This window comes from Kogia breviceps, chromosome X (assembly GCF_026419965.1).
Source record: "Kogia breviceps isolate mKogBre1 chromosome X, mKogBre1 haplotype 1, whole genome shotgun sequence".
Classification (NCBI taxonomy): domain Eukaryota; kingdom Metazoa; phylum Chordata; class Mammalia; order Artiodactyla; family Physeteridae; genus Kogia; species Kogia breviceps.
In genome coordinates, this window is record NC_081330.1 from 70,188,876 (window position 1) to 70,260,964 (window position 72,089).

The 72,089-nt window shown below is 38.0% G+C and overlaps 2 protein-coding genes across 2 annotated transcripts; both read left to right on the plus strand.

Moving 5' to 3' along the window:
- Positions 1–42,395: 42,395 nt before the first annotated feature.
- Positions 42,396–45,347, plus strand: NAP1L2 (nucleosome assembly protein 1 like 2). The gene has a single exon (XM_059050453.2). The coding sequence runs from the start codon at positions 42,821–42,823 to the stop codon at positions 44,210–44,212; it is 1,392 nt and encodes a 463-aa protein (XP_058906436.1). The 5' UTR covers positions 42,396–42,820; the 3' UTR covers positions 44,213–45,347.
- A 23,607-nt stretch (positions 45,348–68,954) lies between these two features.
- Positions 68,955–70,136, plus strand: LOC131748349 (nucleosome assembly protein 1-like 2). Its single transcript, XM_059050455.2, has one exon. It carries the CDS (start codon positions 68,955–68,957, stop codon positions 70,134–70,136), a length of 1,182 nt encoding a protein of 393 aa, XP_058906438.1.
- Positions 70,137–72,089: the final 1,953 nt, after the last annotated feature.

The window sequence follows — 72,089 nt, forward strand, 5'->3', positions numbered from 1 at the left end:
CCCTACTCCTTTCTCTCTTTCTTCTCCTTCTGGAATACACATTTTTTCTAATGTTGTTCTTCCTCATAGGGTTGGATAGTTCTTGTAGAATTTCTTTTTTTAAGATCTCAATTCTTTCTCCTCTTATACCTTTATCACTCCTAGATTTCTAGCTTTCATATCACTAATCTCTCTTCCATAAAGTCTACTCTATTTTCAATGTTTTTAAAAATGCATTCTTCATCTCATTTATCGAATTCTTCAGCTCCAGAATTTGTGGTTCCTTTTTAAGGTTTCATTCTCTTTGGTAAGGCAATCTTCCTGTTTATTAATTTTTTTCCTGAACTCATTGAATTGCCTTTCTGAGTTTTCTTGTAGCTCACTCAGTTTCTTCATGACAGCTATTTTGAATTCTCTGTCAGTTAGACTACACCCCAGTCTAGGGGAGAGAGCTGCTAGTGAGGATATCACCATTTTATAAAGAAATGGAAAAAAGTGAAATAAAAATGTGTTAAATCAGTTAGATCACAATATTCTGTGACTTTAAATTTGGTTTTTGGAGAATTGTTATTTTCTTTTTGTGATACAGTGCTTAATTGTGCTTGATATGTTGCTCTTATGTTGGCTCATTTGAGGTAGTGAAAGTTTTCTTCTTCAGGTAAAGCTTTATTTTTTCCCCACCTGATTCTAATAATTCGTTTAGAAACCAGAGGTCTTTCTTTTGGTTTCCAGTAGGTGGTGCTATAGCACACGTTTTTGCTCTTTATCTGAGCTGCCTCCCATCATTATTTGAGAGTTCGCACTTTCCAATTTTCACTGCCTCTGTCAGAGGTTTCTCTGGTGCAAGGATCCTCACTGCTTATGCCTTCCGGGTCACTGGTGCGTTGCCACTGCTCATGTCGTGGTATTGCTTGCTGGGGCATTGGTATGGTGGACGCTTCTGCCATGTCTGAAGTTTCCTGTGTCTCAGGCTCCGCCGCTATTGGGAGAGGGGGAGGGTGGAGAGGGAGCTGGCGTTGTGGGTGCCTATGCCTTGTCTGGGGTTGTTAGGTTCATGGGTGTCACCGCTTCGAGATGGGAGTGGGGGGCCAGAGATCATGGGCACCTTCAAGTCTGGGGAGAGAGGTCTCAGGTACCACTGCTACTGTTGCTCCTTCTTGGGGAGAGAGCAGTTGGAGCCACATATTGGGCACCCCAGCCCTGGTGTCCAACACCAGGAAGATGAGTCCCCTTGGCTGGTCGGAGGGCCGGTAGAAATAACAGGAGGGCAGTCGGAAGCCTGAATTCTCCTTGCTGGCTCCAAAAACAGGGCAAGAGGATGTATTTAAATTGCACAGGTCGCTGGCCACTTTCCTATAACCACCCCAATGCATGCCCCAGCCTGAAACAAGCACTCACTCTGCCATGCTTGCTTCATGACAAAGCTCCACACTGAGGTGAGGGCTGTCATGACTGAGGGGAGAACTTGGTTGTGAGGCACCAAGGTGTCTCAGACCTGGACCAGCCTCTGTGCAGGGTGTGAGCAGCCATTACTGGCACAAATGGAGGCATTGCATCAGAAGTGGTCCAGATCTCTGACTGTAGCCAGACTGCCACAGTCTGTACCCCAACCTATGTCAAGCACCCATAACAGTCCCTCTTGCTCCAGCACTGCTCCTCTCTAGGGCGAGGGTGCTGGTGCTGGGAACAGAGAGAGCACATACTTGAAAAGAATGGAGCCAGCTTGGACCTGTACCTCAGGGTTTCTGCTCCAGGAACTTGGGCAGTGATGGCCACTGAGCAGAGAAGACCAGGCTCAACCTGGCTCTGGCCCTAGCCCTCCATCTCTGGCCACACCTGATAGCTGCCAGCACACAATGGGAAAAACAAAACTTATGTTAACATCGGATCCAGCTCTCCCACCAAAGCTACTGGGCATGTGCAGACTGTATAGGGAAACTCCCAGACAAGGACACCCCTTTAAGACTGCAGTGTACAACTTGTTCACCTAATTACATAGAGACAGAGAAAGGTAATCAAAATGAGACAGAGGAATTTGTTTCAATTGAAATAGCAAGAGAAATTCCCTCAAAAAACTAATGAAACAAAAATAAACAATTTACAGATAAAGAGTTCAAAACATTAGCAAAGGAATGCTACTGAATTGGCGAAAAGAATAGATGAAGACTGTGACAATTTCTATTTTTTTATTATAAAAGTTTCATACAATTTAATTATTAATTAAATTTTTATTGGAGTATAGTTGCTTTATAATATTGTGTTAGTTTATACTATATAGCAAAGTAAATTAATACAATTTTAAAAGGTTACTTTAGATTTACAGTTATTACAAAATATTGACTATATTCCCTGTGTTGTACAATACATCCTTGAGCCTATCTTACACCCAATAGTTCGTGCATCCCACCCCCCATCCCTATGTTGCCCCTCCTCCCTGCCACTGGTAACTACTAGTTTGTTCTCTATATCTGTGAGTCTGCTTCTTTTTTGTTATATTCACTAGTTGGTTGTAGATTTTAGATTCCACATATAAGTGACATCATACAGTATGTCTTTCTCTGTCTGACATTTACTTCAAGTAACACAATGCCTTTCAAGTCTATCCATGTTGCTGCAAATGGCAAAATTTTGTTCATATATATATATATATATATGTATACCACATCTTCTTTATCCATTCATCTGTTGATGGACACCTAGGTTGCTTCCATCTCCTGGCTACTGTAAATACAGCTGCAATGAACATTGTGATACATGACTCTTTTTGAATTATGGTTTTCTCAAGGTATATGCCCAGTAGTTTGATTACTGGGTCATATGGTAATTATATTTTTAGTTTTTTAAAGATCCTCCATACGTTTCTCCATAGTGGCTGTATCAATTTACATTCCCAACAACAGTGCAAGAGGGTTCCCTTTTCTGCACACCCTCTCCTGCATTTATTGTTTGTAGATATTTTGATAATGACCATTCTGACTGGTGTGAGGTGATACCTCATTGTAGTTTGGACTTGCATATCTCTAATGATTAGTAATGTTGAGCATCCTTTCATGTGTTTGTTGGCAATCTGTATGCCTTCTTTGGAGAAATATCTATTTAGGTCTTCTGCCCAATTTTGGATTGGGTTATTCATTTTTTTCATATTGAGGGGCTTGTAAATTTTGGAGAGCAATCCTTTGTCAGTTGCTTCATTTGCAAATATTTTCTCCCATTCTTAGGGTTGTTTTTTTGTCCTGATTATGGTTTCCTTTGCTGTGCAAAAGCTTTCAAGTTTCATTAGGTCCCATTTGTTTAATTTTGATTTTATTTCCATTTCTCTAGGAGATGGGTCAAAAAGGATCTTACTGTGAATTATGTCATAGTGTGTTCTGCCTATGTTTGCCTCTAAGAGTTTGATAGTGCCTGGCCTTACATTTACGTCTTTAATCCATTTTGAGTTTATTTTTGTGTATGGTGTTAGGGAGTGTTCTAATATCATTCTTTTACATGTAGCTGTCCAGTTTTCTCAGCATCACTTATTGAAGTGGCCGTCTCTTCTCCATTGTATATTCTTATTTTCTCTTTTTTAACATCTTTAATTGAGTATAACTGTTTTACAATAGTGTGTTAGTTTCTCCTTTACAACAAAGTGAATCAGTTATACATATACATATGTTCCCATATCTCTTCCCTCTTGCATCACCCTCCCTCCCACCCTCCCTATCCCACCCCTCTAGGTGGTCACAAAGCACAGAGATGAACTCCCTGTGCTATGCGGCAGCTTCCCACTAGCTATCTGATTTACATTTGGTAGTGTGTATATGTCCCTGCCACTCTCTCACATCGTCACCGCTTACCCTTCCCCCTCCCCATATCCTCAAGTTCATGCTCTAGTAGGTCTGTGTTTTATTCCCGTCCTACCACTAATCTCTTCATGACAATTTTTTTTTAGATTCCATATATATGTGTTAGCATACAGTATTTGTTTTTCTCCTTCTGACTTACTTCACTCTGCATGACAGACTCCAGGTCTATCCACCTCATTACAAATAACTCAGTTTCATTTCTTTTTATGGCTGAGTAATATTCCATTGTATATATGTGCCACATCTTCTTTATCCATTCATCTGTTGATGGACACTTAGGTTGCTTCCATGTCCTGGCTATCGTAAATAGAGCTGCAATAAACATTTTGGTACATGACTCTTTATGAACTGTTGTTTTCTCAGGGTATATGCCTAGTAGTGGGATTGTGGGGTCATATGGTAGTTCTATTTGTAGTTTTTTAAGGAACCTCCATACTGTTCTCCATAGTGGCTGTATCAATTTACATTCCCACCAGTAGTGCAAGAGTGTTCCCTTTTATCCACACCCTCTCCAGCATTTATTGTTTCTAGAGTTTTTGATGATGGCCAATCTGACTGGTGTGAGATGATATCTCATTGTAGTTTTGATTTGCATTTCTCTAATGATTAATGATGTTGAGCATTCTTTCATGTGTTTCTTGGCAATCTGTATATCTTCTTTGGAGAAATGTGTATTTAGTTCTTCTGCCCATTTTTGGATTGGGTTGTTTGTTTTTTTGTTATTGAGCTGCCTGAGTTGCTTATAAATTTTGGATATTAATCCTTTGTCAGTTCCTTCATTTGCAAATATTTTCTCCCATTCTTAGGGTTGTCTTTTGGTCTTGTTTATTGTATCCTTTGCTGTGCAAAAGCTTTTAAGTTTCATTAGATCCCATTTGTTTATTTTTGTTTTTACTTCCATTTATCGAGGAGATGGGTCAAAAAGGATCTTGCTGTGATTTATGTCATAGAGCATTCTGGTTTGTTTTCTTCTAAGAGTTTGATAGTGTCTGGCCTTACATTTAGGTCTTTAACCCATTTTGAGTTTATTTTTGTGTGTGGTGTTAGGGAGTGTTCTAATTTCGTACTTTTACAGGTAGCTGTCCAGTTTTCCCAGCACCACTTATTGAAGAGGCTGTCTTTTCTCCACTGTATATTCTTGCCTCCTTTATCAAAGATAAGGTGACTATATGTGCCTGGGTTTATCTCTGGGCTTTCTATCCTGTTCCATTGATCTATATTTCTGTTTTTGTGCCAGTACCATACTGTCTTGGTTACTGTGGCCTTGTAGTATAGCCTGAAGTCAGGGAGCCTGATTCCTCCAGATCCATTTTTCGTTCTCAATATTGCTTTGGCTATTCGGGGTCTTTTGTGTTTCCATACAAATTGTGAAATTTTTTGTTTTAGTTCTGTCAAAAATGTCAGTGGTAATTTGATAGGGATTGCTTTGAATCTGTAGATTGCTTTGCGTAGTTGAGTCATTTTCACAATGTTGATTCTTCCAATCCAAGAACATGGTATATCTCTCCATCTATTTGTATCATCTTTAATTTCTTTCTTCAGTGTCTTATAATTTTCTGCATACAGGTCATTTGTGTCCTTAGGTAAGTTTATTCCTAGATATTTTATTCTTTTTGTTGCAGTGGTAAATGGGAGTGTTTTCTTAATTTCACTCTCAGATTTTTCATCATTAGTGTATAAGAATGCCAGAGATTTCTGTGCATTAATTTTGTATCCTGCTACTTTACCAAATTCATTGATTAGGTCTAGTAGTTTTCTGGTAGCATCCTTAGTGTTCTCTATGTATAGTATCGTGTCATCTGCAAACAGTGACAGCTTTACTTCTTCTTTTCCTATTTGGATTCCTTTTATTTCTTTATTTTCTCTGATTGCTGTGGCTAGAACTTCCAAAAATAGGTTGAATAAGAGTGGTGAGAGTGGGCACCCTTGTCTTGTTCCTGATCTTAGTGGAAATGGTTTCTGTTTTTCACCATTGAGAACAATGCTGGCTGTGGGTTTGTCATATATGGCCTTTATTATATTGAGGAAAGTTCCCTCTATGCCTACTTTCTGCAGGGTTTTTATCATAAATGGGTGTTGAATTTTGTCGAAAGCTTTCTCTGTATCTATTGAGATGATCATATGGTTTTTCTCCTTCAGTTTGTTGATATGGTGTATCACGTTGATTGATTTGCATATATTGAAGAATCCTTGCATTCCTGGAATAAACCCCACTTAATCATGGTGTATGATCCTTTTAATGTGCTGTTGGATTCTGTTTGCTAGTATTTTGTTGAGGATTTTTGCATCTATGTTCATCAGTGATATTGGCCTGTAGTTTTCTTTCTTTGTGACGTCTTTGTCTGGTTTTGGTATCAGGGTGATGGTGGCCTCATGGAATGAGTTTGGGAGTGTTCCTCCCTCTGCTATCTTTTGGAAGAGTTTGAGAAGGATAGGTGTTAGCTCTTCTCTATATGTTTGATAGAATTCACCTGTGAAGCCATCTGGTCCTGTGCTTTTGTTTGTTGGAATATTTAATCACCGTTTCAATTTCAGTGCGTGTGATTGGTCTGTTCATATTTTCTATTTCTTCCTGGTTCAGTCTTGGCAGGTTGTGCATTTCTAAGAATTTGTCCATTTCTTCCAGGTTGTCCATTTTATTGGCATAGAGTTGCTTGTTGTAATCTCTAATAATCTTTTGTCTTTCTGCAGAGTCAGTTGTTACATCTCCTTTTTCATTTCTAATTCTATTGATTTGAGTCTTCTCCCTTTTTTTCTTGATGAGTCTGGCTAATGGTTTATCAATTTTATTTATCTTCTCAAAGAACCAGCTTTTACTTTTATTGATCTTTGCTATTGTTTCCTTCATTTCTTTTTCATTTATTTCTGATCTGATCTTCATGATTTCTTTCCTTCTGCTAAATTTGGGGTTGTTTTGTGCTTCCTTCTCTAATTGCTTTAAGTGCAAAGTTAGGATGTTTATTCGAGATGTTTCCTGTTTCTTAAGGTATAATTGTATTGCTATGAACTTCCCTCTTAGAACTGCTTTTGCTGTATCCCATAGGTTTGGGGTCGTCGTGTCTCCATTGTCATTTGTTTCTAAGTACTTTTTGATTTCCTCTTTGATTTCTTCAGTGATCACTTCGTTATTAAGTAATGTATTGTTTAGCCTCCATGTGTTTGTATTTTTTACAGATCTTTTCCTGTAATTGATATCTAGTCTCATAGCATTGTGGTCAGAAAAGGTATTTGATGCGATTTCAATTTTCTTAAATTTGCCAAGGCTAGATTTGTGACCCAAGATATGATCTATCCTGGAGAATGTTCCATGAGCACCTGAGAAAAATGTGTATTCTGTTGTTTTTGGGTGGAATGTCCTATAAATATCAAGTAAATCCATGTTTTGCAATGTATCATTTAAAGCTTGTGTTTCCTTATTTATTTTCATTTTGGATGAACTGTCCATTGGTGACAGTGGGGTGTTAAAGTCCCCTACTATGATTGTGTTACTGTCAATTTCCCTTTTTATGGCTGTTAGTATTTGCCTTATGTATTGAGGTACGCCTATGTTGGGTGCATAAATATTTACAATTGTTATATCTACTTCATGGATCGATCCCTTGATCATTATGTAGTGTCCTTCTTTGTCTCTTATAATAGTTTTTATTTTAAAGTCTATTTTGTCTGATATGAGAATTGCTACTCCAGCTTTCTTCTGATTTCCATTTGCATGGAATATCTTTTTCCATCCCCTCACTTTCAGCCTGTAAGTGTCCCTAGGTCTGAAGTGGGTCTCTTGTAGACAGCATGTATATGGGTCCTGTTTTTGTATCCATTCAGCCAGTGTGTGTCTTTTGGTGGGAGCATTTAATCCATTTACATTTAAGGAAATTATTGATATGTATGTTCCTACTACCTTTTTCTTAATTGTTTTGGGTTTGTTATTGTAGGTCTTTTCCTTCTCTTGTGTTTCTTGCTTAGAGAAGTTCCTTTATCATTTGTTGTAAAGCTGGTTTGGTGGTGCTGAACTCTCTCAGCTTTTGCTTGTCTGTAAAGGTTTTAATTTCTCCATCAAATCTGAATGAGATCCTTGCTGGGTAGAGTAATCTTGGTTGTAGGTTTTTTTCCTTCATCACTTTAAATATGTCCTGCCACTCCCTTCTGGCTTGTAGAGTTTCTGCTGAAAGATCAGATGTTAACCTTATGAGGATTCCCTTGTGTGTTATTTTTCTCTTGCTGCCTTTAATATGCTTTCTTTGTATTTAATTTTTGACATTTTGATTATTATGTGTCTTGGCGTGTTTATCCTTGGATTTATCCTGTATGGGACTCTGTGCTTCCTGGACTTGATTGAGTATTTCCTTTCCTATATTAGGGAAGTTTTCAACTCTAATGTCTTCAAATACTTTCTCAGTCCCTTTCTTTTTCTCTTCTTCTTCTGGGACCCCTATAATTCGAATGTTGGTGCATTTAATGTTGTCCCAGAGGTCTCTGAGACTGTCCTCAGTTCTTTTCATTCTTTTTTCTTTCTTCTGCTCTGCAGTAGTTATTTGCACTATTTTATCTTCCAGGTCACTTATCCGTCCTTCCACCTCAGTTATTCTGCTATTGATCCCATCTAGAGTATTTTTCATTTCATTCATTGTGTTGCTCATGGTTACTCGCTTCCTCTTTATTTCTTCTAGGTCCTTGTTAACTGTTTCTTGCAGTTTGTCTATTCTATTTCCAGGATTTTGACTCATCTTTACTATCATTATTCTGAATTCTTTTTCAGGTAGACTGGCTATTACCTCTTCATTTGTTAGGTCTGGTGTGTTTTTATCTTGCTCCTTCATGTGCTGTGTGTTTTTCTGTCTTCTCATTTTGCTTATCTTACTGTGTTTGGGGTCTCCTTTTTGCAGGCTGCAGGTTCGTAGTTCCCTCTGTTTTTGGTGGCTGTCCCCAGTGGCTGAGGTTGGTTCAGTGGGTTGAGCATGTTTCCTGGTTTGGGGGACTAGTGCCTCTGTTCTGTTGGATGAGGCTGGATCTTGTCTTTCTGTTGGGCAGCTCCACGTCTGGTGGTGTGTATTGGGATGTTGGTAGCCTTATTATGATTTTAGGTAGCCTCTCTGCTAATGGATGGGGCTGTAGACTTCTCTTGCTCTTTGTTGGGCATAGGGTGTCCAGCACTGTTTATTGCTGGTCGTTGAGTGAAGCTGGGTCTTGGTGTTGAGATGGAGGTCTCTGGGAGATTTTCAGCATTTGATATTATGTGGAGCTGGGAGGTCTGTTGTGGACCAGTGTCCTGAGGTTGGTTCTCCCACCTCAGAGACACAGCCTTGACACCTGGCTGGAGTGCCAAGAGCCTTTAATCCACACGGCTCAAAATAAAAGGGTTAAAAAAATAGAAAGGAAAGAAAGGAAGGAAGGAGGAAGGGAGGAAGGGAGGGAGGAAGAAGGGAAGTAGGAAAGAAAGGAGGGAAGAAAGGAAGAAAGAAAGGGAGAAGACAAAATAAAGTAGGATAAAATATAGTTATTAAAATAAAAAATAATTATTAAGAAGAAAAATTTCTATTAAAGAAAAAAAACAAAAAAAATGGGTCAGTCTAACCCTTTGACAAATGGTGAAAACAAAGTTATACAGACAAAATGTCACACAGCAGCACCCACATACACACTCACAAAAAGGAAAAAGGGAAAATAATAGTATATCTTGCTCCCAAAGTCCACCTCCTCAACTTGGGATATTTCGCTGTCTATTCAGGTTTTCCAAAGATGCAGGGCACTTCAAGTTGACTGTGGAGCTTTAATCCGCTGCTTCTGAGACTGCTGGGAGAGACCTCCCCCTCTCTTTGTTCGCACAGCTCCTGGCGTTCAGCTTTGGACTTGGCCCCGCCTCTGTGCGTGTGTCGTCCACATCGTCTGAGGATGTCTGCCCTTCGCTCAGACAGGACGGGGTTAAAGGAACAGCTGATTCAGGGACTCTGGCTCACTCAGGCCAGGGGGAGGGAGGGGCACAGATGCAGGGTGAGCCTGCGACATCAGAGTCCGTTGTGACGCTCCACCGGCCCGAGGAGCACCATGCGTTTTCCCAGGGAAGCTGTCCCTGGATCCCGGGACCCTGGCAGTGGCGGGCTGCACAGGCTCCTGGGAGGGGCGGTGTGGAGAGTGACCTGGGCTCGCACACAGGCCTCTTGGTGGTGGCAGTAGTAACCCTAGCGTCCCACACCCGTCTCTGTTGTCCGTGCTGACAGCCGCAGCTCGCGCCCGTTTCTGGAGCTCCTTTAAGCGGCGCGCTTAAACCCCTCTCCTGGCACCCCAGGAGGCAAAGAGGGAAGAAAAGGTCTCTTGCCTCTTCGGCAGCTCCAGACTTCTCCCGGACTCCCTCCCGGCCAGCCGTGGTACACTAAACCCTTCAGGCTGTTTTCACTCTGCCAACTCCAGACCTTTCCCTGGGATCCGCCCGAGGCTCAGTTCCCAGCCCCGCCCACCCCAGCGGGTGAGCAGACAAGCCTCTCAGCCTGGTGAGTGCTGGTTGGCATGGATCCTCTGCGGAATCTCTCCACTTTGCCCTCCGCACCCTGTTGCTGCACTCTCGTCCAGGGCTCCGAAGCTTCACCCTCCGCCACCTGCAGTCTCCGTCCGCAAAGGGGCTTCTAGTGTGTGGGAACCTTTCCTCCTTCACGGCTCCCTCCCACTGGTGCAGGTCCCGTCCCTATTCTTTTGTCTCTGTTTATTCTTTTTTCTTTTGCCCTACCCAGGTACGTGGGGAGTTTCTTGCCTTTGGGGAGGTCTGAGGTCTTCTGCCAGCGTTCAGTGAGTGTTCTATAGGAGAAGTTCCACGTGTAGATGTATTTTTGATGTATCTGTGAGGAGGAAGGTGATCCCTGCGTCGTACTCTTCTGCCATCTTCTCCCGTGCTCCTCCACTGTATATTCTTGCATCCTTTATCAAAAATAAAGTACCCATATGTGCATGGGTTTATCTCTGTGCTTTCTATCCTGTTCCATTGATCTATATTTCTTTTTTTATCTGCCAGTACCATACTGTCTTGATTATTGTAGCATTGTAGTATAGTCTGAAGTCAGGTAGCCTGATTACTCCAGCTCCATTTTTCCTTCTCAAGATTGCTTTGGCTATTCGAGGCCTTTTGTGCTTCCATACAAATTGTGCAATTTTTTGTTCTAATTCTCTGAAAAATGCCTTTGGTAGTTTGATAGGGATTGCATTTAATCTGTAGATTGCTTTGGGTAGTAGAGTCATTTTCACAGCCTTGATTCTTCCAATTCAAGAACATGGTATATCTCTCCATCTATTTGTATCATGTTTAATTTCTTTCCTGAGTGTCTCATAGTTTTCTGCATACAGGTCTTTGTCTCCGTAGGTAGATTTATTACTAGGTATTTTATTCTTTTCTGTGGCAATGGTAAATGGGAGTGTTTCCTTAATTTCTCTTTCATATTTTTCATCATTAGTGTATAGGAATGCAAGAGATTTCTGTGCATTAATTTTATATCCTGCTAGTTTACCAGATTCATTGATTAGCACTAGTAGTTTTCTGGTAGAGTCTTTAGGATTCTCTATGTATAGTATCATGTCGTCTGCAAACAGTGTCAGCTTTACTTCTTCTTTTCCAATTTGGATTCCTTTTATTTCTTTTTCTTCTCTGATTTCTGTGGCTAAAAGTTCCAAAACTATGCTGAATAATAGTGGTGAGAGTGGGCAACCTTGTCTTGTTCCTCATCTTAGTAGAAATGTTTTCAGTTTTTCACCATTGAGAACGATGTTTGCTGTGGGTTTGTCATATATGGCTTTTATTATATTGAGGTAAGTTCCCTCTATGCCTACTTTCTGGAGGGTTTTTATCATAAATAGGTGTTGAATTTTGTAAAAAACTTTTTTTACATCTATTGAGATGATCATATGGTTTTTATCCTTCCATTTGTTAATGTGGTGTATCACATTGTTTGATTTGCATACACTGAAGAATCTTTGCATTCCTGGGATAAACCCCTCTTGATCATGGTGTATGATCCTTTTAATGTGCTGTTGGATTCTGTTTGCTAGTATTTTATTGAGGATTTTTGCATCTATGTTCATCAGTGACATTGGCCTGTAGTTTTCTTTCTTTGTGACATCTTTGTGACATCTTTGTATGGTTTTGGTATCAGGGTGATGGTGGCCTCATAGAATGAGTTTGGAAGTGTTCCTCCCTCTGCTATATTTTGGAAGAGTTTGAGAAGGATAGGTGTTAGCTCTTCTCTAAAAGAAGGTTGTGCTTTTCTAAGAATTTGTCCATTTCTTCCAGGTTGTCCATTTTATTGTCATAGAGTTGTTTGTAGTAATCTCTCATGACCCTTTGTATTTCTGCAGTGTCAGTTGTTACTTCTCCTTTTTCATTTCTAATTCTATTGATTTGAGTCTTCTCCCTTTTTTTCTTGATGGGTCTGGCTAATGGTTTATCAATTTTGTTTATCTTCTCAGAGAACCAGCTTTTAGTTTTATTGATCTTTTCTATCATTTCCTTCATTTCTTTTTCATTTATTTTTTAAAATATCTTTTTTGGAGTATAATTGTTTTACAAAGTGTGTTAGTTTCTGCTTTATAACAAAGTGAATTAGTTATAGATATACATATGTTCCCATATCTCTTCCCTGTTGTGTCTCCCTCCCTCCCACCTTCCCTATCCCACCCCTCCAGGTCATCACAAACCACCTAGCTGATCTCCCTGTGCTATGTGGCTACTTCCCACTAGTTATCTGTTTTATGTTTGGTAGTGTATATATGTCCATGCCACTCTCTCACTTTGTCACAGCTTACCCTTCCCCCTCCCCGTATCCTCAAGTTCATACTCTAGTAGGTCTGTGTCTTTTTTCCCGTCTTACCTCTAGGTTCTTTACGACCATTTTTTCCCTTAGATTCCATGTATATGTGTTAGCATATGGTATTTGTTTTTCTCTTTCTGACTTACTTCACTCTGTATGACAGACTCTAGGTCCATCCACCTCACTACAAATAATTCAATTTTGTTTCCTTTTATGGCTGAGTAATATTTCATTGTATATATGTGCCACATCTTCTTTATCCATTCATCTGTTGATGGACACTTAAGTTGCTTCCATGTCCTGGCTATTGTAAATAGAGCTGCAATGAACATTTTGGTACATGACTCTTTTTGAATTATGGTTTTCTCGGGGTATATGCCCAGTAATGAGATTGCTGGGTCGTGTGGTATTTCCATTTGTAGTTTTTTAAGGAACGTCCATCCTGTTCTCCATAGTGGCTGTATCAATTTATATTCCCACCAGCAGTGCAAGAGTGTTCCCTTTTCTCCACACCCTCTCCAGCATTTATTGTTTCTAGGTTTATTGATGGCCATTCTGACCGGTGTGAGATGATATCTCATTGTAGTTTTGATTTGCATTTCTCTAATGATTAACAATGTTGAGCATTCTTTCATGTGTTTGTTGGCAATCTGTATATCTTCTTTGGAGAAATGTCTATTTAGGTCTTCTGCCCATTTTTGCATTGGGTTGTTTAAAAGTAGGAATATAGGGGACTTTCCTCAACATAATAAAGGCTATATATACAAACCCACAGCCAATCTTGTCCTCAATGGTGAAAAACTGAAACCATTCCCACTAAGATCAGGAACAAGACAAGGTTGCCCACTCTCACCACTCCTATTCAACCTAGTTTTGGAAGTTCTAGCCACAGCAATCAGAGAAAATAAAGAAATAAAAGGAATCCAAATAGGAAAATAAGAAGTAAAGCTGTCACTGTTTCAGATGCCATGATACTATACATAGAGAATCCTAAAGATACTACCAGAAAACTACTAGAGCTAATCATTGAATTTGGTAAAATAGCAGAATACAAAATTAATGCACAGAAATCTCTGGCATTCATTTATTTCTGATCTGATCTTTATGATTTCTTCCCTTCTGCTAACTTTGGGGTTTTTTTGTTCTTCTTTCTCTAATTGCTTTAGGTGTAAGGTTAGGTTGTATTTTTGAGGAGTTTCTTGTTTCTTGAGGTAGGGTTGTATTCCTATACACTTCCCTCGTAGAACTGCTTTTGCTGCATTCCATAGGTTTTGGATCATTGTACTTTGATTTTCATTTGTCTCTAGGTATTTTTTGATTTCCTCTTTGATTTCTTCAGTGATTTCTTGGTTATTAAGTACTGTATTGTTTAGACTCTATGTGTTTGTATTTTTTACAGATTTTTTCTGTAATTGATATCTAGTCTCATAGCATTGTGGTCAGAAAAGATACTTGATATGATTTCAATTTTCTTAAATTTCCCAAGACTTGATTTGTCATTCAAGATATGATCTGTCCTGGGGAATGTTCCATGGGCACTTGAGAAGAAAGTGTATTTTGTTGTTTTTGGATGGAATGTCCTATAAATAACAATTAAGTCTCTCTGGTCTAAAATGTCATTTAAGTCTTTTGTTTCCTTATTAATTTTCTGTCTGGATGATTTGTCCATTGGTGTAAGTGAGGTGTTAAATCCCCCACTATTATTCTGTTACTGTCAATTTCTTCTTTTATAGCTGTTAGCAGTTGACTTATGTAGTGTGGTGCTCCTATGTTGGGTGCATATATATTTATAATTATTATATCTTCTTGGATTGATCCCTTGTTCATTATGTAGTGTCCATCTTTGTCTCTTGTATTTAAAGTCTATTTTATCTGATATGAGTATTGATACTCCAGCTTTCTTTTGATTCCCATTTACATGGAATATCTTTTTCCATCCCCTCACTTTCAGTGTGTATGTGTCCCTACGTTTGAGGTGGGTCTCTTGTAGACAGCATATATATGGGTCTTGTTATTGTATCAACTCAGGGAGTCTATTTCTTTTGGTTGGGTCATTTAATCCATTTACCTTTAAGGTAATTATTGTTATGTATGTTACTATTTTCATTTTCTTAATGGTTTTGTGTTTGTTTTTGTAGGTCTTTTTCTTCTATTGTGTTTCCAGCCTAGAGAAGTTCCTTTTTTATTTGTTTCAAAGCTGATCAGGTGGTGCTGAATTCTCTTAGCTTTTGCTTGTCTTAAATGCTTTGATTTCTCCATCAAATCTGAATGAGAGCCTTGGTGGTTAGAGTATTCTTGGTTATAGGGTCTTCCCTTTCATCACTTAAAAAATATTTGCCACTCCCTTCTGGCTTGCAGAGTTTCTGCTGAGAAATCTGCTTATAACATGATAGGATTTCCCTTGTATGTTATTTGTCATTTTTCCCTTGTTGCTTTTATAATTTCTCTTTTTCTTTAATTTTTGTCAATTCGATATCTATGTGTCTCAGCATGTTACTCCTTGTGTTTATCCTGCCTGGGACTCTCTGCACTTCCTGGACTTGGTTGACTACTTCCTTTCCCATGTTTGGGAAGTTTTCAACTATTATCTCTTCAAAATTTTTCTTGGGTCCTTTCTCTCTCTCTTCTTCTTCTGGGACCCCTATAATGCAAATGTTGGTACATTTAATGTTGTCCCAGAGGTCTCTCATGTTGTCTTCATTTCTTTTCAGTCTTCTTTCTTTATTCTGTTCCATGGCATTGATTTCCACCATTCTGTCTTCCAGGTCACTTTTCTGTTCTTCTGCCTCAGTTGTTCTGCTATTGATTTCTTCTCGTGTATTTTTCATTTCATTTATTGTATTGTTCAGCTCTGTTTTTGTTCTTTAGTTCTTCTACGCCTTTGTTAAACATTTCTTGGATCATCTCAATCTTTGTCTCCATTCTTTTTCTGAGATCCTGGATCATCTTCACTATCATTATTCTGAAATATTTACTGGAAAGTTGCCTACATCCACTGCATGTAATTGTTTTTCTGGAGTTTTATCTTATTCCTTCATTTGGGACAGAATCCTCTGTCTTTTCATTTTGTCTATCTTTCTGTCAATGTGGTTTTTGTTCCACAGGCTGCAGAATTGTAGTTCTTCTTGCTTCTGCTGTCTGCTCTCTGGTGGATGAGGTTATCTAAGAGGCTTGTGCAAGCTTCCTTATGGGAGGGACTGGTGGTGGGTAGAACCTTGTATTGCTCTGATGGGCAGGGCTGTGCTCAGTAAAACTTTAATTCACTTCTCTGCTGAGGGGTGGAACTGTTTTCCCTCCCTGTTAATTGTTTGGAATGAAGTGACCCAGCACTACAACCTACAGCCTATATGGTTGGGCTAGTGGCTGCCTCTGGGAGAGTCACACAAATGGGTACTTCCCAGAACTGCTGCTGCCTGTGTCCTTGTCCCTGTAGTAAGCCACAGCCATCCCCTGCCTCTTCAGGAAACCCTCCAACAGTAGTAGGTATTTTTGGGTCAGTCTCCTATGGGGTCACTGCTCCTTTCCCCAGGTCCTGGTGTGCACAAGACTTTGTGTGTGCCGTTCAAGAGTGGAGTGTCTGTTTCCCCTAATCCTGTGGAAGTCCTGCAATCAAAGTCAGATTCACTGGGGATTCTTAGTCCCGTTCCTGGACCCCCAGGCTGGGGAGCCTGACATGGGGCTCAGAACCTTCACTCCAGTGGAAGAATTTCTGTGGTATATTTGTTCTACAGTTTGTGGGTCACCCACCTACGGGGTATGGGATTTGATTTTATCATGATTGAACCCTTCCTATCATCTCATTGAAGCTTCTCCTTTGTCTTTGGATGTGGGGTATCTTTTTTGTGGGTTCCATCATCTTCCTATCAATGGTTGTTCAGCCATTAGTTGTAATTTTGGTGTTCTCGCAAGAGGAGGTGAGCTCACGTCATTCTACTCTGCCATCTTGAACCAATCTCCTCCTGAATTCTTTTTTTTTTTTTTTTTTTTGTGGTATGCGGGCCTCACTGTTGTGGCTTCTCCCTTGCGGAGCACAGGCTCCGGACGCGCAGGCCCAGCGGCCACGGCTCACGGGCCCAGCCGCTCCGCGGCATGCGGGATCCTCCCAGACCGGGGCACGAACCCGCGTTCCCTGCATCGGCAGGCGGATCCCCAACCACTGCGCCACCAGGGAAGCCCCCTGAATTCTTTATATATTTTTGATATAATCCCTTGTTAGATATGTGGTTTGAAAATATTTTTTTCTCATTCCATAGGTTGCCTTTTCCCTTTTTGATGGTTTCCTAGCTTTACAGATGCTTTTTAGTTTGATGAAGTCTCATTTGTTTATTTTTGCTTTTGTTTCTCTTGCCTGAGGAGAGATATCCAGAAAGGTATTGCTAAGAATGATGTCAAAGAGTGTACTGCCTATGTTTTCTTCTAAGGGTTTTATGGTTTCATGTCTTATATTCAAGTCTTTAATTCATTTTAAGTTGATTTTTGTGTATGGTATAAGATAGGAGTCCAATTTTTTTCTTTTGCATATGGATATCAGTATTCTTCAACACCATTTATTGAAGAGATTATTCTTTCCCTATTGTGTATTCTTTGTGCCTTTCTCAAAAGTTAATTGATTGTGTATACACGTGTTTACCTTGTTCTTCTATTCTGTTCCATTGATCTCTGTGTCTGTTTTTATGCCTACAGCACTGTTTTTATTAATGTAGCTTTGAAATATAGTTTAAATTCCAGAAGTGTGATGCCTCCAGCTTTGCCCATTTTGCTTCAAGATTTCTTTAGCTATTCAGTATCTTTTATGGTTTCATAAGAATTTTATGATTGCTTTCTTCTATGTAGGTGAAAAATGCCATTGAATTTTAACATATATTGCATTGAATCTGTAGATCACTTTGGATAGTATGAACATTTTAACCATATTAATTCGAATACTTCCAGTACATGAACACAGGATATCTTTCCATTTATTCATGTTTTCTTCAATTTCTTTCATTAATATTTTATAGTTTTCAGCATATAGACCTTTCACCTCCTTGGTTAAAAGTATTCCTAATTAATTAATTATTTTTTTTTGTTTTTTATTTTTTGTGGTGAAGGAAAGTACAGCATTTATTTGCAGAACACCAGCAAGGAGAACAGACAGCTTATGCTCAAAAGACCCAAAGTCTCTGATGGCTTTCAGGGAAGGATTCTTTTTTTTTTTTTTTTTTTGCCTTTTAAACATCTTTATTTGAGTATAACTGTTTTACAATAGTGTGTTAGTTTCTCCTTTACAACAAAGTGTATCAGTTATACATATACATATGTTCCCATATCTCTTCCCTCTTGCGTCACCCTCCCTCCCACCCTCCCTATCCCACCCCTCTAATTAATTTATTTTTTGATGCTATTGTAAATGGGATTATTTTCTTAAATTCTCTTTCAAATAGTTCATTGTTAACGTGTAAGAACAATACTGATTTATGTATATTGATTTTGTATCCTGCAACTTTACTGAATTTATTAGTTGTAACACTTTTGTTTTAATTTAGTGGAGTCTTTATTGTTTTCTATATGTATCATATCATCTTGTAAACAGAGAAAATATTACTTTATTTTCTGATTTGGTTACATTTTGTACCTTTCTCTTGCTAATTTCTCTGTATAGAACTTCTAGTACTATGCTTAATAGAAGTGGTGAAAGTGGACATCCTTGTCTTGTTTGTGATCTTCAAGGAAAAGCTTTCTGCTTTCCACCATGAATATGACATCAGCTGTGGGATTGTCATATATGATCTTTACTAAGTTCCTCTATATTTTATTTTCTGAGAGTAAATAAATAACGTAAAAAATAAATAAAGTAAGGGACTTCCCTGGTGGTCCAGTGGTAATGAATATGCCTTCCAATGCAGGGGACGTGGGTTTGATCCCTGGTCAGGGAACTAAGATCTCATGTGCTGTGGGGTGACTAAGCCCATGCACCACAACTACTGAGCTCAGGCACCTCAATGAGAGAGCCCGTGTGCCACAAACTACAGAGCCCATGCTCTCTGGAACCTGCACAACACAACAAAGTGCCCGTGCCACACTGAAAGTCCCTGCATGCCTCAACAAAGACCCAATGTGCTGCAACTAAGACCCCTTGAAGCAAAAAAAAGTGATTCAGTTATACATACATATATATATATATATTCTTAAAATAAATAAATAAAAATACAGTAAATATTTATTTATTTATAGTATTTGCTTTATTTTTATCACAAAAGTATGTTGAATTTTGTCAAAAGCTTTTTCTGCATGTATTGAGGTGATCTTATTTTTTTATTCTTCAATTTTGTTTATGTGGTGGATCACATTTATTAATTTGTGTATGCTGAATCATCCCTGCATCCCAGGGATAAATACTGCTTGATTATATTGTATGATTTTTTTTTTTTCAGTATGCTGCCCTCTCACTGTTGTGGCTTCTCCCGTTGCGGAGCACAGGCTCCAGATGCGCAGGCTCAGCAGCCATAGCCCACGGGCCTAGCTGCTCCGTGGCAAGTGGGATCTTCCCGGACCAGGGCACGAACCCATGTCCCCTGCATCAGCAGGCAGACTCTCAACCACTGCACCACCAGGGAAGCCCCTATGTTATATGATATTTTTAATGTGCTGTTGAATTTGGTTTGTTAATTTGTTATTGAAGATTATATCTTTTGATGAACTGACCACATTTTCATTATGAAGTGACCTTCTTTGACTCTTAACATTTCTGACTTAAAGTCTCTTTTCTAATACAAGTATAGCTACCCCTGCTTGTTTTCTGTTTCCACTTGCATGGAATATTTTTTCTGCTTGTTTTCTGTTTCCACTTGCATGGAATATTTTTTCTATCTTTTCATTTTGAGCTTATGCATCTTGTTGAAGCTGAAGTGAGTCTCTGATAGTCAGTATATTGTTGGGTTTTTTAAAAAAAATCTATCTAGTCACTCCACACCTTTTGATCAGTAAATTCAGTTCATTTATATTTAGAGTAATAATTGATAGGTAAGAACTTACTAATGCAACTTATTGTTTTCTGGCTGTTTTGTAGTTTCCTTGTTCCTTTTGGCCTCTCTTGCTGCCACTCTTATCTAATGTAAGCATTCAGTGCTATAAATTTGGTATTACTTTAGTCATTGCACAGAAGTTGATATGTAGTATTTTTTTTCATTTAATACCACATGATTATAAATTTCCTTTGAGTCTTCCTTTTAACTGTGATTATTTAGAACTGTGCTGTTTATTTCAAAAGTTGTTGAGGTTTTACTGTTATATTTGTTATTTATTTGTACATTTATTCCATTATTATCAGAAAACATACTCTGTATGAGTTGAAAACTTTTAAATTTGTGGAAGTTAATTTTATGGCCTGATGCATTCTGTATAGTTATTTTTGTACTTACAAAATATTTTGCCACTTTCTTATGGTATCCACAGTTTCAAGTTGGAAGTCCACTACCTTTCTAATTGTTTCCCTTTATGTAATGCATCATGTTTTTCTGGCTGTTTTCCAGAGATTTTTTTGTCTTTAGTCTTTATAAGTTTGGTTATTATGTGTCTTGGTGTTGCTTTCTTTGGATTTCTTCTATTTGGGATTTGTTCATTTCCCTAAATCAGTATGTTTATGCCTATCATCAAATTTGGGAAATATTCAGCCATTATTTCTTCAAATATTTTTCAGCCTCACAATCTTCTTTCCTTGTGGGATTCTTATTACATGAATGTTATGTATTCTGTTATTTTTCCATGGTTCCTGTGTCTTTGTTTTTAGTTTATTTTTGGCATATTGTTCAGATTGGGTAATCTACTGATTTTTCTTTGAGCCTACTGATCTTTTTATCTGTTGTTTCCAACCTATTTTTTTATTCCATTCATTGATTTTTAGTTTAAGTTACTGTATTTTTTTCATTTATAGAATTCCCTTTGGTTCTTTTTATATATTTTATTTCTTTGCTGAGATTTTCTATATTTTTATTTGTTTCAAAAATACTCATAATTGCTTGTTGAAACACTTATATTATGGCTGATTTAATGTACTTGTCAGAAAATTCCTTCATCTGAATGCTCTAGTTGTGGTATATGTTTATTTTCTTATCTTATGTAAATTTGGGGTTTTTTTGTTTTGTTTTGTTTTTTAGCATGCTGAGTCATTTTTTAAAATTGTATCCTGAACATTTTAAATTTTATTTTGAGTGACTTTTGTTTCTATTTAATCTTTTTTAAAAATCATGAAATCACCCTGTTTTAGATCTGGAATGCATATCTAAATAGGGATGGATGTTCAACTCCGTGTTATGCCCCACTGACATCACTCTTGCAAATGCAGAGTACTGACTCACACACCACCTTTTTGCTGGTGAGTAAAAATAGAACTTCATCTTTCTTCTGAGCTTTACTTATACCTCCTTGGAAACAATAGATCACTTACTGGAACTGCCTTATTGCAGCTTCATGGGAGTGGAGGTTTAACTCTCTGCTAGGCACCACTGACAACAGATTGGGAGAAAGTACTGTATTGACTACCACACCTTCTTACTGCCTTGCTTCAGCCATTGTTGTTGGGGGTGGAAAGGTATCTCCTCACTTGTCCTAGCTGACATAAGTGGAGAGGAAGATTAAGTGCCAACTAGTACCACCTCACACCATCTCCTTCTGTCTTGGTGCTGCTATGTGGAAGTGCAAAATCAGAGAAGGGGAAAGCAGCATGTTGTTTAACATTACCTTGTACTGCTTCATTCCACTTGTTTGCGGGCAGGTGGAGATGGGTCTCATCTTCCTGCTGGCCCCTACTGACACCAGGGTTGTGGAAAGGCAAAGTGCCAAGCAGCTCCACATCATACCACCTTGTTGTTTCCATGTGAGGGTGGAAGTTGAACTTTCTACTGACCTTCACTGACACTACTCCTGTAAAAGTAGGACATCAACACACAATGCTTTACACTAGCTCATTTTGGCTTCCTTGCCACCTCATTACTACTAAGTCAGGGTGGAAATTCTGCTCCCCACTGGGCTCCACTGACATTGAAGTGGGCGTGTGGAATGCCAACTAGCACCACCTCACACCACCTGGTATTCCATGGTAAGAGTAGCAATTTAGCTTTCCACTGTGTCCTGCTGAAACCAGGAGTTGGGAAAGCAGTGTGCCAATCAGTGCTAGCTGTTTGCTGTTGGTGGGAATGTAAGTTCAGCTCCTTGCTGGGACCTGCTGACACTATCTCTTCAATAGCAGAGTTCTAATTCACACTGTCTGTTGCTTCTGGGTGGAAACAAGAGTCTAGCTCCTTACTGGGCCCTGCTGACTCCAGGGGTTGCAAAGCAGTGTGTTGACTAGTAGCACTCCTTTGCTGTCTGGTGGAATTGGAAGTTCAGCTTTCTACTGAGACCCACTGACACTACACTAGTGTGGAAAGGAAAGTACTGACTAGCCCTGACCTTCATTGTTCATTCTGCTTTATTGATGCTGGGTGGGCATGGAAACCCAGCTCCTTGCTTGGCCCCACTGATACCACCCAGGTGGGTGAGTCCAAGCATCCTTTACTATCACCAAGTAGGGAGTGAAAGTTCAGTTCCTTGTTGAGACCCACTAACACCATTTATTGTGTCTGTCAATAATTCTGAGTTGCAGTTTTCTCCAATGCCCCATTCAGTAAATGGAAGGCAAAATAAGGACGCAGGCAACTCACCAAGTTCCTAAAGTTTCAAGATACCTAAACAGTCTGTTACCTTCTTTCCATATTTCAGGGCGATTTTATGTTTTATAATATCCATGCTTTTGAATTGTTAAGAGAGGGAACTAGAGAAGATAAGGGTTACTCCATTCTGGCTAGAGCCCAGTAGTATATTTTTCAATTGTGTTTACTTCTTACTGTTAGAATATAAAGATTAAATTAATTTTTGCACACTGATTGTGGTTCAAGGTTCTTCCTAAGTTGACATGAATTTGCATAATTATTTGGACTTTACATGTACACAATTTTGTCATCTGTGAAAAGTAACAGTTTTTTCCCATTTATAACAATCATACCATTTATTACTTTCACTGCTTATGGCAGTGCCTAAGATCTCCATTGCAATAATGAATTAATGTAGTGATGATGGACATTTCTTCTTTGTACCAAAATCTAAAGGGAATTTATTAAATATTTCCCAATTAAATTTCTGTCATCTGTAAGATTTTTGAATATGTTCTTCTATTAATGAATCCTCTTCTATTCCAAATTTTCTGAGATAAAAAAATTATACATCTGTATTGAATTTAATCAAATATATTTTCTCTGTATTTTTTTTTCTTTCTATGTGATTTATAATGATTTTTGAAGATTAAAGAAATCTTTCATTTTTGGACTGAATACTAGTGAGTTATGAAATATAGTATTTTTCATATATCCCTGTAAGTTGTTAGCTTTTATTTTGAAGAATTTTTGGATCTTGCATCTATATAGGCTTATAATATTCTTTTCTTGTAGTAACTGAGTCATGTCTTCATATCAGAGTTATGCTGCTTTTCTAAAACAAGCTGGGAGCTGTTTGATAGTACATATTCTCTGAAAGATTTTGTATAAGGTTATTAAATAAAAATCTTCTTTAAATATTTGGAAGAATTAACTAGTTAAGCCATCTGTATTTGAAATAATTTTTATGAGATAAAGTACAGAAAAGAATTCAATTTCTTCAAAGAATGTTCAGATTACTATTTTTTTCTTTTGTTTTTTTTCCAATAATGCCATCCATTTAGTCTTTTTTTTTTAACATCTTTATTTGAGTATAACTGTTTTACAATAGTGTGTTAGTTTCTCCTTTACAACAAAGTGAATCAGTTATACATATACATATGTTCCCATAACTCTTCCCACTTGTGTCCCCCTCCCTCCCACCCTCCCTATCCCACCCCTCTAGGTGGTCACAAAGCACAGAGGTGAAATCCCTGTGCTATGCGGCACCTTCCCACTAGCTCTCTAATTTACTTTTGGTAGTGTGTATATGTCCATGCCACTCTCTCACATCGTCACAGCTTACCCGTCCCCCTCCCCATATCCTCAAGTCCATGCTCTAGTAGGTCTGTGTTTTATTCCCATCCTACCACTAATCTCTTCATGACATTTTTTTTTTTTTAGATTCCATATATATGTGTTAGCATACGGTATTTGTTTTTATCCCTCTGACTTACTTCACTCTGTATGACAGATTCCAGGTCTATCCACCTCATTACAAATAACTCAGTTTCATTTCTTTTTATGGCTGAGTAATATTCCATTGTATATATGTGCCACATCTTCTTTATCCATTCATCTGTTGATGGACACTTAGGTTGCTTCCATGTCCTGGCTATCGTAAATAGAGCTCCAATAAACATTTTGGTACATGACTCTTTTTGAATTATGGTTTTCTCAGGGTATATGCCCAGTACTGGGATTGCTGGTTCATATGGTAGTTCTATTTGTAGATTTTTAAGGAACCTCCATACTGTTCTCCATAGTGGCTGTATCAATTTACATTCCCACCAGCAGTGGAAGAGTGTTCCCTTTTCTACACACCCTCTCCAGCATTTATTGTTTCTAGAGTTTTTGATGACGGCCAATCTGACCAGTGTGAGGTGATATCTCATTGTAGTTTTGATTTGCATTTCTCTAATGATTAATGATGTTGAGCATTCTTTCATGTGTTTGTGGGCTATCTGTATATCTTCTTTGAAGAAATGTCTATTTAGTTCTTCTGCCCATTTTTGGATTGGGTTGTTTGTTTTTTTGTTATTGAGCTGCATGAGTTACTTATAAATTTTGGATATTAATCCTTTGTCAGTTTCTTCATTTGCAAATATTTTCTCCCATTCTGAGGGTTGTCTTTTGGTCTTGTTTATGGTTTCCTTTGCTGTGCAAAAGCTTTTAAGTTTCATTAGATCCCATTTGTTTATTTTTGTTTTTCTTTCCATTTCTCTAGGAGATGTGTCAAAAAGGATCTTGCTGTGATTGATGTCATAGAGTGTTCTGCCTATGTTTTCCTCTAAGAGTTTGATAGTGTCTGCCTTACATTTAGGTCTTTAACCCATTTTGAGTTTATTTTTGTGTATGGTGTTCGGGAGTGTTCTAATTTCATACTTCTAACGGTAACTGTCCAGTTTTCCCAGCACCACTTATTGAAGAGGCTGTCTTTTCTCCACTGTGTTTCCTTCCCTCCTTTATCAAAGATAAGGTGACCATATGTGTGTGGGTTTATCTCTGGGATTTCTATCCTGTTCCATTGATCTATATTTCTGTTTCTGTGCCAGTACCATACTGTCTTGATTACTGTAGCCTTGTAGTATAGCCTGAAGTCAGGGAGCCTGATTCCTCCAGCTCCATTTTTCATTCTCAAGATTGCTTTGGCTATTTGGGGTCTTTTGTGTTTCCATACAAATTGTGAAATTCTTTGTTCTAGTTCTGTAAAAAATGCCAGTGGTAATTTGATAGGGATTGCATTGAATCTGTAGATTGCTTTGGGTAATAGAGTCATTTTCACTATGTTGATTCTTCCAATCCAAGGATATGGTATATTACTCCACCTATTTGTATCATCTTTAATTTCGTTCATCAGTGTCTTATAGTTTTCTGCATACAAGTCTTTTGTCTCCTTAGGTAGGTTTATTCCTAGATATTTTATTCTTTTTGTTGCAATGGTAAATTGGAGTGCTTTCTTAATTTCATTCTCAGATTTTTCATCATTAGTGTATAAGAATGCCAGAGATTTCTGTGCATTAATTTTGTATCCTGCTACTTTACCAAATTCATTGATTAGTTCTAGTAGTTTTCTGGTAGAATCCTTAGTATTCTCTATATATAGTATCATGTCATCTGCAAACAGTGACAGCTTTACTTCTTCTTTTCCTATTTGGATTCCTTTTATTTCTTTATTTTCTCTGATTGCTGTGGCTAGAACTTCCAAAACTAGGTTGAATAGGAGTGGTGAGAGTGGGCAACCTTGTCTTGTTCCTGATCTTAGTGGAAATGGTTTCAGTTATTCTCCATTGACAACAATGCTGGCTGTGGGTTTGTCATATATGGCCTTTATTATATTGAGGAAAGTTCCCTCTATGCCTACTTTCTGCAGGGTTTTTATCATAAATGGGTGTTGAATTTTGTTAAAAGCTTTCTCTGCATGTATTGAGATGATCCTATGGTTTTTCTCCTTCAGTTTGTTGATATGGTGTATCACGTTGATTGATTTGTGTATATTGAAGAATCCTTGCATTCCTGGAATAAACCCCATTTGATGATGGTGTATGATCCTTTTAATGTGCTATTGGATTCTGTTTGCTAGTATTTTGTTGAGGATTTTTGCATCTATGTTCATCAGTGATATTGGCCTGTAGTTTTCTTTCTTTGTGACGTCTTTCTCTGGTTTTGGTATCGGGGTTATGGTGGCCTCATAGAATGAGTTTGGGAGTGTTCCTCCCTCTGCTATCTTTTGGAAGAGTTTGAGAAGGATAGGTGTTAGCTCTTCTCTAAATGTTTGATAGAATTCGCCTGTGAAGCCATCTGTTCCTGGGCTTTTGTTTGTTGGAAGATTTTTAATTACAGTTTCAATTTCAGTGCTTGTGATTGGTCTGTTCATATTTTCTATTTCTTCCTGGTTCAGTCTTGGCAGCTTGTGCATTTCTAAGAATTTGTCCATTTCTTCCAGGTTGTCATTTTTATTGGCATAGAGTTGCTTGTAGTAATCTCTAATAATCTTTTGTCTTTCTGCAGAGTCAGTTGTTACATCTCCTTTTTCATTTCTAATTCTATTGATTTGAGTCTTCTCCCTTTTTTTCTTGATGAGCCTGGCTAATGGTTTATCAATTTTATTTATCTTCTCAAAGAACCAGCTTTTACTTTTATTGATCTTTGCTATTGTTTCCTTCATTTCTTTTTCATTTATTTCTGATCTGATCTTCATGATTTCTTTCCTTCTGCTAAATTTGGGGGGTTTTGTTCTTCCTTCTCTAATTGCTTTAGTTGCAAATTTAAGTTGTTTATTCGAGATGGTTCCTGTTTCTTAAGGTATGATTGTATTGCTATGAACTTCCCTCTTAGAACTGCTTTTGCTGTATCCCATAGGTTTTGGTTCATTGTGTCTCCATTGTCATTTGTTTCTAAGTACTTTTTGATTTCCTCTTTGATTTCTTCAGTGATCACTTCGTTATTAAGTAGTGTATTGTTTAGCCTCCATGTGTTTGTATTATTTACAGATCTTTTCCTGTAATTGATATCTAGTCTCATAGCGTTGTGGTCAGAAAAGATACTTGATACAATTTCAATTTTCTTAAATTTGCGAAGGCTAGATTTGTGACCCAAGATATGATCTATCCTGGAGAATGTTCCATGGGCACTTGAGAAAAATGTGTATTCTGTTGTTTTTGGATGGAATGTCCTATAAATATCAAGTAAGTCCATCTTGTATAATGTATCATTTAAAGCTTGTGTTTCCTTATTTACTTTCATTTTGGATGATCTGTCCATTGGTGACAGTGGGGTGTTAAAGTCCCCTACTATGATTGTGTTACTGTCAATTTCCCTTTTTATGGCTGTTAGTATTTGCCTTATGTATTGAGGTACGCCTATGTTGGGTGCATAAATATTTACAATTGTTATATCTACTTCATGGATCGATCCCTTGATCATTATGTAGTGTCCTTCTTTGTCTCTTATAATAGTTTTTATTTTAAAGTCTATTTTTTCTGATATGAGAATTGCTACTCCAGCTTTCTTCTGATTTCCATTTGCATGGAATATCTTTTTCCATCCCCTCACTTTCAGCCTGTAAGTGTCCCTAGGTCTGAAGTGGGTCTCTTGTAGACAGCATATATATGGGTCCTGTTTTTGTATCCATTCAGCCAGTCTGTGTCTTTTGGTGGGAGCATTTAATCCATTTACATTTAAGGTAATTATTGATATGTGCATTCCTATTACCATTTACTTAATTGTTTCGGGTTGTTCTTGTGGATAATTTAGTTCTCTTATGTTTCTTGCTTAGAGAAGTTCCTTTAGCATTTGTTGTAAAGCTGGTTTGGTGGTGCTGAACTCTTTCAGGTTTTGCTTGTCTGTAAAGTTTTTAATTTCTCCATCAAATCTGAATGAGATCCTTGCTGGGTAGAGTAATCTTGGTTGTAGTTTTTTTCCTTCCTCACTTTAAATATGTCCTGCCACTCCCTTCTGGCTTGTAGAGTTTCTGCAGAAAGATCAGATGTTAGCCTTATGGGGATTCCCTTGTGTGTTATTTGTTGTTTTTCCCTTGCTGCTTTTAATATGTTTTCTTTGTATTTAATTTTTGACAGTTTGATTATTATGTGTCTTGCCGTGTTTATCCTTGGGTTTATCCTGTATGGGACTCTCTGTGCTTCCTGGACTTGATTGACTATTTCCTTTCCTATATTAGGGAAGTTTTCAACTATAATCTCTTCAAATATTTTCTCAGCCCCTTTCTTTTTCTCCTCTTCTTCTGGGACCCCTATGATTTGAATGTTGGTGCGTTTAATGTTGTCCCAGAGATCTCTGAGACTGTCCTCAGTTCTTTTCACTCTTTTTTCTTTCTTCTGCTCTGCCGTAGTTATTTGCACTATTTTATCTTCCAGGTCACTTATCCGTCCTTCTGCCTCAGTTATTCTGCTACTGATCCCGTCTAGAGTATTTTTCATTTCATTTGTTGTGTTGCTCATGGTTACTCGCTTCCTCTTTATTTCTTCTAGGTCCTTGTTAACTGTTTCTTGCAATTTGTCTATTCTATTTCCAGGATTTTGACTCATCTTTACTTTCATTATTCTGAATTCTTTTTCAGGTAGACTGGCTATTACCTCTTCATTTGTTAGGTCTGGTGTGTTTTTATCTTGTTCCTTCATCTGCTGTGTGTTTTTCTGTCTTCTCATTTTGCTTATCTTACTGTGTTTGGGGTCTCCCTTTTGCAGGCTGCAGGTTCGTAGTTCTGTCTATTTTTGGTGGCTGTCCCCAGCGGCTGAGGTTGGTTCAGTGGGTTGCGCAGGTTTCCTGGTTGGGGGGACCAGTGCCCCTGTTCTGGTGGATGAGGCTGGATCCCGTCTCCCTGGTGGGCAGGTCCACGTCTGGTGGTGTGTATGGGGATGTCGGTAGGCTTACTGTGATTCTAGGCAGCCTCTCTGCTAATGGATGGGGCTGTAGACCTGTCTCACTCTTTGTTGGGTATAGGGTGTCCAGAACTGTTCGTTGCTGGTCCTTGAGTGAAGCTGGGTCTTGGTGTTGAGATGGAGATCTCTGGGAGGTTTTCGCTGTTTGATATTACGTGGAGCTGAGAGGTCTCTTGTGGACCAGTGTCCTGAGGTTAGTTCTCCCACCTCAGAGACACAGCCTTGACCCCTGGCTGGAGTGCCAAGAGCCTTTAATCCACATGGCTCAAAACAAAATTGAGAAAAAAATAGAAAGGCAAGAAAGGAAGGAAGAAAGGAGGAAGGGAGGGAAGGAAGGAAGAAAGGAAAGGAGGGAGGAAGAAAGGAAGGGAGGAAGGAAGGAGGGAATAAGGAAAGGAAGGGAGGGAGGAAGAAAGGAAGAGAGGAAGGAAGGAGGGAATAAAGAAAGGAAGGGAGGAAGGAAGGATGGAATAAAGAAAGGAAGGGAGGGAGGGAGAAAGGAAGGGAGGAGGGAAGGAGGGAATAAAGAAAGGAAGGGAGGGAGGAAGAAAGGAAGGGAGGAGGGAATAAAGAAAGGAAGGGAGGGAGGAAGAAAGGAAGGGGGGAAGGAAGGAGGGAATAAGGAAAGGAAGGGAGGGAGGAAGAAAGGAAGGGGGGAAGGAAGGAGGGAATAAGGAAAGGAAGGGAGGGAGGAAGAAAGGAAGAGAGGAAGGAAGGAGGGAATAAAGAAAGGAAGGGAGGGAGGGAGAAAGGAAGGGAGGAGGGAAGGAGGGAATAAAGAAAGGAAGGGAGGGAGGAAGAAAGGAAGGGAGGAAGGAAGGAAGGAATAAAGAAAGGAAGGGAGGGAGGAAGAAAGGAAGGGGGGAAGGAAGGAAGGAATAAGGAAAGGAAGGGAGGGAGGAAGAAAGGAAGAGAGGAAGGAAGGAGGGAATAAAGAAAGGAAGGGAGGGAGGGAGAAAGGAAGGGAGGAGGGAAGGAGGGAATAAAGAAAGGAAGGGAGGGTGGAAGAAAGGAAGGGAGGAGGGAATAAAGAAAGGAAGGGAGGGAGGAAGAAAGGAAGGGAGGAAGGAAGGAATAAAGAAAGGAAGGGAGGGAGGAAGAATGGAAGGGAGGAAGGAAGGAGGGAATAAAGAAAGGAAGGGAGGGAGGAAGGAGGGAATAAAGGAAGGAAGGGTGGAAGGAAGGAAGGAGGGAAATAGGAAAGAAAGGAGGGAAGAAAGGAAGAAAGAAAGGGGAGAAGACAAAATAAAGTAGGGTAAAATACAGTTATTAAAATAACAAAATAATTATTAAGAAGAAAAATTTCTATTAAAGAAAAAAAAACCAAAAAAAAAAAGGTCGGTCTAACACCAGGACAAATAGTGAAAACAAAGCTACACAGACAAAATCTCACACAGCAGCACCCACATACACACTCACAAAAAGAAAAAAGGGGAAAATAATAGTATATCTTGCTCCCAAAGTCCACTTCCTCAACCTGGGATATTTCGCTGTCTATTCAGGTTTTCCACAGATGCAGGGCACTTCAAGCTGACTGTGGAGCTTTAACCCACTGTTTCTGAGGCTGCTGGGAGCGACCTCCCCTCTCTTTGTTCGCACAGCTCCTGGGGCTCAGCCCTGGACCTGGCCCCGCCTCAGCACGCAGGTCGTCCGAGGGCGTCTGCCCTTCGCTCAGACAGGGCAGGGTCAAAGGAGCAGCGTTAATGGAGCAGCTGATTCGTGGTCTCTAGCTCACTCAGGCGGGGGGGGGGAGGGCACGGATGTGGGGCGAGTCCGAGGCGGCAAAGGCAGGCGTGACGCTGCACCGGCCCGAGGCGCACCGCGTGTTTTCCCGGGGAAGCAGTCCCAGGATCCCGGGACCCTGGTGGTGGCGGGCTGCACAGGCTCCCGGGAGGGGCGGTGTGGAGGGTGACCTGCGCTCGCACACAGGCCTCTTGGTGGCGGTAGCAGCAACCCTAGCGTCCCACACCCGTCTCTGTTGTCTGTGCCGACAGCCGCAGCTCGCTCCCGTTTCTGGAGCTCCTTTATGTGGTGCCCTTAGTTCCCTTTCCTCGCGCCCCAGGAAGCGAAGAGGCAAGAAAAAGTCTCTTGTCTCTTCGGCAGCTCTGCGCCCGTTTCTGGAGCTCCTTTAAGCGGCGGGCTTAAACCCCTCTCCTCGCGCAGCAGGAGGTAAAGAGGGAAGAAAAGATCTCTTGCCTCTTTGGCAGCTCCGGACTTCTCCCGAACTCCCTCCCAGCCAGCCGTGGTGCACTAACCCCTTCAGGCTGTTTTCACTCTGCCAACTCCAGACCTTTCCCTGGGATCCGCCCGAGGCTCAGTTCCCAGCCCCGCCCGCCGCGGCAGGTGAGCAGACAAGCCTCTCGGGCTGGTGAGTGCTGATCGGCAGGGATCCTCTGCGGAATCTCTCCGCTTTGCCCTCCGCACCCTGTTGCTGCACTCTCCTCCGCGGCTCTGAAGTTTCCCCCTCCGCCACCCGCAGTCTCCGCCTGCGAAGGGGCTTCTAGTGTGTGGGAACCTTTCCTCCTTCACGGCTCCCTCCCACTGGTGCAGGTCCCATCCCTATTCTTTTGTCTCTGTTCATCCTTTTTTCTTTTGCCCTACCCAGGTACGTGGGGAGTTTCTTGCCTTTTGGGAGGTCTGAGGTCTTCTGCCAGCGTTCGGTGGGTGTTCTATAGGAGAAGTTCCACGTGTAGATGTATTTCTGATGTATCTGTGAGGAGGAAGGTGATCCCCGCGTCTTACTCTTCCGCCATCTTTTCGCTCCCCCCCATTTAATCTTATATATATATATATAGTTTCATACAGCTATTCATAATATTTTATTTTCAATAAGAGTAGACTCATAATGTATTCATTTTTTCATATGTGATTTTGGTAATGTGTATTTACATTTTCTTTCATCTATCTCGTCAATAAACAAAATTGGCTTTGCTTATTGTCTCTATTATGAGTCTGTTTCTATTTTATTTATTTCTTTTATTTTTCTTTTATTCTAAATATTTGTTTTTGTTTTTGTTTTTTTTTCCCCTAGCTCTGAGATGAAAGTTTATGTGACAGGCAGAAAAATGTCCCCATTAAAGATGTCCAAATCCTAATTCCTGGATCCTGTGAGTGTGTTGTCTTACATGGCAACAGGTACTTTGCAAAAATTATTAAGTTAAATATCTTGAGATGGTAATGTTAAGTTACATTATCCAGATGAGCCTGATGTAATCATAAAAGCACTTTTAAGATGGAGGAAGAGGGTCAGAATCAGAAAAGATGAGAAAATAGAAGCAGAGATCAGAGTGATGCAATAGCTGGTTTTGAAGATAGAGGAAGGTCCCATAAGCTAAGGAATGCAGGCAGTATGTAGAAGATGTAAGAGATAAGAAAACAAAGTCCCCGCTGAAGCACTCAGAAAGAATGAAATCCTGATGAGACCTTGACTTTAGCCCAGTGAAACCCATTTCAGATTTTTGATGACCAGAATAAAAAAGATAATTTTGTCTTGTTTTAGGTCTCTAATTTTGTGGTCATTTGCTATGATAGCAATGAAAAACTAATGTGATTTTAATACTATCAGTTTAATATAAAGTAATATGTTTCTAAAACCTAAAATTAATGGTATATATTTTTAACAGAAAACTAATAATATTTTGGTACCTGGAAGAGAGGTGCTGCTGTAACAAATAATTACAAAAGTAAAAGTGACTTTGGAATTAGAGTCTGCAAGAATTTTGAGAAGCATGTTTTAAAAAAAGTCTAGATTGCCTTGAATAGACTATTAGTAGAAATACAGATGTTAATGACTGCTAAAACTCAGAAAGAAGTGGGAGCATGGTAGAGAAAAACATATCATCTTATATATACCTGAATCATCATGAACAGACTGTTTCTAGAAATATGAACTTTAAGGCACTGCTGGTAAACACTCAGATGGAGATGAGCAACATGTTATGGAAATTGGAGGCAAAGAATTTCATATTATATAGCGGCAGAAACTTATCTGAATTGTGTTCTGAAGTTATTCTTTTTGTAAAAAGAACTTGTAAATGATTATTTAGATTTTAGCTGGTGATATCTACAGGTAAAGTGATGAAACTGCAACATGATTCTTCTTGCTGCTTATAGTAAGTGCAAGAAAAAAGAAATATACTGAGGGAAAAACTGTTAATTAAAAGAACAAGATGAAGTTAGGAACCAATAACAGGAAGAAAACTGGAAAATTTACAAATATGTGGAAATAAACACTCTTAAAAAGCAATAGCCAAGAAAGAAATCAAAAGGGAAATTAGAAAACACACTGACAAATGATTATAAGAACACAGCATATCAAAATTACGGGATGCAGCAAAAGCAGCTCTAAGAGGGAAATGTATAGCTGTACATGCTTAAATTTAAAAAGAAGAATGATTTCAAATAAATAACCTAAGTATTCTCCTCAAGGAACTAGAAAAAGAAGAACAAACAAAATGTAAAACTAGAAGAAGAAAGGAAATAATAAAGATTAGAGCAGAGCTAAACAAAATAGAGAATATGAAAACAGAAAATCAAAGAAAGCAAAAGTTGATTCTTTGAAAATATCAATAATACTTACAAACTTTAAGCTAGACTGACAAAGAACAAAGGAAGAAGATGCAAATAACTAAAATAAGAAATAAAAATGGGAAGGGATGATTCAATATGGTGTTGATGAAAATATCCAAGAAACAATCTATAATAGGAATATAAAAGAATTTTATTTGAGCCAAACTGAGGATTACAGCCCGTAAGACAGAGTCTCAGATAACTCTGCGGAACTGCTCTGGAGGAGCATGGTTTTAGGCACAGTTTTATATCTTGTCAGAACAAAAAACATTAAACAAGTCAAGAATACATTTCTTCAAGTTTTCAAAAATAACCCCCAAAACAACACAAACCCACAACAGATAAGCACCTACATAATGAATCAGTATGGCCTTGGCACCTGAGAAGGGAGTCTTATCATTGAAAGGGTACCAGCATTGGCATCCCAGGAAGGGAAACATTTAATCTTTATTTTTAACATGGACATTCTTTACTTCTGGTCAATGCCCTCTTTTCTTTAATAATTAAAGCAGATGTACAATGTATGTTTGATAGGCCACACACAGGCTGTTTTAGTTAGCATAAAATTCAAGTTAACTCATATATAAGCCAAAATGACTTCCCCATACCTCAGTATGTGAAAAATTTTTTATCAGTGATGAAGTAGGAAGATCCTGAACTTGTCTCCTACCATGGACACAGTGAATCTACAGCTACATATGGAAATTTTTTTTTCTGGAAAAGACCTAAAAACTAGCTGAGTAACTCCTTCACTTCAGACAAATGAGAAAAAAAGCCACATTATAGTGGATAAGAGAGGCTGAGACACAGTCTCACCATAAACTCCACCCCTGGTGTGGTGACCCATTATTGGGAGGGAACTAACAGATCCAGAGCTTCTCCCTGAGGCACAAAAAGTTTGTACCCACATCAGGCACCTCAAATTTTAAAACCTGCACCTGAGAAATAAGCCCCCAAAACATCTAGCTTTGAAAACCAATGGAGCTCATGTTCATGAGATATAAAGGGCTTTAGCAAGCTGAGAAATGGCTCTTAAAGGGCTTATGAGTGGACTCACCCCAGGACCCAGCACAAAAGCAGCCACTTGAAAAGTGCCCAGACTTTATGTGAAAGATATTCATTTGCTTATCATAAAGCATTGGCTGAAGGGCAGGCGCCTACCGGGATACTCTCCAGGAACAGAGACTCGTATGTGCCATTTTCATGCTCTCCCTTTGCCTTCCTGAAGTCAGTGGGCACCATCTTTTCTTTTCTTTCTTTTTTAAAAATTTTTTATTTTAGACCTTTTTTGTTGTCTCAGTAGGCACCATCTTTGTGCTCTTCCTCTATTGCACTTCAGAGCACCTGTAGCTCCCTGATGGGAGTTTTACACACGTCTGGTACCCTGATTTTTATTGCTGGTGTCCAGGGAACACCACTTGATTACAAGTCTTTGGAGGACAGGGTAGTTTGTGTTTCTGTTTCCCCTGGGACTATAAGAATCAGAGAGACAGTTCATCACAGACTACCACCCCCAGGGCACTGCACAGATAGATGACTAAAAAGATTCCCTCGTCTTTCTGAAAAAGAGGTCTGTTTGCTTGACTAGGAGCTTTTGTCTGAAGGGCAGGCTTCTGGTCTGGCACTCTTCTAGGTGTCTAGATGTACTCTCAGTGAATGGAGGTCAGTGGATGCAATCTTTGCCCTCTCCCTCTGCCTCATTTGAGCTCATTGGTATCTCCCAGAAAGGAGCTTATAACCTCGTCTGGCATCCCTATTTTTGCAGTTGATCCTAGGGGACACCTTTACATTACTTGGCTCTGGTGGCCAATGGAGATTATGCTCATGTGTCCCACAGGACTGCAACTAATGGAGAAAGAGTTCTTAAACAGCTACAAACCTCAGGGCACAGTAAGAGGCAACACGCAGGAGCTCAGTCTTTCTGTGTAAGAGGCTGTAGGTTTATAATCATAGCTGCATACAGAGGAGCAGGTTTCTATTTAAATACACGTCTAAAGGCTGACTGTAAACCTCTCTAGAGACCTTGGAGTACAGGTACTATCTTCACACTCTTCCTCTGGTATGCCCCAGAGCACCAGTATCTCTCAGAGGGGAGTTCTTGCACATGTCTGGTGCACCAGTTTTTTATATCTGGTGCCCTGTTTTTTGCAGCTGCTGTCCCGGGGATGCCCTTGATCATATGGCTCTGGTGGGCAGGGGCCTTGCATTCCTGTGTCCCATGGGACTGTAACAATCAGAGAAACAGTAATTTGCAGGCTTCCACCCCCAAGCCATTGCACAGACAGCAGACTGAAGCATACCCAAACATACCCACAGTATTTCTGTGAGTGAGGCCTATTTGATTGTTCTAAGCTTGGGTCTGAGGGGCAGACTTCAGCTTTGGCACACGACAGAGGCTTTTGAGTGCATGCATTTGGGAAACAAACAATGCATTTCAAAATTGAGATGACTCAAGATTTTGTTCATAAGCCAGGGGAGATCAAAAGGTTCTGGATCTCTCTGATGAAGGCTACCTTTCCATCATTTCTTAGGCTGTTCTATTTTATTATTTACCTATGATGTGCCCTTGCTGTGCAACTGAGTTTTAGTTTCTGTGTATATTTCTAAGAATTATAGAAAGGTAAACAAGTGCACATTAAAATTTTGCACAGTATTCTCTATAACAGACTGAAATTTATATATATTTGAGGTCAGTTCTGTGGGAATTATGGAAATTTTATTGCCAAGGAATGCTCCCAAGTGAAAGATGAGAGAAATATTTCTTTAGTCCCTAATTGCATGCTTATTGTATTTTGTTTTTCAGTCTCTTCTTCTCAATGAGATATTGATTATTCCCAAACTTTCCATTAAAAAAATCAACTCTGTCATTTTGCCCTTTATTGGTCTTCTCCTTTTCTTCTTTCCGTTATCTTCTTTTTTTCTTGATGTTTATCTTGTATTTGAGCTAAAAATATCCCTATCACTTACAGATTTCTCAGGAAAGAATCTAGATTTTGTGGAACATAAAGCTTATATAATCTTGGATGAGGGAATTCTTTGAAAAAAATTCTATAAATTTATCATAACCAGACAGAGCTTTAGAAGGGACCTGTGCAAGTGAAGGGCCCTGAAGTTTGAGTTTGTGGTAAATCCTCCCATCATTATTAATCCATTCCAGACTTGTTCTTCCTTTCCATTGATTTCTCATAAATTTACTGGAGGACAAAATGTAACAGAGCTTTGGCCATTGTTATTCAATACCGTATTTTCACCAACTATGAGGCAGTCAATTGTGTAACGAAGCAGCTGTGAACTTGGTAGAAACTCTCAGAGATAAAATTCTTATCAATGTACACCTGTCTCTGAACAAAATTGGCACTAGATGAGATTGGCACTAGATGGCACTAGTGTGTATATGTATATATATTTCCAGCCTTAAGAAAGAATGAAGTTTTGATACATACTACAACGTGCATGAAACTTGAACTCATTATGCTAAGTGAAATAAGCCACATACAAAAGGACAAATATTGTATGGTTCCACTTATATGAGGTAACTTAAAATAGACAAATTCAAGGAGACACAAAGTGTAATAGAGGTTATCAGAGGCTGGGGGAAATGAGGAATGGAGAGTTAAGCCTAAGGGGTACAGAGTTTCAGTTTGGGATGATACGGTTCTGGAAGTGAATATTGATGATGGTTGTACAACATTGTGAATGTACTTAATGCAACTGAATTGTACACTTGTAAAATGGTTAAAATTGTAAATTTTATGTTATATATATTTTAGCACAATAAAAATTCAATTACAGTAAGTTTTACAATAAATTAATCATAAAAGAATATATAGGGTTACATTTAACAAAGGAAGTACAAGATTGTTTACTGAAGATTACAAAACATTGCTGAGAGTAATTAGAGCAGTCAAATAAATGGAGAGAATTTCCCTGTTCATGAATTGGAGGCTCAGTCTTGTTAAGATACCAATTCTTCCCAAATTGATCTATAGATTCAAGGCAATCCCTATCAGAATTCCAGGCTTTTTTTTTTAGAAATTAACAAGCTGATACTAAAATTTATATGGAAATGCAAAAGACTCAGAATAGCCAAAACTCTTTTGGAAAAAGAAGAACAATGGAGGACTTTCACTTCCGAATAAAGAAATTAATATAATGCTACATAATCAAGACTGTGGTACTGGCATAAGGATAGACATATAGATTGATGAAACTGAATCGAAAATCCAGAAACAAACCCTTATATTCATGGTTGTGGTGAGTTTGAGGATTTGGGGACTGATCAAGGAAAAGACAAGGAGACAAGGTAATGGTAGTATTGTACAACAAGCTTTATTGAGTGGTGTCTGGACCAGGGTTGCATGAGAGGGTAAGTTTCTCACAGCAGAAGACCTTATGCAGACTTTCCAATGGGCCATAACCCAGAGGGTGAAGAGGGTAAGGGAATTCCTGGGAGAGAGGTAAATCAAAGAGGGGGCTTAAGTGTCTAGGTGCTGTCCTTCAGCAGAAAGGTGGGCAGTCTTTGGATCAGAGAGCTCCAAAGGGCAGCAGTTTGGGATCTTTTATAGCTACAGAATTTATCTCTAGCTAGCAGATGTTGGGTGCAGTTTTGTAGGGTAACAGGCAAGCTCTAAATGACCAAAAATATGCTTATTTAGGTATAATTAAAGCAGTTAGATGTGTGAGAATTTGAGTTTGGTTCTGAAGGGCTTTGAGCTAAGGGTCCTAGCCTGCTATGATGAATAAACAATGGGGTCATCTTTGGTCCATTTATATAACAATGGTCAACTGATTTGTGATAAAAATACCAAGGCAATTTATTGAGGAAAAGATAGCTTTTTAAACAAATGGTGCTGGAACAAATAGATATCCATACGTAGAAAGCTAAACCAGGGCCCTTGAACTCACACCATCTTCAAAAATTAACTCAAAATGGATCACAGACCTACATACAAGAGCTAAAACTATAAAACCTTTAGAAGAAAATATAGGAGAAAATCTAGGACCTTGAGTTAGGCAGAGATTTTTTAGTTATGACACCAAAACACAGTCCATTAAAAAATGACAAATTGGATCTCATCAAAATTCAAAACTCTTGCTCTTCAAAAACACCATCTTAAGTAGGTGTAAAAATATGTACAGCATACTGGTGGAAAATATTGCAAAACATGTATCAGATAAAGGACTTGTATGGAGAATATGCATAGAACTCTTATACCTCAATAGTAAAAAGATAATCATACCGATAAAAATGGGTAAAAGATTTGAAGATGTTATATCAAAATATACGTGAATGGCTAATATGCACATGAAAAAATAATCATTAGGGGAATGCAAATTAAACCACAACAGGATACCTTTTCATACTCACCACAATGGCTAAAATTTTAAAAAGACTTGCACACAAATGTTCATAGTAGCATAATTCATAGCAGTCAAAGTTGGAAACAGCCTATATGTCTATCAATTGGTGAAAAAGTAAACATAGTGTGGTATATCCATGCACTTAATTCCTATTAAGCAATAAAAAGGAACCAACTATGGATACATGCTATGACATGAATCTCAAAATCTTTATTCTCAGTGTAAGAAGCCAGACACACAAGACTACATATTGTATGATTCCACTTATATGAAATATTCAGAAAGATAAAGCTATAAAGACAGAAAGTGTATTAACATTGCCTATAATGGAAGTAGGAAGTATAATGGAAATTAACGGTAAATGTTCATGAACTATCATATTGGGATGATAAACATGTTCTGAAATTGATCCATGGTGGTGGTTGTACAACTTGGTAAATTTAAGATCATTGAATTATGCACTTCAAAAGGGTGCAATACATGATATACAAAATATGACCCAATGGGGTTATTTTAAAAATAAAGATGACATGAACATTTTTTTTTTTTTTGTGGTACGCGGGCCTCTCACTATTGTGGCCTCTCCCATTGTGGAGCACAGGCTCCAGACACACAGGCTCAGCGGCCATGGCTCACGGGCCCAGCTGCTCCACGGCATGTGGGATCCTCCCGGACCGGGGCACAAACCCGTGTCCCCTGCATTGGCAGGCGGATTCTCAACTACTGCGCCACCAGGGAAGGCCCCATGAACATTTTTAATACCAATTTGTTGGTAGCAATATCTGAGAGTTCCAATTTCTCTACATACTTGTCAAAGTTTGGAATACTCAGTTTTTAAAAAATTATAGGCATTTCAATTCTCTTTATGTAGTAATCATTTATTTTGTATATATATATGTGTTATACATATTTTACCTATTTTTTTCTTAGTGCTCATTTTACTTATTGTTTATATTTTTGTTTGTTGGTTTGTTGTTTTCAGCATTTTATGGTAAAATATACATAACATAAAATTTACTATTTTAACCATTTTTAGTTATATATATATATTCAGTGGCATTACGTACATTCACATTACTGGGCAACTATCATCACCATCCAGAATGTTTTCATTTTTCTGAACTAAAACTCTGTACCCATTAAATAAAAACACCCATTTTCACCTGCCCCTAGGCTCTGGCAACCAACATTCTACCTTCTGTCTCTATGAATTTGACCAGTCTATGTACCTCATATAAGTGGAATTATACAGTATTTGTCTTTTTGTGTCTGGATCATTTCACGTAGCATAATGTCTTCCAGGTTAATATTCCATGTTGTAGCATGTGTCAGAGTTTCATTATTTTCAAAGGCTGAATAATATTCCATTGTATAAACATACTACATTTTGTTTATTCCTTTGTCAATGGACATGTAAATTGTTTCTAACTTTTGGCTATTGTGAAAAATGCTGCTACAAACATTGGTGGAAAAATATCTGAGACCCTGCTTTCAATTCTTTGGGGTACATACCCAGCAGTGGAATTGCTGGATCATATGGTAGTTCTGTTTATTTATTTTTTTGAGGATCTGACATACTGCATTCCACAGCTGCTGCACCATTTTATCTTCCTCAGCAATACACAAAGTTTCCAATTTCTCCAAATCTTTGCTGACACGTTATTTTTTGTTTTCATTATTTTATTTTCATAATAGCTAGCCTATTGGATGTGAGGTAGTATCTTATTGTTTTTTCAATTTGCATTTCCCTAATTACTAATGTTGAGAATTTTTTCATGTGCCATTTGTATCTCTTCTTTGTAGAAATGTCTATTCAAGTCCCTTGCCCATTTTTAAATTGAGTTATTTGGGTTTTTGTTGTTGTTGAGTTGTAGGAATCCTTAATATATTCTCTATGTTAATCCTCTATCAGATATATGACTTGTAAATATTTTCTCCCATTCCCTGGGTTGCCTTTTAACTCTTTTGATAGTATCCTTTGATACACAAATGTTTCTAATTTGAAGTCCAATTTATCTATTTTTTCTTTCATTGTCTATGCTTTTGGTTTCATATACTTTTGTTTCATGTAATGAAATCACACCATTCCCTTTGTGGTTTCTGTGGCTGCATGTATGACTATGAAGGACTCTTCAATCTTAAAATTAGGTGAACATACTTTCTCTTTGCCCTTTAATAGTTTAGTTTACATAGTATATTTAAATAAGTGGATTTTCTTCTAAAATTACATTTTTAGAAACTAAGAACATTGCAATATGTTAATGAGAGGAAAAATGTATGAGTCTATCCCAGTTTTACTTCGAAAAAACCTCCAGCCTAAACACAACACCTATATAAACAGGTCAGAAAGAAAAGGACCGAAATGTTCACATTAGTTCTCTCAGGGTTGTAAGATTAGCAGTGATTTCAGCTATGCTCTAAAAATTTCCTTATTTTCCAAAATTTAAAAAATAAGCATATACTGTATCTATTATCAGAAAACTACAAGGAATGTTGCTACTACAGAACCAGAAAAAGAAAACCGGAAATGCAGCACTCTTAACTATGGAACTACCCAGACTGATACATGAGCCTGAAAATTGAATTTTGTAAATAATGTAATGATATACAGTACAGAGAGATTAAGTAAAAAGAAATTTACCTACATACTGAAAGAATCTGTAAAGAAATACAACAATATGTAAACAGTGTTTATCTCTGTGATAGTAGCACGATAGAAATTAGTGTTCAAATCTGGAAAAGACAGTTAAAAAGTTTTAATTGTTCAATTAATAAATAATCAGTATTGGAAATATGGACAAAGTAAACATCACCAATGATTCCTACCCAAAGGAAATTTTTAAAGGACTGCATAGTATTCCATCCTATAAACACTCTAATATATATCTAACCATGTCTTTAATGCTGAGATTTAGATTATTTTTGATAACATTTGTCGAGCAAATGTTAAGATTAAAAGATATATATATATAAATTTACATTTGAGCATTTCTTTTAAGAATTTCCAATGGCTTTAAACCCAGCATCAAGAAAGAGGAAGAGGCAAGTCAGTATTAGGACTGGGTTACTGACTATAAGCCAGACAACTGGTTTATAGTCTTGCGTGCTCACTTGCCACATAGTGGGACACAGCATTTTGGCTCTTCATCACAGGCCCTCTTTAACCCAACCTCCATCTAAACATCTAAACTCCTCCTTCCTCTCCCCACTTCCTACTCCAGGAAACGTTAAGGAGGATTTTCCAATCTCAAATTATTGCTCACTTATCATACAGCTTGTGGAAAGTACAGAAAACCAGAATATAGAATATTTAAATCACTGGCAGTTACACCACCCTGAGACCAGCATTTACTAATTTTTTTAGTGTTTTCCCTTCTAACCTCTTTTTATAAGTCCCCCCCCCCCCAGTCACCTCTCTCCTTCCCAGAGCCCAGGGCTAAAATCAAAGGGACAGATTTAGGACGGGTGAATGCCTTGTCTGACATTTTAGTTACTACTTTCTCTTAACTCTTTTGAAATTATAAAAATATAATATCAGTTGAAAACTGAAAGGATAAACTAATAAAACCTGGTTTCTAGAAAACTTGGGTGGTAGTGTGGGACGAGTGGGAGATGGATGAATCAGCCATATTAGAGAACCTGGGAAAGTGAGCAGAGTTAGAAACTTGATAAATCTATTAATTTATTGGCTCATAGTTTGTCAATCACGTCAGCCCAGCAAATGAAATTAGAATAGAGTCGTGGGGGAGGGAGGGTGTGACGCAGCAAGCTATTTGCACCAAGAAAATCTAGCCGAGAGACAGCTGCGTAATCATATTGCGGCACCGTTTTTCCTTGCAGCAGCTGCTGCTTGCGGAGGACATCAGCCCACTGCAGCTCTCTGCAGACTCTGGCCCGCTCCTGCAGGACCGGTCACTGCGGCCATCGCTACTCTCTGCACCCCAGCCCGGCCACCGCTGCCTCTGTCCGGTTCTCACAGCCTCAACACCGCCTTCATCCTGGCAGCAGCCTCGACCGTCGCTCCTGGCTCCCGTATCACAGTCCGACCACTACCGCAAGTTCCACCTCTGCCCCAGCCACCGCCGCTTCTGATATTCCGGTGAGTCTTTCCTTGCGGAGGTCAGGTCTCCTGATCTTGGCGGTAGCCACCTTAGGCGTGTGAGGTCCTTTGAAAAATGGCCGAGTCAGCCGACCACAAGGAACTGTTAGAATCCAGTCAAGAAGAGACTGGTGATAAGGTAATGATGGAGGGGCCCAGGGAACAGCCGGAGCGCGGTGAAGATGCCGCAGCTGGGCCTGGAGATGATGGGGAGCGCGGTGAAGAAGCCGCCACGGGGCCTGGGGAAGAAGGGGAAAAAGGTGAAGAGGCTGCTGCTGGGTCCGGGGATGGCGGGGAAAAAGGTGAAGATGCTGATGAGGACTCAGACCCAGACCGTCCAAAAGGACTTATCGGTTATCTTTTAGATACAGACTTTGTTGAAAGTCTACCTGTGAAAGTTAAATACCGTGTGTTAGCGCTCAAAAAGCTTCAAACTAGAGTGGCCAATCTAGAATCCAAATTCCTAAGGGAATTTCATGGTATTGAAAGAAAGTTTGCTGAAATGTATCAACCTTTATTGGAAAAAAGACGTCAGATAATCAATGCAATCTATGAACCTACAAAAGAGGAATGTGAATATAAATCAGACTCTGAGGACTATGATGATGAGATGTATGATGAGGAAGAGATGTGTGGTATTGAGGAGGGTCTGCTACATGACTACATAGATGAGGATGACGGTTGTGAAGAAGATTATTATGATTATGCTATTGAAGAGGATGATGATGATGATGACGATGACAATGATGACGACGACACCGAGGCAGCTGGAGATGAGAATAAAGAAGAGGATCCTAAAGGAATTCCTGATTTTTGGCTGACTGTCTTAAAAAACGTTGACACACTCACTCCTTTGATTAAGAAATATGATGAGCCTATTCTGAAACTCCTGACAGATATTAAAGTGAAGCTTTCAGATCCTGGTGAACCTCTCAGTTTCACGCTAGAATTTCACTTCAAACCAAATGAATATTTCAAAAATGAGCTGTTGACAAAGACCTATGTGCTGAAGTCAAGGCTAGCATATTATGATCCCCATCCCTATAGGGGAACCGCGATTGAGTATTGCATAGGCTGTAAAATAGATTGGAATGAAGGAAAGAATGTCACTTTGAAAACAGTCAAGAAAAAGCAGAAACACCGGATCTGGGGAACAATACGAACTGTGACTGAAGATTTCCCCAAGGATTCATTCTTCAATTTCTTTACTCCTCAAGGAATCAACTCAAAGGGAAAGGATGGAAATGATGATTTTCTACTTGGTCACAATTTACGTACTTACATAATCCCAAGATCAGTATTATTTTTCTCAGGTGATGCCCTTGAATCTCAGCAGGAGGGGGTAGTTAGGGAAGTTAATGATGAAATTTATGACAAAATTATTTACGATAATTGGATGGCTGCAATTGAGGAAGTTAAAGCCTGTTGCAAAAATCTTGAAGCAATAGTAGAAGACATTGATCGCTAAAGCAGAGTGTACATGCCCCTGAAATTAATTGCCCTAGATCTAGTTACTCAAGTTATAAGAAGTTACTTACATTCTTGTGTTCTTAATTTTTCTTGTAGTGTCAGTTAAAATGTATGTCTCAGAAATATAAGAGAAGTTCAAATACTAATTCATTTGACCTTGCATTTTAGTAGTAGAATGCCTTCAAGAAAGTATTTACTGTGGTAAATGATTTAAGACATATTAATATAATGTGTAGTTTAATCCTTCTGAAGTCCTTATGTCATGTAGGTATTAATCTGTAGCTATGAATATTATCAGAAATGCTAAATGAGATCAATATTTATTCCAAAAGAAAATCTTGGGGAACCAACCCAAGGTTCTTTTCCTGTTGTTTGTTTCTTGCATTTGTGTTTTCTTAGGACTTAAGCTAGTGGGTTTAATTTTATTGTGCCTGCTTCAATTTGCAGTAAAAATGCAATAGAATTTAAAACTTGAATGTTTAAGAAAAAGCCTGTATATGGTTAAGAATTTCAGGCAAAACCACATTTATTGTTAATAACAGCTTGTTCATAAGCTCTTGTATTTTATGTGACCATGATAAATAATGAAACTTAGTCATATTGAGGTTATCAATGAAGTGTTAATCACAGTATTCTCCAAAGATTGCCACATATTGTTCTGTGTAATTGTGTAAGCTGTAATTACAGTGTGTAATTTCTCTTTTCCTATAGTACTTAATCATTCATTGAAAGTGATCACTTTATCATTCTGAAAAGATTTTTCATGTTCCTTCACCACAAAATAAAATGAATAAAAATTTCAGTGTTTCATGTTATAAAAGTGATCTTTTTTATTATAAAAGTAATATGTTTATTGGAGTACCAAAAACCATATACCCATTCCCCAAAGATAAGCATTGCTTATGTTTTATTTTCTACTCTTCTTTTTCTGTGTGTTTATATATGCCTGCAAATTTACTAAAACTCTGCTTAGACAGGCAAAGAAAGTGTACCTTTTTTAATTGTTTATAACTGATCTAGTCTTAATCATGAGTCCACCTCCACCTCCCAGGGCTGCAGGGAAAGAAAAATCTCAATTTTAATCAATCCAGTAAATTCATTGCCATTTAATAATTAAAACACTCCAAAAATAACAGGCTTATGTGTGTTAGTCTATATTTCAGATTTACCTACTCTTCCACAATGTCATCTGGATGTATAGGGGCTTATATTGCTTTATGACATTGGTTGGGGGTGCACTGACTGGGCACAATGGAATGTGGTTGGTCAGAGAGCTGACTTTGTCCCAGAGCTGATTTTGCCTTCCTCAAGTGTGGAAACCCAGAAATTTGGCTGCCCCCTTTGGCAAACTCTGTGAAGGTCACATCGATCCCTCTGGGATAACAGCAAACTTCTTAATCTCTTCCATGCCATGTGAGAGCTGAGAGTGGCTAGGAAGTGCTAACTCTATCTCGTTATTGCTGCCTATCCACTCTTCCATCCCAGGTGGTTGTGATGTGATCCCACAGAATTATAAAATGAAAGTGGAACAAAAGCTCCTCTGCTCGTGACTTATTCTTCCACTATTGAACATACCTCTTCCTTCGGATTTTGGCTCAAAGAGGTAAGTTTATAACATTGCCTGCATTTCCTACTACTGTCTCATCTCTAGAATCAACTGGGGAGGAAGGTATGGGCTTTTTTCTTTCCTTTTCCTGTCTGGACAAGACCTTCCTCTAATATCGTATCTTTCTCCCAGGTTTAGGGGTAGATGCTCACTCGCTTTTCTCTGGGGTTGCAATAGTTGACAGGATATTGGGAAACAGACAACTTACCATTATAAGGGGAACCTAAATCAGGAAACATTTACAGTGTATACTTGATAAATGTAGACTTTTTCACACTTTTCACCACCATTAATCTTGACCTCTATTAAATTCCTGACTCCCTCTAAACCCCTCCCACACACAAAAATTGGGCCCCTTTTAATAGTGGTTGCTGTTACTATGCATTAAAAAGTCAGGAACATGGATGTATCTTTCTTACTATTTCAGGGAGGAATATCAGACATTTTGAAGTCCCTCCTGTCCCTTTCTCTTGCCTCCATGAAATAGAGCAGTAAAGCTGCTTCTGGGCTTTCTGTAAGGGCAGGCCAGTCCCATTTGCTGTATCTGTTATATCAGTGGCCTCCAGCCAAAGACCACGAGGGACATACCAGTAGTTGAACAAGTTGGGTTTATTCATCATTGCTCTGACAGAGAACCGTTGTATGTTATTAGTAAGTGGGTGTTAGAAAACACTTCAGGATTTGGGCTTTGGTTGCATGATTTGGTGTATGGTCTAAGGAAGTGGGGGTATTGGTACCTCAATAAATCTTATCTATAGGGAGGAGAAAATAGAACAAAAATAAGGCAGTGCTTGATAAAGAGGTTTAGCTACTCACTTTACCTAGAATGGCAAGGGTGTTTGGTATTTTGTGGATGTCAAAGTGACCTTGTTTTTGTCTGTGCTTAGACAAAATTAAGAGACCTTGCTTTGTCTCATTTTATTGTGGTCCCAGAGTAACCTTTTCTGAGGTTGGTATTCTATGAGTTGGTTTATCTACACTAGAATAACATGACCTAGTTGTGAGTACCAGGCCAGCCTCCTGATGTCAGGGACTGCTTTTTATATTTCTCTTTCACCTCTTCTCAGAAATGCATTTGATACTATAATCGCTCCCATAGCTTGTGGTGGGATGGAAGTTCATTTGATTTGGGTTTAGACTAGTGTAGAGGTCCTTTAGGCCTTGAGGATAGGGCATCAGCTTTTGCCCACATGCCAGAAAGACCTGTATTAGGGTTTAGGGTTCAAGTGTGACTAAAAATAGAATTTTACCTTAATTCTTTTTGTAACTGTTCTTAAAAAGTATGTAATTAATATGGTCCTAGAGGGATTGTTGAGCTGGCTGTTGGGCATTGTTAGAATTTTGGTATTCCGAGGGAAAATACTGAAATACATAAATACAACAAAATTTCATTTTGGGGTACATAATTTATAGTGTAAATTATAGTATTTAGTATTATATATCATGTGGCAGAGTGGTTAGTCTTTGAAGCCAGGCTGCTTGGATTCAAATTAGTTGGGTGACCTTGTGCAAATTACTTTATGTGTCTCAGTTTTCATACCTGTAAAAATATGGTAGTAATTGTACAATTACCTCATAGATTATTATAAAGATTTAACCGGTTTATGTAAAGTTCTTGAAATATACATGGCACACAATAAGTGCTGTATAGGTATGTCTATCTTTATTACTTTTATTATCAAGTTTATATCGAAAACACTCAAAACTGTCTGGTATACAGTAAGGGTGCAGTAAATTCTTATTAAATTATTAATAATTGTCCCCTAATTTATTTCTAATTTACAAAAGTGAAATCATATACTTTGCATTTTAATAACAGAATCTCCAAGACTTCTGCAAGTATTAAGGAGGGCTAAGTGGCAAGTTTACCAGCAATACTTACATTAATGGCAAGCCTGGTTAATGAAGAAGAAAATAAAGTGACTGACTCTGGTGTTCCTCACTGCTGAGTGCATTCATTAGCCTTGTAGCTGTGTACACCAGGCTCAACACTCATCACAGGCCATTTTGTTCACTGGCCAATAAATGCATCATTAAATTAAAATATTTGGAAAGCAGAAATAAATACAGAAAATGAAAATCACATGAAATTATATCTCATTCGTAAGTATATAACAGATTTGATTTTTCAGTTACCACACAGCTATGTTCAGCATGTAGCTAACTATTTGAAAGCAGATAATCTTTTAAAAAGGAATATAAATTACAACTTTATATGGAACACTTTAACATGTGTGAATGTGTCTTCACTCCCAGCCTCCTTCAAAGCTGCTTATGGCACCTGTCCCCCGTGTGCCTCGGCCAGAATTGCCTTCCTTCTTACAGGCCACAGGTACTCTTACACATAGAATATGGTTTCATAAAGCACCAGAACCTGAACACTATTCATCCATTCCTTTTGACCAGCGTGCTTGCACAAAGGCCAAAGAGGAGACTTACACTAGGGGCCTCCATGATGATTCAACCCTATCTCTCCTCCCACCCTGCCATCCATGTATGCTCGTATATGCCCTAGGAAAGAAGTTTTATCAGGGCTGGGGTCCTTTATGACCCCTAGTTGTAATTCACTGCCTCTGTAAAATAGAGAATTCGTGTATTGATTTAAACCTCATACAAAAGGTTCTGCATTCCAGTGGAGTGTATCACTGGGCCATGAGAAAAAAGCTTTCCCAGTAGTCTTATTTGCTAAGATTGGTGCTGAAATAAAAATTTCACAAGGTAAAAAATGACTTTTTATTAAATTTTCTATTTCACACAACATGCTCTCAGACTCTCTCTCTTTCTCTCTCAACACACACACACACACACACACACACACACACACACACACACACACACACACTGGATGATCCAGGATGAGAGGAAGCTCATGGTCAGAGAGATTGACAGCAGGTGGAACCAATATGGAGTGCTTTATCATTTGTTACTTTTCCATCAGCTATCAAGGTGAAAGGAGGTAATAAAAATTGATATTGTGTGCACACTCACATCTGTGCATAAATATACATGTTTTAATGCAGAATATGCTAGTAACAAGTGGAAATGATACTTAGACAATAATCTTTGTTGTCCAAAATATCATGTAGTTTGTCAGGAATCCTATGGATAAGGAAAGAGCGAGTGGTTTACGATGAGTTTTCCTCACTATGATGAGGTATGTTTCTCTTTACAACTTAGAGGAATTGAAAAGGTGCTTTTACTTGCTGAGACCCATATTATGCAATTTCAGACATTTACATTTCTTGGTCAAGTATTAAACTTACATACTCTTCCTGTATGGTGTTTGCAGAACATTCCAGCATTAAAGTCCTCAGTAGTGTTTGGGTAAGAGTGGTTATCTCAGTTTTTCAGATGAGAAGTCTGAGATCTGATCTCATCGCTTGCGCTCTTTTCATCGCATCATGCTGCCTTCAGTGAAACTGAATGATGCTGCTAGTTTACTTATGTTAAAATATCTTACCCATATTAAAGCTGCGTGGTACTAGTACTGGAATAGATATTAACCTAAGTTCCTTTGTCAGGTTTGTTACTTGATTGACTTAGAGTATATGGTAACAGCTAGGCTGAAGATTTTTAAGAAAACTTCCTAATGCAGCTTAACAATGTAAAAGTATTACAGGAATTAAATCTCATTTCCTCTTAAATATTCTATAATTTACAGTTTGGTAATGTGACCTACTTCTCACTTAGTCATAGATTTAATTTAAATTTATTGCTTTTTTTGAAACCTCATTTTTAAAAAAAATCTGGGTTTTTGTCCCTATTGTGAAACTTGTGTATTATGTGACCTGGGTCAAACTAATAAATTCCACTTGTCAGCAGTTTCCTTATCTGTACAATGGAGATAGTAGTGTCTAGGTCATAAGACTGCTTTGATAACTCATTGCAATAAAGACTGTCAAGTACTTAGCACAATGCCTGGCACATAACAGGCCCTAAAACATTAGGTGATTATTATTATAATCATCATCATCACTTCTTAGGATTCTTAGGATCACATTATAATATAATTGGCTTTGTACATAATAGAAACTTAAATTATAGCTACTCTTTTATAGCTTTATATCCCTGAGGTAATCACAAAACAGAAGAGGATTTGAGGTGATTAAATGCCACTTTTTCTTTTTTTCTCTTTTTATTTGAAATAATTATAGACTCACAGGCAGGTGCAAAAATAGAATATAAAATCATGTGAAACCTGTAAGCTTATGCTTTTTGCCAGATTTTGGAGTCTTTCAGCTTTTATTTACTTGAATATCTTTTCAGCGCCACACTACTGCTCCTTTCTTTCTGGGACCCAGATGACGTGCATGTTAGATCTTTTATTATTGCCACAGGTGTTGTGGTTTTGCTCATTTTTTTCAGTCTATTTTCTTTATGTTCAGATTGGGTCAATTCTATTTGTCTGTGTTCAAGTTCATTGATTCTTTCCTGCCATTTGCATTCTGCAGTTGAACCCAGCCAGTGAGTTTTTAATTTTGGTTGTTTTATTTTTTCAATGTTATTATTTCAGTTTGATTCATTGTTATAACTTCTATTTCTTTGCTGAGATTTTCTATTATTCATTTGTTTCAGTAGTGTTCATAACTGCTTCTTGAAGCATTTAATGATGGCTACTTTATTAAAATCCTTATCAGATAGTTCCAACATCTGAGTGATGTTGGTGTTGACATCTGTTGATTGGTTTTGCTCATTCGGGTTGTGATCTTCTGGTTCTTGATATGTTGAGTGGTTTTTTATTATATCTTGGATATTGTTAGTATTATAAGACACTGGATCCTATTTAAATCTTATATTTTAACAGGCTGTCACCCTGGTTAAGTTTAATGTGCAAGTGTTTTTGTTTTTGATGACCTTGACAGTTTTGAGGAGAATCAGTCAGGTACTTTGTAGAATGCTCCTCAGTTCAGATTTGTTTGATGTTTCTCTCATGCTTAGACTAGGTTTATGGATTTTGGGGAGGAAGACTAAAGAGGTGAAGTGCCTTTCTCATCACATCGTATTGATGAAAGTGTCATCAAAATGATATAACTGATGATGTTAACCTTGATCACCTGACTAAGATAGTGTTTGCTGTGTTTCTCCACTGTGAAGTTACACTCTCTCTCCCCCTCCACGTTCCATAATGTTACTCTTTGGAAGCAAGTTAATAAACATAGTCTACACTTAAGTGTTGGGGATTTATGCTACATCAGGAGTGTCTACATAAAATATTTAGAATTCTTCTTTACAAGAGAATATCTCTTCTTCCATTTATGTATATATGTATGTATGTATGTTTTCATAGACATGTATTTTATGACTTGGGTTATAATCTAATAGTACATTATTTCCTTTGTTACACAGATTGTTCCATCTTTGGCCATTCGTAGCTCTTTGAGTTGGTTCCTATGTCTCTAGGCATACCCGCATCTTTGTATGTGCCTGGCATTACAAGATGCTACAGACTAATTTTGTATATTCCTATTTCAGTCCTAGAATCAGCCATTTCTCCAAGGATACCTTATTCCTTTTTTTGGAGAATGGTGTCAGAAATCAAGATCTGAGCACTTGGTGGGTTCAGTGCTCCTGGGATGTCATTGCTTCTACACCTTTTCATTAAACAGAGCTAGGAAATTTATGTATATATGCTAACCTTTGTATACACACATCTCTATAATTATTTCTATTACTATTCATCAGTATCTATATTAAACTAAACATGCTTTCATATTGATTTCTCTGACCCTAATCTGTTACCACATGGATCATTCTAGACCCATCCCCTTGCTTCTCTGTAACCTCTCACTCCAACTGTGAAAAATCTGATCCTCACCATCCACTATCTATTTACTTATTTGCTTAATCCCATTATAAATTTTTCAGAATTGTTAACCCATATCCCCAAGAGAAACAACCAATTACAGTATATTGCTTATGTACAGTCTCAGAAATAATATTTCATTAAAAACTATTCATGTAATTTGAGCAATCTGTGTTCAATACAAAGTTATGTCATGGGTTTTCCAGAACTTGAGTGTATATTTGTAAAACTGGTACTTCTATCTTTTCCAAATCACAATCCATTTATATGTTTTACCTTTAGATAGTTTATTCATTCATTCAGACTTAGGATGTGTCTACTGTGTTCTTAGTGTGGTCTTACATATAAAGAGGAATGAAATTGTATTTCTGTCATTAGGAACTCATAAAGGAATTAAAGGGACTGACCTATGGAGGGCAAACCCCAAGAATCTCATAGGTACTGGGAAGCCTAAAATGTGAAAAACGAAATACAGGGAGTAGAATCTGATAGTCATTGAGAGTACTACTGGCATTGATTTTTTTTTGGGGGGGGGGAAATAAGATTGTCCTTCGGGCATCTAAATTATAGGACATTTTTAAAGAATTTATAACCTATTTGTTGTATTAATAGACTATTTTTAGAACAGTTGAAGATATACATTAAAATTGAGCAGATAGTATAGGAAGTTCCCATATTACCCCCCCCCACATACACAGTTTCCTCCATTTTTTAAATATTGGTAAAATATACATAATATAAAATTTATAATTTTAACCACTTTAAGTGTGCAGTTCAGTGATATTAAGTATATTCACATTATTGTGAGACAATCACAACCATTCATTCCAGAGCCTTTTATCTTCCCAAGCTGAAACTCTGTATTCATTATACAATAACTCCCCATTCCTCCAGCCCCCAGCCTCTGGAAGCTATCTTTTTACTATCTGTATCCATGAATTTGACTACTCCAGGTAACTCGTATGAGTGGAATCATACAATATTTGTCCTTTTGTGTCTGAATTATTTCACTTAGCACAGTGTCTTCAAGAATCATCCATATTGTAGCATATATTAGAGTTTCCTTCTTTTTAAAGGCTGAATAATATTAGATTGTACATGTAAAATACATTTTGTTTATCTATTCAACCATCGATAGACATTTGTTTTATCCCCCCACCACTTGGCTATTGTGAGTAATGTTGCTATGAACATGGGTGTACAAATATGTTTGAGACCCTGATTTGGGTATACATCCAGAAGTGGAATTGCTGGATTATATGATAATTCAATGTTTAATTTTTTGAGGAACTGCCATACTGTTTTCCACTATGGCTGTGCCATTTTACAAGGGTTCAAATTGCTCCACATCTTTGCCAATACATACTATTTTCTGTGGTTTTCTTCAATAACAGACGTCATATTGGATGTAAAGTGGTATTTCATTGTGTTTTTGATGTGAATTTCCCCAATGATTAGTGATGTTGAGCATCTTTTCATGTATTTCATGGCCTTTTGTATATCTTCTTTGGAGAAATGTCTATTCAAGTCCTTTATCCATTTTTGAATTGGCTTTTTTTGGTTGTTGTTGAATCATAAACATTCTTTGTATATTCTGTATATTAATGCCTTATCAGATATATTATTTGCAAATATTTTCTCCCATCCTAAGGTTGCCTTTTAGCTCTGTTGATAGTATCCTTGATGCAAAAAGCTTTTTGATTTTGATGAAATCCAATTTATATTTTCTTTTGTTGCCTGTCCTTTTTGTGTCATATCCAAAAAATCATTACCAATGCCAATGTCATGGTGCTTTGCCCCTATGTTTTCTTCTAAGAGTTTTATGGTTGCAGACCTTACATTTAGGTATTTGAACTACTTTGTGTTAATTTTTGTATATGGTGGAAGGTAAGGGTCCAAATTCATTCTTTTGCATGTGGATATCCAATTTTTCCAGCACCATTTGTTGAAGACTCTCCTTTCCCCCATTGAATTATTTTAGCAACCTTGTAAAAAATCATTTGACCATATATGTGAGGGTAGAGGGTCTATTCTATTCCATTGGTCCATTCTATTCTTATAGTAGGTCTGTCTTTATGCTATTTTCACACTGTTTTGATTAGTGTAGCCTTGTAGTAAGTTTTGATAACAGGAAATATGAGTCATCCAACAGTGTTCTTCCTTTTCAAGATTGTTTGGGCTATTCAAGGTCCCTTGAGATTCCACATGAATTTTAGGATGGATTTTTCTATTTTCACAAAGTTATAATTGGGATTTTGATAGGGATTGCATTAAATTTGTAGATCACTTTGGGTAGTATTGACATCTTAACAATATTGATTCTTCCAATCCATGAATATGGGATGTCCTTATGTTTATTTCTGTCTTTCAGCAATATTTCATAGTTTACAGTGTCCAAATCTCTCACCTCTTTGGTTAGGTTTATTCTTAAATATTTTATTTTTTTGATGCTATTATAAATGGAATTATGGAATGCTCTCTTCTCTTTTGAATTGTTCATTGCTAGTGCATGAAAATGTAACTGTTTTGTGTACTGATTTTGTATCCTAGAACTGCTGAATTTGATTATTAGTTCTAACAAAATTGTGGAATCTTTAGGGGTTTCTGCAAATATGATTGTGTCATCTGTAAACAGAGGTGATTTTACTTCTTTCTAATTTGAATGTCATTTTGTTTTCATTTTCTTGCCTAATTGAACTGAATAAAATTTTCAATAATATGTTGAATTGAAGAGGTGAAAGTGAGCATCCTTATCTTGTTCCTGATGTTAAAAGAAAAGCTTTCAGTCTTCCAACACTATGATGTTTGCTGTGGGCTTTTCATTATACCCATAACACATATTCCAGTAATTGCTTTCTATTCCTAGTTTGTTGAGTGTTTCTTTTTTAACATGAAAGTGTATTGAATTTTGTCAAATGCTTTTTCTTCATAAATTGAGATGATCATGTGAGTTTTTTCCTCATTCTGTTAATATAGTGTATAACACTGTTTATTTTCATATGTTGAACCATCCTGGTGTGAAAAATTAATGAACAGAAACCTAAATTAAATAGATTTGGGAGACCAAAAGGGGCGTTCTCATGCCTTGTGACAATAACTGAGTTCAACAGGAAGAAGAAAGACTCCTTTTTTTTTCTGGCAAAGTGTCAGACAATTGAAAAGCCATGGACTGTTTGTTTACTATAGCCCTCCCAACCTTCTTTTTTTCTCCCTATTAAGGCCTTCTCCTTTCCTTACCGTGTGTGGACTTGCATGTGGCTCACTGGTTGCAGATGCTGAATTGCAATTCTCTGCTGATCCTGAATAAATCCATATTTCCTGGAGAAATATCTGGTAGTCTGTTTGTTTCAGGCCAACACTTGCATTTTGAGGAATAAATCCCACTGGGTCATGGTATATAATCCTTTTACCATTGCTGAATTCACTTTGCTAGTACTTTGTTGAGGATTTTTGCATCAATATTTATAAGGGATAATGGTCTGTAGTTTTCTCTTCTTGTAGTGTTTTTGTCTTTCTTTGGTATCAGAGTAAAGATATCCTGCTAAAATGAGTTAGTAATTGTTTCCTCCTCTTCAATTTTTTAGAAGAGTTTGAGAAGGATTGGTATTATTTCTTTAAATGTTTGGTAGAATTCACCAGTGAAGATATCCAGTCCTAGACTTTTCTTCATTGGGAAGATTTTGATTACTGACTCAATCTCCTTTCTGGTTATAGGTCTATTCATATTTTCTAGCATTTCATGATTCAGTCTTGGTATGTTATATACCCCTAAGAGTTTGTCCATTTCATCTGGGTTATCTAATTGGTTGATGTATCATTGTTCATAGAATTCTCTTATAATCTTGTTAATTCCTATAAACTTGGTAGTCAAAAGTCCTCTCTTTCATTTTTATTATAATTTTAGTAATGTGAGTATTGTCTCTTTTTTTCTTATTCAGCCTACCTGAAGTTTTGTCAATTTTATTGATTTTTTTAAAGCCCAACTTTTGGTTTCATTGATTTTCTCTGTTGTTTTTCCTTCAAAACTTTATCTCTGCACTAATCCTTATTTCCTTCTGCTAGTTTTAGTTTTAGTTAGTTCTTTTTAAAGTTCCTTTAGATGTAATGTTAAGTTATTGATTTGAAATAGCTCTTCTTTTTGTAAAGTAAGCATTTAAAGCAATAAATTCCCTCTTAGCACTGCTTTAATCCATCTCATAAATTTTGGAATGTCTTTTCATTTTCATTTGTCTCAAGATATTTTCTAATTTCCCTTATGATTTCTTCTTTGACCCATTTATTACAGAGTATATTGTTTAATATCCACATATTTGTGTATTTCCCTTTTCATTCTCCTATTGGTTTTATTTTTTGTTTCATTCCATTGTGATTGGAAAAGATAGTTTGCGTGATTTCTATCTTTTTAAATTTACTAAGACTTGTTTTGTGTCCTTACATATGATCTATACTAGAGACTCTTCCATGTGCACTTAAGAAAAAGTATGTTCTGCTTCTTGTTGGGTGAAGTGTTATATATAAGCTTATTACATGCAATTGATTTATAGTGTTGTTCAAGTCCTCTATTTCTTTATTAATCTTCTGTCTGGTGTTATTATTGAAGGTAGGGTTTTAAGACAATTCCTACTATTACTATAGAACTATTTCTTCAATGACACCACTGTCATATTTATTTATGAGTTCTGGTTATATATATGTTCATTTTATCTTCATGGTGAATTGACCCTTTTATTGATATATAAGACCCTTCCTTTTGTGTCTCTTGAAACATTTTTAAAATTAATGTCTCTTTTATCTGATATTAATATAGGTACCCTGCTTTCTTTTAGTTATTATACACATGGAATATTTTTTAGACTATTTTACTTTCAACCTAAGTGTGTCTTTAGATATAAAGAGAGTCTTTACAGTCAGCATATAGTGGGATCATTTTTTTAATATCCATTCTGCCAAACTGTGCTTCTTTCATTGAGGAGTTTAATCCATTTACATGAAATAATTACTGTTAGGAAAAAAGCTTAGATTTTGCTATTTTGTTGTTTCCTGTATGTCATACTTTTTTGTCCCTAACTTTCTCCCTTACCACCTTACTTTGTTTTTAGTTGTATAAGTCCTCATGTATTTTGGATACTAATCCCTTACCAGATGAATGGTTTGCAAATATTTTCTTCCATTCAGTAGGTTGTATTTTCACTCAGTTGATTGCTTCCTTTGTCGAGCACAGGTTTTTTGGTTTGATGCAATCCCATTTGTTGATTTTTACTTTTGCCTGTGCTTATGGTGTCATATCCTGTGGCAAAGAAATCACTTCCAAGACAAATGTCAAAAAGCTTTTCTCCTATGTTTTCTTCAATGAGTTTTACAGTTTCTGGTTTTCTGTTTAAGTCTTTAATCGCTTTTGAGTTGTATTTTGTGTATCATGTAAGGTAGGGGTCCAATACAATTTTTCTCCAAGTAGATATCAGTTTTCCCAACATTGTTGAATAAACTAGTCTTTCCCCATTGTGTATTTTTGGGATCCTTTGTTGAAGATCAGTTGACTATATCTGTGGGTTTACTTCTGTGCTTTCTATTCTGTTGCATTGGTCTGTATGTCTGTTTTTATTCCAGTACACACTGTCTTAACTACTGTGGCTTTGTAGTATATTTTGAAATGAAGAAGTGTGATACGTCCAGCCTTGTTTTCCTTGTTCAAAGTTGCTTTAGCTATTTGGGGTCTTTTTTGGTTCCATATGAATCATAGGTGAAAGACCTCCCAACAAAGAAAAGTCCAAGACCAGATGGCTTCACTTGTGAATTCTAACAAACATTTAAATAACTAATGCCAATCCTTCTCAAATTCTTCCAAAAATTGAAAATGTGGGAACATTTCCAAACTCATTTTACAAGGCCAGCATTGCCCTGACACCAAAGCCAGACAAAGACATTACAAGAAAGTAAAACTACAGACCAATAACCGTGATGAACATAGATGTACAAATCCTCAACAAAATACTAGCAAACCAAATTCAATAGCACATTTAAAGGATCACACACCGCAGTCAAGTGGGATTTATCTCTGGGATGCAAGGAGGGTTCAACATAAGCAAATCAGTTAATGCAATACACAACATTAACAAAATGAAGGATAAAAATCACATGATATCTCAACAAATGTAGAAAAAGTATTTGGCAAAATTCAATATCCATTCATAATAAAAACTCTCAACAAACTGGGTATAGAGAAAACGTATCTCAACCAAATAAAAGCCATATATAAAAAGCCCACAGCTAATATCAAACTCAACAGGCAAAAACTTAAAAGTTTTTCCTCTGAGATCTAGTACAAGGAAAGAGTGCTCCTTTTCTCATAACTCCTATTCAAAATAGTATTGGAAGTTCTAGCCCAAGCAATTAGACAAGAAAAAGAAAGAAAAGGCAACCAAATTGCAACAGAGGAAGTAAAAACTATATGTTTGCAGATGATGTGATTTTATGTAGAAAACCCTAGACTCCACAAAAAATTGATAAAACTAATAAAAAATTTAGCAAAGTTGAAGATGCAAAATTAACATAAAATTGGTTGTGTTTCTATGCACTAATAAGAAACTTTCTGAAAAGGAAATTAAGACAACAATCTCATTTACAGTAGCACCAAAAGGAATAAAATACTTAGAAATAAACTTAACAAAGGAGGAGAAAATTTGTATGCTGAAAATTATAAAACATTGCTGAAAGTAATTAAGAAGACACAAAGAAATGGAAATACATCCTGTGTTCATGGAATATACAACCCAAAGCAATCTACAGATTCAGTATAATCCTCATCAAAACCTCAAAGGCATTTTTTACAGAAATTGTTACCTGTAGCTTTATCTCATATTTTAAAGATGGGCAATATCCATTATCCAACTTTGTTCTTTTTCAGCATTGTGTTGTCTATTTTGTCATTTCATATCAATATTAGAATAAGTTTGTCAATATCCACAATATAACTTGCTGGGATTTTGTCTGGGATTGCAGAGCCCTCATGAATTACATTAGTGCCCTTATAAAGGTGGTCTGAGAAAAGTCAGTTGTCCCTTACACCACATGAGGTTACAGTGAAAAATGTCCACCTATGGACCAGGAAGCATGCTCTCACCAGACACCAAATCTTCCAGTACCATGATCTTGGACTTACAGCCTCCACAACTGTGAGAAATAAATGTTTGTTTTAATAATTCACCCAGTTTATGGTACTTTTCTTTTCTTTTTTTGGTTAAGATTGAATTAGGAACTATCAATGGATGTTTTTTAAAAAATATTTATTTTTTTGACTGTGTTGGGTCTTAGTTGCAGCATATGGGATCTTTGTTGAGGCATGTGAGACCTTTCGTTGTGGCGTTTAGGCTTCTCTTTAGTTGTGGTGTGTGGGTTTTCTCTCTCAAGTTGTGGCATGTGAGCTCCAGACTGTGTGGGCTCTGTAGTTTGTGCCATGCAGGCTCTCTCGTTGAGGTGCATGACCTCAGTAGTTGTGGCATGTGGGCTTAGTTGCTCCACTGTGTGTGGGATCTCAGTTCCCTGACCAGGGATTGAACCCATGTTCCTTGCATTGGAAGGCAGATTCTTTACCACTGGACCACCAGGGAAGTCCCTACTTTTCTTATAGTAACCCAAAAAGACTAAGAGAGTGTTTTTTTGTTTTTTTTTTTTTTTTTTTTGTGATATGCGGGCCTCTCACTGTTGTGGCCTCTCCCGTTGCGGAGCACAGGCTCTGGACGCGCAGGCTCAGCGGCCATGGCTCACGGGCCCAGCCGCTCCGCGTCATGTGGGATCTTCCCGGACCGGGGCACGAACCCGTGTCCCCTGCATCGGCAGGCGGATTCTCAACCACTGCGCCACCAGGGAAGCCCTAAGAGAGTGTTTTTAAACAATTCATATTTAAAGTGGTTATTGATATGGTTGAAATAATATGTACCATATGTGTAGCTGCTTTCTATTCACTCTCCTTGTTCTTTGTTTCTTTTTTTTCTCTTTGTCTTCCACTCACCTTTAATCTTATGTGGTTTAATTGGGCTTTTTATGTGATTCCATATTCTCTCCTTTCAACATATCTATTATAATTCTATTTATTTTAATTTAGTGTTTGCCCTAGAGTTTACAATATACATTTACAACTAATTTAGGTCTATGTTCAAATAACATACTATTTCATAGATAGTTCAGGTACTATGTAATAATGTTCCAATTCTTCTCTATCATTCTTATTCTTTTTTTTTTTTTTTTTTTTTTTTTTTTTTTTTTTTTTTTTTTTTTGCGGTACGTGGGCCTCTCACTGCTGTGGCCTCTCCCGTTGCAGAGCACAGGCTCCGGACGTGCAGGCTCAGTGGCCATAGCTCACAGGCCTAGACATTCCGTGGCATGTGGGATCTTCCCAGACCAGGGCACAAACCCGTGTCCCCTGCATCGGCAGGTGGACTCTCAACCACTGCGCCACCAGGGAAGCCCCCCTATCATTCTTTATTATGCTGTCATTCATTTCACTTTTATATAAGCTATAATCACCCAATACATTGTAGCTATTATTATTTTAAACAAACTGTTATCTGTTAAATCAATTAATAATAAGAAAAACAAATGGTTTTATTTCACCTTTACTTATTCCTTCTTGAACACTCTATCTTAATATAGGACAGGTTACTGAGCTATATCATTTTCATTCTCTCTGGAGAACGTTTTCTAGCTTTTATTGCAAGGCAATTTTACTGGTGACAAATTCCCTCAATTTTTGTTTGCCTGAGAAAAGTCTTTATTTCTCCTTCATTTCTGAATGTTAAGTTTGCTAACAAAGTTCTAGGTTGGTGGATTTGGGGTCATTTTTTTCTTTCAACAATTTATATATCTCACTCTACTTTCTTCTTATTTTAATGGTTTTTGAAGAGATGTTTCAATGTCACTCTTATCCTTGTTCCTCTATATTTTTCTAAAAATGAGTTTTTAGTCACCTAATAAGCCCTTGTGGAAATCAAATGTCTGACCATTAGAGTCTGCTGAAATTTTGTCCTGATGTGTGCACTTTGGAGGTCAATTTGGATTCTAAGCCTGACAAGATAAAAAGGGCTTTGCAAAGCCTTGCTTGACCCTTGAACTTGGAACACAACTCTATGGTCCTGCAACACAGCTTGTTTTCTGATGCCAAAGAAAAGTCTCTTGCTTGGTTGGAATTCTGAATTCACAAATGCTAATTGCCTGTACTTAACTCTATATCTGAAACCTAATATTGTTTGCTGTGAACTGCTTCAGTCTCAGCATTAACTATGCTGAACTAAAACTAGATGAAATTGCTCCACTCAAAAAGGAGAACACAGGGCTTCCCTGGTGGCGCAGTGGTTGAGAATCCGCCTGCCGATGCAGGAGACACGGGTTCGTGCCCTGGTCCGGGAAGATCCCACATGCCGCGGAGCAACTAAGCCCGTGAGCCATGGCCGCCAGGCCTGCGCGTCCGGAGCCTGTGCTCCGCAATGGGAGAGGCCACAACAGTGAGAGGCCCGCATACCGCAAAAAAAAAAAAAAAAAAAAAGAAAAAAAAAAAAAAAAAAAAGGAGAACACAGACTCTGATACTGTTGCAGATTTAGAACACCACTCTGTGGGGCCATCAACTATGAAAATATCCTGGATGTTGGGTGGACCATTTGGGTAACATAAAAATGCCCACAAAAAAGGGCTTATCATCTATTGGGACCTCCTAAAATTGAGCTATTGAATGACTCTTTATTTCTTACACAGAGACTAGTTGCATTTTTAAAAGAAACCACTTTATTGAGGTATGTTCTTATCACACACACACAAATAATTGCATTCTTAACTTGTTATTAAATTTGAAAGCTGCAAGTTGGAGGAGGGCATAGCACAGGACCATGACTCCTCTACCTACTCGTGACAGATTGGACATTTGACCCTTTAGTGGAGATGGTTGTGTCAACTGAAAAAATGCACAACCTAAAAGTTGAGAATTATGGGGTTTCTTTGGCAGACAAAACTGAGGACTTAAGCCCAGAAGACAGCCTCTCAGATAGCTCTGAGGACTGCTCTGAAGAGGTAAGGGAGGAGCCAGGATGTATAGGGGTTTTTGCAACAAAAAACAGGTAGTCAGAACATCCACAGATTACTGTTAATTAATGAAAACCAGACATCTCAAGTTAATGAATTTAGTGCTCTTCTATATATGGAAAATGCAAGAGTTTGGGCTCATTGGAATCATTCCGTTGCTATGCATCTTAACTACCTAGGGCCAGTATCCTGCTTTTCTCCATCCTGAATCCCCTTTGGGTATAGTAGGTGGCTGCAGTGCTGATGGCTTGATGGCTGCAACATCTTTTGTTTACTTATATGGTAGGCAACATTTTTAATCCACAGCTGGATGTTGATGGCTTGCAGTGTTTGACTTTCTGGATTAGTTGCACTTTACAACAGTAGACTGGTAGCCTGACTCTACTCCCTCACCTTTCTCTTGGTACTCACACCTTAGTAAAGTACTTTGTTTATTCAATACAGATGTCTCCAGAATGGCATTCCTCTTTTTGTGGCTTCTCACTGGATAAATGATCAGGACAAATTGATTAAACATTATATAAACACACTTTGAAATTATTTGAAAATTAGGGCTTTGGTCAGAACATGATCTGGTTAAGTCATGTAAAATTGTTTTTCTGTGAAAATGTTTTGGTCCTTCTTTCATAAAACTCATCCAGGTGAATGGTCTGGATGAGTCAAAAATATGGGAGAAATGTAAATTATGATTACTGAATAAGACACACTGACTTTATAATAACTAAGAAAAAAAACAGGTACCCAGGGAAACATGAGAGTGGGGTTGGGGATGGGTGGATGGATAAGAAAATAGAGACCTTTGTTTTTCAGAGCTGTACCTGAAAACTTCCCTCCCCTCAATAAAAGCACCAATGTTATCTTCTAAGTTGCTCAGAGTGTTCTGAATTCAAACTGACTATGGAGCCTAAGTTCACACCTGACCATGCTGACTATGAGACAGCAGGGGTTATCCTGCTGCATTTTCCATGCAGAGCACCTCCAGATGTCCTTCACACTCACAAAGCAGATGATCTGGTGTCATGGACAAGCAAAAGTGTGGAACTGATCACCTTCAGACAGTCTTCTTAAAAAACCAAGGACTAAACTGAATTAATTGGACCAGACTGGGGCAGAAAGTCCCCTTATGGGAGGCCACATTAGGGGCCTACATGACCAACCTCCAATAAAAACCTTGGTCACTCAGTCTCTAGTGAGCTTCCCAGCTCACTGCTGGAGAAATTCATTACTGGAGAAATTAAGTGCGTATGGTGAGACATCTCTCAAAAAAGACTCTTGGAAGCTCTTGGTCTCCTCTAGTCTTTGACCCATAGGCCTACTCACTTTGCTGATTTTGATTTGTATCCTTTACTATAATACATTTTGGCTGTCACTATGACTATATGCTGAGTCCTATGATCAGTAGCGAAAGTCTGAGTTGTCTTGAACACCCCCATACAGTGGATGTTCAAAAGGATTTATTATAGGATTTGCATTTGTTTTAGGTGATTAGGGAGAAGATTTAAGCAAGCTAGGCTTTACTCTGGATTGGGTGATGTCAGGAGGTGGAGGCAATTCTATGACTTTATACTTTTAAAATGTGTTATCTAAAAATAAGGGCGATTAAAATGAGGTGAAAACTAATTGGTAAAGTAGCATCATTTACTCATGTTGGCCAGGATAGGGGCATGTTCAGTCATTTTTGTGCTTTGGAAAATGTCCATGTATTTTTCTGTGTTCAGACATTATTACTAAGTCGTGTCCTTTTTATCTTGGTTCATTATGGTCACAGAGTGGCGTTCTCTTATGTTGGTGGTGTTAGATTATTTATATTCAACAGAAGAGCACCAAGAACTACTTGTGTGCCAGACCAGCTCCTTGGTGTCAATAGCTGCTTTTCTTTTCTCAGATTTATGCTATGTAGCAATTTTTCCTGTTGTTGGGATTATTTTGATAAATTTTCCTAGATGATTTTTATAAATTTAACTTGTCTAAATAGAACATAGGAAGGGACTCAGGAGATAGGTGATTTATTTCCAATATTACTACTGATTGACCTTATGACCCAAGGCATCATTTTCCAGGTGGAGAAGCTAGAGGAGAAAATATGCTGTGAAGATTTTACAATAAAATTCTCAAGCTCCAAACAAAATGGCATTTATAAAACATACTTTGAAAAAGATTGGGGGTGCTTTTGGAAAAATAAGTAGTTTCTATCTGTAAGTTAGAAATAAATGGTCTTTTATTTTCTAAAAGTTCATTTTGACTTTAAATGATAGTAAGGCCACAAAGGACAGGGAAGTTATAACATGAAAAATTCGCTGAATTTGTAAGTAATAGAGTTTTCATTTTTTATTCGTATGTGTTTAATAATAGGAACATCCATTAAACATAATCTATGTAAGATGTAAGACTGGTGTGACTTTGTGGAAACAAATGTCCATTTGTTTATTTTATAGAGGATTTTATTGGGAGGTCAATTAGTGGGACAGTTGTGTTTGGTGGTGAGGTGATATGAGTATACTGGGGATTTAAAAGCCCAGTGAGGGCTTCCCTGGTGGCGCAGTGGTTGAGAGTCTGCCTGCTGATGCCGGGGACACGGGTTCGTGCCCCGGTCCGGGAAGGTCCCACATGCCGCGGAGCAGCTGGGCCCGTGAGCCATGGCCGCTGGGCCCGTGAGCCATGGCCGCTGAGCCTGCGCATCTGGAGCCTGTGCATCCGGAGCCTATGCTCCACAATGGGAGAGGCCACAACAGTGAGAGGCCCGCGTACCAAAAAAAAAAAACCAGTGAAAGCACCTGACATCTATGCATAAAGAAGTCAAACCTAGGGCCTCATTGACTTTCCATTTCCTTCATTCTGTTATGCAGATTCCAAGGGGGACATATTTGTATCAGCTATGTTGTCATCAGAAGACAATTTAGTCAATTCACTGGAGATTTTGGTTTTTTTGGAAACCCATGGATTAATTTCTCTAAACTTAATATCTTGAAATAGATCCATGTGATTTAATTTGCCCCGTGTTTGGAGTATCTACTTTCACGTGCCACACAGCTAAAGGGTGTGTCTAGATAGATAGATAGACAGACAGACAGAAATAGATATATAAAAAATAAACTGCCAGAAAGTGTGCATCCAATACTTGTCAACCTGTTTTTCTGATTTTATTCCATTCTTTTAAAATTAGAAATATTATAGGGCTATGTAGGACTTTTATTGTCAGCTAATTGAAGTTCCGTGATATTTATAAAAGAGGCATAATTTTCCATAGTTAAATGAAAGATAAGCTAAAGCAACCTGCACTGTTTGGAAATTGGTAATTTATATTTGTCCTTATGGAAATTTAGGGGAAAAAACTTTTTCAAGGAAAGAACAGTAGTTATTGAATTGTTACTTCATGCCAAATAAAAAACTTTTCTAACTACTTTGTATAATTGTAATGTGCATAAGTCATATTTTCATTTGGAACAATATAGTCATTGCAACTAGAACTGTAAGTTTAAACAGAAATAGTTCAATAGTGTGATTTGTGTTTCTGTCATTGCATTTGGATATCATGAGAATATGTGTCTTAGCCTTCTTAATTCTCTGAAAACCAGTTTCCTTTCTCAAAGTTGAAGACAGCTGGTAACATTTCTAGGATGATAGATGTCCAAAAATTTTAGTCTACTTGTCATCTAGAAATTAGATGATGGGCAGTGAGTGTTTTGAAATCCTTAGGGTGTGCAAGATACTTAAGCCATATATTCAAAGAAAAAGTGTAAGCTAACTGGGGCCTGCTATGGACAGAAGACACTGAAAGTAGCAGATTATTTTACTGTGGCCAAACTACCTGAATCTCTGGTGAGTTGAGCTCTTTCTGAAGGGAGATGAGTTGTTTACTGTTGGAAAGACTTGGGCTTCTTCTTTATTCTCCTCTAATTCATTCATTTATTCATAATTTATTTATTCATGTCTCTAATTATGCAAATTGAGTATGAATTGTGAAAATGTAGTTGGGAAATACTAATAAACGAATTGAAAAACAAAGTATTGAAATTACTCCAAATTCCACAATTCCAGGTGTAGCAACTATTGGCTCTGTGTTATTTAACCTTTGTTAAAGAAAAATTAATCTGACACTCATTAAAATGGTAAGGAAGACTTTATTCAGGACTATTGTGATAGGTATTAAGACTGTTATAATAGGGGAGAGATATCTGGCTGAACTCCAAGTACAAGAACGAGTGAGGCTTTATGGCCAAGGAGCAGGTTGGAGGGGTAAGTGGATGGAAAATTACTAACAGAAGACATCAAGGATAGGGGTAATTCTTGCTAAACTGATCCAAAAGGATTCTTGCTGAAGACAGACCAGGGTGATCAGCTATCACCTGGGGGATGGTGGGGGGTGAGGAATTTGATCAGATATCAAAGGTAGGAGGGTTCTCTCTAAACTGGCTTAGCAGGATTCTTACTAAAATCAAACCAGGTAGGCTTCAGGACAATTTTGAAAAGGCTTAGTCATAAAGAGGGCTTAAAGGAAACTGTCTAAAGTTTGGTCAAAGAGAGAGTCTTTGTCACCTTTTATACTTTGTCTATGCAAGTTAGAGGTGTGTGTGTGTGTGTGGTGTGTGTGTGTACATAGATAGCTAGATCAAAGCAGAGATTAGGAAAAAGAAAACAAAGTTGGGTTCCTAGTATATATTGGATACTTCATGGCAATATTTAATTTTCTGTAATGTAATCAGGTATTTCCCTTTTTGTTTGAAGACTTCTTATATGGCTATAAAACGAAATTTGCAAACAAGTCACATGAATGAATCTTTTATTTTTATTCATTTATTATTATTAAATTATTCAAATCACTTAAATATCAGTGAATAATCTTTAAAATGGTAATTCTGAAGACTATTTATTGACATGGGAAGATCCTTTTGATAGGAACCTAAAAGGGAAAAAAAGGCACGTATGGAAGAGTCAATACTATGTGATCTCAATTTTTCAAAATCTCTATTTGTTATTTACACCCAAAGAGGAAAAGAAGGGAAGGCATCAATATATTCACATTAGTTCTCTCAGAATGGTGAGATTGCTAGTGGTTTTATTACCCACCACAAGTTTCTTACTTTCCAAATTTTCTAAAATGAGTTTGTATTATATTTAGCAGAAGAGGAAAATTAATTTTCTAATTATAGAATTAAAAACAGAAACAAGCAATGTAGGATTCTTAATTATAGAACTATGGGACTGACACATGAGCCTGAAACTTCATATGTTATTTGAACCTTCTACCTTCAGTCTATTTTAAATGAAATATGTTTTAATCAAACACAGGCACACAGAGACAAATTGTAGTGGTTAAATATTTACATAATGTTTACTGAGGGAAGGAACATCTTTTCTTTACTTTCTACTTAAGCTCCTTGCTCCATCCTCTACACAAAGCACCTTCTGGGACCTTCCAATTTTTGTGACTCTCTACCATAGGTCTTTTAGCCCAATGAGAAGAATTTCTTCCCTGTTTTCCTTCTCCTCCTTCTACTCCCATTTCTTCTCTTCCTGTCCTCTTCTTTTCCCTCATTATCAAGAAAGATTTTTAAATGGAAATTTGGACATGTGGAAAGTAGCACAGGCACCACATCAACTATAAAACAAGTCACCCATCTTTAGAAACCTATCATCTAAAAGGGAGGTTGTGTGGTAGAGTGAGAAGAAGCACTGCAATAATACAGTGTTTACAGTTTTCTAAATTAAAACATACACACACACACACACACACACACACACATACATCTAAAAACCTGGAAAGAAATACACTAACACTCTATGATTATTTCTGTGATTATGACACAAAAAATGGTTAACTGTTAAATTTGGAATATAATAACAAACACTCTTTAAAAATCAAAATCTTTAAGTTATATGTGATCAGTATTGAAGTATGGACAATAAAAAACTAGTTGGTTTCCCTACCGTAGGAAATTTATTCCATCTTGTTAATACATTATCATGTCTTTAACTTTTTCCATAGTGCCAAGTCGTTGAATATTTCCAATTTATTCAGAATTTCAAGGCAAATGTTTTGATTTTAGGAATATTACTTCACATTTGAGTATCCTTTTGTTTTACCTCGAAACAGCCAGCATGGAGGAAGGGTAATTTGCAATTCAGCAGCAGTGTTCTGGGATATTGATAATTCAGGTGTTAAGTGTTAACTAGTCATACATATAACTGTGGGCACTGGTCACCATAGGCCCACCTTTACCCCCATTCCATCTCATCTCACTCTTCCCTAGTAAATGTTATCAGAGTTGATACAACTTTAAAAGAATGTACACTCTTCATAGAGATTCTGAAAATCCAAAATTAGAAAATAAAAGAAATCTCTGGGGAGTCAACATCGCTTAAAGATCTTCATTGTTCATATTTTAGTGTTTTACCCCCTTCTCTCTTCTTCGTGTATTTGAATATAAAAGACTCTCCCCCCTCCCGCCCTGCACATGTGTCCTTACAGAAGGAGATAAAATAATGTAATAATCTCAAAGGGCTAAAGACATTCCTATTGTTTGTTTGTTTTTGTAATCAGTTGACATTATAGCTGCAACCTTAAGCTCTTTTGGAATTTTTTTAACTGTAATACTCGTTAAACATGGGATAAAAAAGCATATACGTTTTAGAAAAGATTATTGAACAACACTCAATTAGTGGTCATCTGTATTAGATCTATTAATTTTCCATATAAGAGAGACTTGGAAGTCACGTTTCAGGCCTCTAACAACTCCCCTAGCCTGTACTTTTTGCTTTTCTAAGATAAAGTTTTCTCAGGTTTACTTAAGATCTAGGTTAGTCTCAATCTGCTCCTCCTCTACTAGATTGTCCTCAACCCCTCCAGTCTAGAAATTTTGGAGCCTTACCGCTGGGGAGGGGTGGTGGTGCTGGAAATGTGATGGATCTAATCATTCATTGGACAAGAACTTGTCAATCACAGCTATCCAGCAAATAAGGTGAGCTTTGAAGCAAAAAAAGTTTAGAGGGTCATCCTCTGAGAAATCGGCTTGAGGCACCTCCTCCTTTTGCTTAGGCAGCAAGTGAGAAAGGTCATTTAGTGGGCTGCTCGGGCTGCAGCCTTAGGCTTGCTCCGGTATTGCACCCGCCTGCCCCTCTGCTGCTTCTTCCCCCTCAGTCCAGCTTCTGCAGCAGCCTCAACCGCTTCCGTTTCTGCCTCCATCTTAGCCCCCGCCGGTGCCCACGTCTCAACCAACTGCCATCTACTCCACTTCGGTGAGTCTTTTCCTGTGAAAAAGCTAATGATGGAAGGGCTTGGGGAACAGGGTGCAGCCGGTGAAGAAGGCCCATTAATCGGCGCGGTGGCAGCCGAATCCTCTCCACAGACCTTGATGGGGTACTCCTTAGACGAGGGCTTTACTGAGAGCCTGCCTCTGGCAGTTAAGTACCGAGTGTACACTCTTAAAAAGCTTCAGGCCAAATCCGCAGGCCTAGAAACCAAGTACCTGAGGGAATTTCATTCCATCGAGAGGAAATTTGCCGGCATCTATTGGCCCTTGTTGGAAAGGAGACACCAGATCATCAATGTGCTCTACGAGCCCACGAAAGAGGAGTGTGAGGTGAAGTCCAAGGCGGAGGACTATGATTATAATGAGGTGGAAGATTATTCTAATGCTCAGATGCAGGGTCCGGAAGAGAATCCGGAGTATGAGGACTTGGAGGAATATTGCGAGGAAGATTTAGAGGATGTGGAGGAGGTGTTTGGGGAGTATGGAGGAATCGAGGGACATAATGTGGACGAAGAGAAAGAGGAGCCTACAGGGATCCCCGATTTCTGGCTCACAGTTTTAAAGAACGGCGACGAGATCTCTCCATTGATTCAGAAATATGACGAGCCCATTCTGAAGCTCTTACAAGACGTGAAAGTCAAGTTTTCAAAACCCGACGAGCCACTCGCCTTCACTCTGGAATTTCACTTTGAACCCAACGACTACTTCACAAATGAGGTGCTGACCAAAACTTATACGCTCAAGTCTAAGCTCCATTACTCTGACCCCCACCCCTTTAGGGGATCTGCGGTGGAGCATTGCATAGGCTGCAAGATAGACCGGAAGGAGGGAAGGAACGTCAGTGTGCAAACGGTCCTGAAGAAGCAGAGGCACAGGTTTTGGGGACTGATGCGCACAGTGACCCAGGAATTTCCCCGAGAGTCCTTCTTCAACTTCTTCAGTGCTCTCTGGTGGGGTCTGGATGCCGATGAAGATGAGGAAGACGTCTTCTTTGCTCACACTTTGCGCACCTTTGTGATCCCTAGAACTGTGCTGTACTTCACAGGAGAAGCACTTGAGACTGAGAAAGAGGGGGTGATCAGGGAATGTAATGAGCTGGCTTATGACAAAGTCACTCATGAGAACGGGTTGGCTGCTGTTGAGGGTGCTAAAGGCCAAAGCCTGGACCCCCAGGCAGAAGATATTGATCGCTGAAGCAGGGAGGTTGGTGTATGTGGGCCCCCAGGTTAAGAGCCTGCCTGTGTTTACAGTAACCAAAACTTAACCATAAATTACTTACAGTCTTAAAGTGTTGTCTCTTCCTGGTACTCTCACTATAAAACTATGTCCAAATATATATATATATTTTATTTTTTTAATCCAAATATATTTAACAATGCATTCCATCTAGCACTCCAGTAATGTAAACTTTTTAAAGAAATGTAGAAGGCAGTGAATTCTTTAACCATACGTAAACCTTGTTATTGTGAATTCATGGCTTTTGTCAGGTTGCTGTTAGTTTCTAGCCATGAAAAATTACCAGAACTGATAACTGAGATATATGTGTTTGGAGATTTTTTTTCCCCTGGAAAAAGCAAAGCGAGATTGCCTCTGTTCCCCAGCCTTATTGGTGAATGGGCTTTATTCTGTTTGCACTAACGGTGCCTTCAACTCTTTGTTATAGAAATGCAGCAAGTTATATTAAAATGCACTTGATTTGTAATTTGAGAAACTACTAGCATAAGAATAAACATTTGCTGCAAAACTACATTTATTATTATTGACTGTTAACTTGTTTATAGGCTCCTGTATTTTATGTGATATAGTGATCTACTCAGAAACCCAGCTGTATTATTGTTTATCAGTGAGGTATAGTTAAAACCATGTTCCCTAAATCCATAAATTGTGCCATGTACTTCTGCAAAGTGGGGTTAAAGTATGCATTTTCTTTTCTGGAATGTTCCTCTCTTTCATGGAAATTACATGATTAGTTAAGCTTTTTCCTTATGTTTGTTCATTCTAAAATAAAGTTAATATAAATGTTAAACACTGTGTTTCTTCTGAGAGTATTGGAGTTAAGGATATGGCCTTGACCCTTCAAGTACCAGGTGGAGGGTTTGGTTGGGAGTTAATAGCAGATCAGGTTTATCCTTTTGGTATAGTATGCACTGTTCCTAGGGCCCACTACACTTTTAAGAGTCTACAATGATGTTCTGATTTGTTTGAAAATCAGAAAAAAATGAATATTATAATAATAATGTATACATAATAATCTGTCCTAGATTATTTTTGTCGTATACCAAAAGAGATGTAAAATATTATTTGTTTATGTATATATGAATATCATAGAGAAAAAGGGACCAGGAAGGTAAAACTACCTAGACTCCATGAAAATCACAGTGAGGCCCTGGGTCCCACCATTAGAAATAAGTGAAGGAGGGAGTTCATGGAGTGGTTGTGAGGGGTGGTAATGTGACAAAGGAGAAGAAAAGAGGGAGGCGAAGAAGGAAAGAGAGCGACAAGCAGTGATGGGTTCTTCAAGGAAAGGGGAATAGAGGGCCTTCAGGCTCATGGAGCAGTGAATGCCCTGACTAACTGGAGGGGAGAGGATTCACAGAATGCTGGAGAGGGAGAGGTGGGGCCAGAGCACTGTTTGGACAAGGCCTGGGAGAAATTGGAGTGGGCTTGGCAAGGGAGAAGGAAAAGGACTGGAGAGGACAGAGGTGGGGGAAAGGAAGGTAAGGACAGTGAATGAGAGGTCTGGAGGACAGAGAAGCAGAGGATGAAAGGGTGAAGCATTCCTTGACATGAGGTTGCTGAAGTTCAGGTTTTATGGTTTTGGTATATTTTTCAAAAACTTTAGTACCCTGTCCAGGAAAAGGGACCTGAAGGGGAACTAGAGGAACATCGGTCTGTTGTAAGTAACTTTTAATCATGCTTTTTCATTGCCAAAATACATACGCATATGAATTCACTAATTTTTATTAGACACCTTATATTGTACTATTTCTGTGTGCCAGACACTGTTCTAAGCACTTTACAAGTATTATCCTCTGTAATATTTATTTTATAAATGAAAAACTAGTAAATGTAGCAGAGAAGAATTAATTATAATACCAATTAATACTTTCTTCCAAACCCCACTTTAACTGTTAACAAGCATACAAT

Coding starts and splice junctions, on each gene's coding strand:
- NAP1L2 (XM_059050453.2), top strand. CDS start 42,821: ATGGCCGAGTCAGCCGACCACAAGGAACTGTTAGAATCCAGTCAAGAA.
- LOC131748349 (XM_059050455.2), top strand. CDS start 68,955: ATGATGGAAGGGCTTGGGGAACAGGGTGCAGCCGGTGAAGAAGGCCCA.